At 43.9% G+C, this 60,948-nt stretch overlaps 1 protein-coding gene across 2 annotated transcripts; it reads right to left on the minus strand.

Annotated features, from left to right (window-relative positions):
- Positions 1-37,991: 37,991 nt before the first annotated feature.
- Positions 37,992-59,415, minus strand: RANBP1 (RAN binding protein 1). 2 transcript variants are annotated; one of them, XM_082259151.1, is made up of 6 exons: positions 59,259-59,415; positions 47,913-48,049; positions 46,633-46,790; positions 44,733-44,861; positions 41,231-41,296; positions 37,992-38,555 (listed from the first exon to the last, which is right to left on the minus strand). In XM_082259151.1, exons 1-6 carry the CDS (start codon positions 59,271-59,273, stop codon positions 38,431-38,433), a joined length of 630 nt encoding a protein of 209 aa, XP_082115277.1. In that variant the 5' UTR covers positions 59,274-59,415; the 3' UTR covers positions 37,992-38,430. The 2 variants fall into 2 exon arrangements, with proteins under 2 accessions (XP_082115277.1, XP_082115276.1); XM_082259150.1 differs by having other exon boundaries at positions 37,992-38,558.
- Positions 59,416-60,948: the final 1,533 nt, after the last annotated feature.

Below are 60,948 nucleotides of genomic sequence, written 5' to 3' on the forward strand. Positions count from 1 at the left end.
GTGAATGTAGTGAAATTGTACTTTTCTAAGAACACCCAATCACACCATGGAAAAAAACACATATTTGCTTCCACATGATTGGATGATGGAAGTTAACATTTGGGTTTTTAGAGCACTGGGCTCACTTTTCATTGGGGTGCAACCTATATGCTAAAGATGGTTTGCACCTAAATGGAAAGGGATCTTTTGTGCTAGGGGAGAGATTTATGGGAAGGCTGGAGGAGTTTTTAAACTAGGATTGAGGGGGGGAGGGGGAATTAGAATATAATGGGGCAGACAGGTCAGACAGGGGTCAGCCCCTATTGGTGGGTGGACCGGGGAAAGATGGGGGGAGAGTTATGGCAGAGGATAAGAAGGTTCCCATGTTACAAACAACCATTGGAAATGGTATTATTTGTACCAAAATTAGAAATATGCAAAATAAGTGTGCAAAATTGGACAATGATTTAAAGTGTTTGTTCACCAATGCCAGAAGTCTGCCAAGCAAAATAGGTGAGTTGGAAACTCTGGTGCACGAGGAGAAGTATGACTTAATTGGTATTGCTGAATCTTGGCTTCATTCTTCATATGACTGGGCTATTAATATTCCTGGCTATGCTCCCTTTCGGAAAGACAGGGTAAAATGGAGGGGTGGTGGGGTCTGTCTCTATGTGAGAAGTGATCTTAAAGTGAGTGTGAAAGAGGACCTAGTTGATGGAGAGTGTGCTGAGTCTGAAGCAGTATGGGTTGAAATGTACATGGGTGTGTGTGTGTGTGTAATACAAGGATTATAATTGGGGTTTGTTATAGACCTCCCAGTATTAATGAGGAGTTGGAGACTCAGCTCCTGGCACAGATAGAAAGGGCTGCAAGGGCTGGGACAGTGTTAATAATGGGGGATTTTAACTACCCAGACATTGACTAGAGTAATGGCACTGCTGGAAAAGTTAAAGGGCACAAATTTATAAACCTGTTACAAGACAATTTTATGGTGCAGTTTATTGAGGCCCGTAGTAGAAATGATGCTCTGTTGGACCTGTTAATCTCAAACCATGCAGAGCTTATTAACAATGTTCATATAAAAGAACATCTGGGTAGCAGTGACCTTAATATGATTTCTTTTAATGTTAGCTGTTAGCAAAAAACGCATACAGGAAATACAAAAACACTTAACTTTAAGAGAGAAAATTTTCCAAGGATGAGGGCTGCCCTCCAGGATTTAGACTGGGAGGGACTTTATGCAAACTCACTGCAAAGTATATTCCTAAGGGTAATAAGTTTAAAAGGCTAAAAATAAAACCTATGTGGCTCACGGTCAAAGTTAAAAAAGCTATAGATAAAAAGAAAAGAGCTTTAAAAAAATATAAAAATGAAAGAACAGTATCATTGTTTAATTGTTACAAAGAATATAACAGAATATATAAAAAAAAAATCAAGGAAGCATAAATTCAAAATGAACGACAGATTGCAAAAGATAGTAGGACAAACCCCCAAAAAATCTTCAAATATATTAACAGTAAAAAAAGGTTAGGTCTGAGCGTGCAGGCCTTTTATAAAATAATCAGGAGTGGGTGACTGGGGACAAAGAGAAGGCAAATTTATTAAATACATTTTTCAGCTCTGTATATACAAAGGAGCATGGGGGAGCTCATGACCATAATGAGGATGGTATTGACACAGCCCCAAATGATCCACAATGGCTCAAAAGTGATACGGTCCAGAAATATTTAGACAGAATAAGGGTGGATAAAGCGCCTGGACCAGATGGCATCCACCCACGAATGCTAAAAGAATTGAGCGCTGTAATTTTAAAGCCTTTGTTTCTAATTTTTAGGGACTTGTTAAGGACTGCAATAGAACCACTGGATTGACGTAGGGCCAAAGTGGTGCCTATATTTAAAAAGGGACCAAAGTCTTTGCCAAGTAACTATAGACCTGTTAGTTTAACTTCTATAGTTGGGAAGATACTGGAGAGTTTAATAAAAGACCACATAGAGGAGTTCTTGCTGGAAAAAATATTTTAGGCAACAGACAGCATGGATTCGTGAAAGACAGAAGTTGTCAAACAAACCTGATTTCTTTTTATGAGGAGGTAAGTAAAACCTTGGACAGAGGGGTGGCTGTGGACATAGTATACTTGGATTTTGCCAAAGAGTTTGACACAGTTCCCCACACACGGCTAATGTGTAAGGTAAAGTCTACTGGCTTGGAAAGATCTGTTTGTAATTGGATAGAAAATTAGCTAAAAGATAGAATTCAGAGAGTGGTTAATGATTCTTACTCTGAATGGTCTAAGGTTATCAGTGGTGTAACCCAAGGTTCAGTATTGGGACCCTTACTTTTTAATACCTTTATAAATTATATAGGGTCTGGGATTAAAAGTACCATTTCAGTCTTTGCAGATGACACCAAGCTTTGCAGTGGAATAACTTCCTTACAGGATGTCTCCAACTTACAAGCTGACCTCAATGCACTGTTTCATTGGGCAACTATGTGGCAAATGAGGTTTAATGTTGATAAATGTAAAGTTATGCACTTGGGGGCTAAGTATATGCATGCATCATACATACTAGGTGGAGTAGAACTGGGGGAATCCACAGCGGTGAAGGATCTGAGTGTTCTGGTAGATCATAAGCTTAATAATAGCATGCAATTCCAAGCTGCGGTTTCCAAAGCAAGCAAAGTCCTTTCATGTATTAACAGAGGCATGGACTCCAGAGAGAGAGATATCATTTTGCCCCTGTACAAATCATTAGTAAGACCAGGGGTTGACAAATTTTCTTTGAATCTAGGAGCCAGCTAAAAAAGTTAGGAGACAGTTTTTAAAAAAAAATCTGCCCCGCGCCCAGAAAAAAAAAGAAAGAAAGAAATAAAGGGAAATAAAGGGAAAAAAGGGGAGGGGTGAGAGAGAGAGAAGGAAAGAGAGGGGAGGAGGAGAGAGGGAGGGAGAGAGTGAAAGTCTCAGGCAGATGTGTATATGTACAGCTCTATGGTGTGTACAGAAGAATTCTCCAGAAGTGTGGCACTCCCCCACCTCCACCTTCCTCCTATACACTCAGAAAATGGCCTGCTCTGCTCCCCCACACACGTCTATGCATTTTAAAGCAGATTTCTAGAGTGTATATAACAATGTGCAATGTATGTATTGTGTGCTGATTTTTAATGCGGATTGATTTGTTTATTTTCCCTGCTTAGTAGGGAGAAGAAACAAAGCAACCATTCCCTTTGTACAGAGCCCTCCCAGGGGAGTTGACGGGTGAGGGCATGCGCCTTAAACAGGCAGCGATGTATGGGTACACTGCAGGTCCTGTAGTTACAGCCCTGTTGCAGTATATGTACTGCGGCAGGTGGGCAAGTGGTTAATTACCAATGGTATTTGTAAAATGCAGCATGAAGGGGGTTAATGTATTGCCACTGGTCACTAATGCATTAGTGACCAGTGTCAGAAAATTAACCCCTTTGTGCTGCATTAGTGGCAGTGTTTATAAACTCCTACATGCTGCAGCATAAATGAACACCGATACTAATGCCACTAATGCAGCACAAAGGGGTTTATTTTCTTACACTGGTCACTAATGCATTAGTGACCAGTGGCAATACATTAACCCCCTCATTCTGCATATTACCATTGTAATTATATAACCTCTGCCTCCCCCACCCAGAGTATGCCAATTCAACTGTAGATGCAAATCTGCTTACTTTTCGGATGCGCTGGCTGGCTGATTCCTTCCCGGCGGCTCTCTATGGTGCTCTCCGATCCCGCCTCCCGGTGACGTCGCGCCTTGCCGGGACTCATAAGCATCTGTCAGGCGGAGATTACCCTGCGGCTCTGCCTGACAGGGAAGTGAAATCCGGGTCCTAGGCTTGTGCCGAGTGCAGGAGTGCACTCGGCACATCCTCCTTACAGCTCTGCAGTGTTGTAGCGCGACCGGCGCCCGGCGGAAGTCACTTGTTGCCCAGAAAGTAACACACTGCCAGCACTTCACCTGCTCTGCGCCCCCCCTTTCTAAAATAAATTGATCCGTCCACCCCTTGTACCGGGCGGCCCTGCTCACACACCGCTCAGCTGCGGACCCAGCACTCTTACCTGATGTGCCGGGTGACCGCAACGAGGAGGGCTGACAGTGGAGACTGGAGAAGAGGCAGCCGGTTCTGATTGGTCAGCGCCGTTCATGTGACGATGCTGACCAATTAAAATGCCTTGTCAGGACACAGAGATAGGAGCCGCGGGGATTTCATTTCAAATCTCTGCATCACAGAGCGGCGTCCCGATGCCTGACAGGAGATGGCTGAAATCCTAGGCGCCCGGACCAAGTTTCTAGTCGCCAATGCGACCTGGCGCCCGGGAATTGTCGACCCCTGAGTAAGACCTCATCTGGAATAAGCAGTTCAGTTTTGGGCATCAATTCTTAAAAAGGATATCGGGGAACTGGAGAAAGTGCAGAGAAGGGCAACCAAACTGATAAGAGGCATGGAGGAGCTCAGCTATGAGAAAAGATTAGAGGAACTGAATTTATTCTCTCTTGAGAAGAGGAGATTAAGGGGGGATATGATCAACATGTATAAATAGGCTAGCTCACTAGATTGCTTTAAAAAGGTCTGGATTCTTTCTTGGGTGTACTTAATATAAGTGGGTACTAAAATATTTTTTTAGGTAAAGTTGATCCAGGGAATATCCGATTGCCTCTCAGGGGATCAGGAAGGATTTTTTTCCCCTGCTGTAGCAAATCGGATCAGGCTTTGCTGGGGTTTTTTCGCCTTCCTCTGGATCAATTGCGGGTATAGGATTGTGTATATGGGATTGTATGGTTGGGTTTTCAATACTGTTTTTTTTTTTTTTGGTTGAACCAGATGGACTTGTGTCTTGTTTCAACCTGACTAACTATGTAACAGAGCTCTGTGCAAATTACAACTTCCCATGCAAAGTGAACAGCTTATTCGCCTTTAGTATTACAAAGTTCTAATTGGAAGGACGTTTTCTTAATATACTATTAGTCCCCCTTGATTTACAACTTTCCTTTTGCCATTCTGTATACTGATGAAGACTGAAAAGGAAAAATATCTGATATGCAAAAGTTCTTTCACATTAGTATCTATTGAGGAAATTGAAAAATACTGACTATTTCCTGATGCCACATGTGATCAGACTTTCATTGTATATAAAGGACCTTCTAAAACAGTGGTTCTTAACCTTTTTGGAGGTACTGAACCCTACCAGTTTCATATGCGCATTCACCGAACCCTTCTTAATTGAAAAAATAAAATATGATTTTTTCAAATTCAAAACATAGGTATATATTTAGATATATATTTATACATAGGTGCACAAAATGAACAAAACCATAAAAAAAAAAAAAAAAAAAAAAAAGGCTCCATAGCTCAGAGGTTAGAGCACTGGTCTTGTAAACCAGGGGTCGCGAGTTCAAATCTCGCTGGGGCCTCCCTGCAAGTGTTGGCAACTGTATCTCAAAAAACAAAACCATTAAGAACAAAGAACAAAACCATTAAAACATGGGGTGTCAGGAGGGCACACACTGGGGGGGGAGGTGTTGGGAGGGCATACTATGGGGTATCAGGAGGGCACACACTGGGGGGGGGCTGGGAGGACATACCATGGGGTGTCAGGAGGGAACACACTGGGGGGAGGTGTTGGGAGGGCATTCCATGGGGTATCAGGAGGACATACACTGGGGGGGGGGTTTTGGGAGGGCATACCATGGGGTATCAGGAGGGCACACACTGGGGGGGTTGGGAGGACATAGCATGGGGTGTCAAGAGGGAACACACTTTGGGGAGGTGTTTGGAGGGCATACCATGGGGTGTTAGGAGGGCACACATTGGGGGGAGGTGTTGGGAGAGCATTCCATGGGGTATCAGGAGGGCACACACCAGGGGGTATTCACAATGCTTTATTGAGCTAAATGAAAAGGACATGCATTTCCATCTGTCAGCTAACAGCACCTCTATGCTAAGCTGCAGTAACTCAGCAGACGTAGCATAGAGGTGCTTGTAAACTAATCCACCATGTACAGCTAGCTGAGCCTACCTCCAGGAACATTCACTCGGCTCCCTCTGCTCAGCTGCTCACACTTCCCTCTTCCAGGCGGGCGCGATCTCCGTGGTCAGGTACATCCCCATCCCGCCCACTCACGCAGCAAGCAGCCTGCAGGAGATAGGCTGGAAACCTGCTGGGGGAGGTACAGGGGGCGGAGTGTCAAGTGTCTATGTGTAATGGCTGTGAGTTGTCCCGACCGCAGCTCTGATTTCCCGGGGTGCGCTCGGCCTCACAATCAGTAATATTTTCTCGGGGGAGCAATTGCCCCTTTGTCCCCCCCCCCCCGCCGAACCCCGGAGACTGACTCACCGAACCCCTGGGGTTCGATCGAACCCAGGTTAAGAACCACTGTTCTAAAACATGTTGAAGGAATGTCGGTACTGGCTTGGGCTCTCCTCGTGAAACTGGATGTTGAGGCATTGTACTCCAGCATCTCCACGAGTGGAGAATTAGCAGTGTGCAGGTATTCTTCAGAGAGCAGGACCATTAACAATGGAGTTTTAGTGAAGTTTTCCTAGATTCTTATACTTTACATTTACTCATAATTGGTTCATGTATCTCAACAGCAATTACCCCTGGGTCACTTTGGGCATAAGATGTGCTATCTATGTGAACCTGTACCTGGAGGGACGGGAACATGAACTATTTGCTAGCGTGGCCCCTGAGTACTTACACGGACCAGGTACACGGACCAGGCTCTCTGCTGGTTCTGTTTCATTGATATCTTCTTAATATGGACAAGCACAGTGGAAGCACTGAAATAATTTGTAGATCTACTGAAGGAGGAAGCAAAGCTTATTCTGTAACTTTACCTATAGATACTGTAAACATCTCCAAAACATGCACCATTTAGGAGATATTTACTTTGCATGCAGCCACTGACATCACTGGCACATGGGCTTTGAAGGAGGGAAACATTGTTTAAAAACCATAAAAAGCTAACTATAAAGTTTTTAAATTGGAAATGGGATATTTCATTGTTAAATTTACATATATCCAATGGGGTAATAACCAGGGGGTTAAGAGAAAAAGTTATCCCAGCCGAGCATCTCCATGCCCCAACATTCCTGGAAAAATGGAAGAGTGAATGTGTAGAACGGAGTATTAATTTAATGCATTTGTAGAAGAGAAGACATTACAATTGCAGGAAATTCAGGAAGAATTCGATCCTAGTGCCAAACGACTAGAATCATTTAGAAAAGATAAGGAATTTGAGAAGTGCAATGAACTTCTCAAAAAAGAAGAAAACAAAACATTTTGACAAAATCTCCTTCACTGGGAAAAGGGTGATGTCTTTAACCCGATTACGGAAAGAGGTAGAAGTAGATTCAGACGTTTCCGCTCTAGACAACGCACCCCTAATAGGCAAACTCAATCCTCCTCTGACAGTGACATTGATAATATTGGTAAATCTGTCACTTTTTTACAGGAGGTGGAGTTGAGAGAGACAGGACTGGGTCCCAAAAATAAGACAACCAAAAAATTCATGATAAAAGAAGGAGCAAAGGCCACCACAGACAAAAAAGGAAAAGCAATAGAGGTAACCAAAAGCCAGAGAAGTGGGAGATTAGGAAATCAGAAAAGATATTAGGTAGAGAGACACCAATTTCGAAGGTACAGAATATGAAGGTGGTTAATCTGTCAAAATTTCATCTGAATGAACATCATATACAACTGTTGCAAAAAGGCCTATCCTTCTCTCCAACTTCTTCAATGAGATTGTGAGGTCTTTAAAGATCTCAATATGTTTCTTAGGAAAGTCCTATTTAAGATTTAGCATCGAAGAAGAGAGTCCAGTCTAGACCCCTCTATAGATGCCACATTGGATGATGTAGACACGGAGACTATTAACAACTTAATCTCTCTTCTAGATGAAAATTCGGACAGTGACCCAGAGCCTAGCTTTACTCAACCGACCAAGCGGAACTCTAACTTATGTATTTGATCCACCCAAATGCCGTCCCTTTCTAAACACAAAGGGCTCAAAAGATGAATGACAAACGTTAAAAGAATTGGAAGAAGCCCAGGATCTAGTTGTGAAAAGGAGTTATAAGGGTGGGAACGTGGTTCTCATGAGTGAATCTCTATATGAGATGGAAGTCCTGAGACAGCTCAATGATAATACAACATATAAAAATCTTTTGGTTAACACGTTCCCTACCCTTGTAAATTCTCCTAATCACAAACTAATACTGGGACTAGAAGCAGATCAAATTTCTAAGAAGGAGGCAGGGTGAATATAATATTCCAACCTTCTACACCATCCCCAAATTGCAAAATTCATTAACAAAACCCCCTGGAAGACCAACTGTGTTAGCAATAAATGGCACTTTAGAGAAAATAGGGAAATATGTGGATTCCCTAATCAAGGAAATAGTTTACCATCTCCCTTCCTTTGTCAAGGATAAAAGGAATGTACTTGTTAAACTACTTCATCTTACAATACCTGAGGGAGCCCAGCTGGTTGGGATAGATGTGGAGACATCATATACATTGATTCCCTATGAGTGGGGCCTTAAAGCAGTAGCTCATCTTCTAGAAGTAGAACATAATGAGTTTGTTATAGAGCTTCTAGACTTTATGCTTAACCACAATTATTTTAAATTTCTTGGTGTGAACTACCTATATGTGAGAGGAACAAGTATGTGGGCACCGTGGGCTTCAGCCTACACGTGTCTCTCCACCTTGGCCTCTGGGGAGGAAGAGGAGTGTATAAGTCCTCCATGTACCTCAGCCACTGTTGCCAGTGGCTGAGGTACATTGATAAAAAATGCTCATGATATGGAGTGGGTCGACTGAACAACTGATACAATTTATGGATGAACTAAATCAAAATGAGAGGAATATTAGGATCACATATACCCATAGTGAAAAAACACATCCTTTCCTTGATTTACAAATCTCTATTGAAGGAAATAAAATTACAACTAAAACCTTTTGTAAAGAAACAGCGGCTTATACCCTCCTGTTAGCCCAGAGCCATCACCCAAATGCCCTGATCCGTGGAATCCCAACGGGGCAATTTCTGCAGATCAGGACGAACTGCTCAAAAAATCATGACTTCAGAGATGAAGCAACTGACATGTACAAAAGATTTAGAGAGAGGCTACTCACATAAGAGCATAAGGAGAGCGATAAAAAGGGTGGGCGAATGTGAACGGGAAACACTACTTGGTAAATCAAAAAAGGTGACTAACCCTAAACAGGGGGAATACCCTAGAATGATAGAATGATTACAAAATATGGTTCACAATGGTATCAAATTAAAAACATCTTGGAGAAGCACTGGCATGTCCTAACGGTGTCTCCATTGATAGCGAATATAGTGGGACCAAGGCCACTAATGACAGTACATAGGGCTTTTAATCCTAATGACTCCCTGGTACACTCCGAGTATCGGAGAACACCGTAAAAAAACTGGCTCCCTGATCTTACCCCTTTTTGTGGAATGCACACCTGTGGGCACTGCCAGATTTGTAAATTACTCTTAAAAACTGATGTGTTTACCAACTTCGATTGGACTAAGACATTTAAAATCCATCAGTTTATTAACTGCTCTATAACTGGGGTAGTTTATGAGCTGATTTGTCCCTGCAATAAATGTTATGTGGGGAAAACAAAAAGACAATTTAGCATCAGAATTGGTGAACACATCACCAGTATTAGGAAAACAGATGATAAGCGACCCCTGGCAGTGTATTTTGCCCAGTTCCATCAGGCTGACCCCAAAGAGATAAAAGGTATCTACATGCTACATTTAGCAACTAGAAGAGTTGATTTTGATACTATTCTCCTTCAGGAGAAAATATGGATATATAGATTGGGTTCTTTAATCCTTAATGGGTTGAATCATGAATGTAATCTACAACCCTTTTTAGGTATGATTTTAATACTCTGTGAATCAGAAGTAGTTGGCAAATGTATGTACGTACCATTAGGAATTGTCCAATTAAGACTTTCCTCTTTATTGTTATGATACCCTCTATACTTCTGTAGGTGGAGGGGGATAATTCTTCTTAAAACTTTTCATCTCCTTTATACTTTAAGTTGATATGAGTTAGTTCCCATGGCCGAATTTCACCTATTAGCACTCAGTGGTATAGTTTACCTTTTAAATGTACTGCTTCTGTGTAATGTATGAAGAGGGAGTGTGAAAATGCCTGACATCTAGTGGCAATTTGTCATTATTACACTTACTGAAGGATATTTAAGCTGCTGTCTGCAAACCCCTCCTTGCTTTGAGGAAGTTAGCGTAGATTGGCTAACAAAATGCGCCAGCATGTTGTCATCATGCACGTGACGTCCACTCCAGGACAGCAGCTCTGAGCGTGCGTAGGGGATGCAGTGGAAGCCGAAACAGGCTATGCCCAAATGGATGGTCGGATGCCAGTGCTGAGTGAAATTGTGAGCGAAGGGGCAACGTCTAAAAAGGGGAGATACCTACATACATGAAGTGGTGAGCAACTCCCCCAGTTCAATCTTACCCAGAGTTACCCCGCTCGGCTCAACTGGAGTTTAGGACTTACCCACTCTGATTGCACCCTCTAGCAACCTGACCACTGTGTTTTCTCCACACATCTAGGAGTCCCGGTTCCTGACAGAAGACTACAAGAAATGTCTGCATAGCATATTGTTTAAATCTACTGAACTTTTGTCCAGTGATAGCAGCGTAAGAGCCTCCTATACTTACCTGCTATTCCATCTGACACACAGCATACATCAAATACTCTGATAATTGAGAGCTCTGAAATAGCACTAAACGTGATTTCAGAGATGAACTTGAGCTTTACCTGTCAATATAGATGAGGAATGATGCTGTTCCTACTACAGGAATATTTTTTGCTCTAGTCCTCAAATTGCTGAGAGCGACTGTGTGTATGGATGATTGCAAGTGCAGCTACTACCCCCCCCCCTTTTTAGACAACATTGTCTTTTATTTTAATATAGGTGTTTGTAATGTTGTATGTAATGTGTGTAATGTTGTATTCTTTCAACAAAGCTGTTTTTTACTTCAACCATAGTGTCCCATAAATGTGACTTCCTTGGTAGACAGTACTCTTCCTTTTTTTTTCAATCCTGAAGGAACGGCTGCCCGTGCTGTTCCTTCAGAGCCCTGTTCCATGAACGGCGGCTCCTGTGCGCATGCATAGGAGTGACGTTATCGCGGCTCCGGCCAAAAAGATGGCCGGAGGACGCAAGCCCAAAAGGAAGACGGGTGAAACATGTCCACTGTGTCAGAGGTGAGCAGTTGGCGCTGCAGGGGCTTCGTTCTAAGGTATTTCATAATGAGCTAGTATGCAATGCATACTAGCTCATTATGCCTTTGTCTTTCAGGTTTTTATTTTTTTATTTTATTTATTTATTTACTTTGGGAGGTTTACAACCTCTTTAACACCAATGAATACAATCTCAAACTGACATTAAACTATCACTCTACCAAGGTCAAATTTTTTTTTTTTTTTTGAAAATTCTTTTTATTTGTTTCAAAAAGAACAACATACAAAAACATAGCCATTGGGCATTCCCTGGCTCAACAACAAAACAAAAAGGAACAAAATAAAAAGGGTCAAATTTCTTAACCTACATATATATATAGACTCCCAATCAATGCTTGGCCACTAATCTACACCAAAAAGACACAGCAGGCAATACAATTTTGCACGCGGCCAGTGCCCATCCAAGATCCCCAATACTGTATATATATATATTGCTATAATAAAGATTCCATGTAAAAGGTTTTAAATATGCCTACAAAGTCCATTCCTTCTTTATTTTTCGAATTTCCTTTAATCAGTATTAGGATGCGGCATAGTATATTTGGTTGTTGTCCACAGTACCACCCTGTGAGGACATCACTTTTCTTTTTCTATTTTAGTATCTATTAAAGTAAATTAATGAGCTGAATTAAACTAGAAGACAAAAATATGTAAGGGGAAGCTTATATATTAATCTTTCAGCACATATCTTTTATTTTAGATATCAGTACAAGCATGCCTCTGACCCCAGAACAAATAAGTAAAGGACTCTGTTCATGCCTCTTAACTTTTAATGGGCCTCAATGAGCCACAAAACAATCATTTATACCTGCGCCTTCACCCAAAACAGGGCCTCTGTGAACAGAGAGGATTCCCTTCTCTAGAAATTATATAGTCATCTAATCAAAGTATTTAGGAGCAGACAAACTACTGTAAAAGGCATATACCATTAATCATAATTATATACTTTAGATGTTCACAAATATGGAATTAATATAAGCTTTATATCAGAAAAGAATAATAATAGTACATCCATCCAATGAACAAGCAGGTATTATCAGCAAAGGGCCTGATGCTTCTGGATTCTTAATCCTGGCTGAATTGTGCACATACAGTGCATCCGGAAAGTATTCAGACCGCTTCACTTTTTCCACATTTTGTTATGTTACAGCCTTATTCCAGAATGGATTCAATTAATTATTTTTCTCTATTCTACAAATAATACCTCATAATGACAATGTGAAAAAAGTTTGTTTGAAATCTTTGAAAATTTATTATAAATAAAAACGAAAATAATTCCATGAACATAATTATTCACAGCCTTTGCTCAATATTTTGTTGAAGCACCTTTGGCACCAATTACTGCCTCAAGTCTTTTTGAATATGATGCTTCAAGCTTGGCACACCTAATTTTTGGGCAGTTTCTCCCATTCTTCTTTGCAGGACCTCTCAAGCTCCATCAGGTTTGATGGGGAGCACCAGTGCACAGCCATTTTCAGATCTCTCCAGAGATGTTCAATCAATTTCAAGTCTGGGCTCTGGCTGGGCCACTCAAGGACATTCACAGAGTTGTCCCATAGCCACTCCTTTGTTATCTTGGCTGTGTGCTTAGGGTGGTTGTCCTGTTGGAAGATGAACCTTTGCCCCAGTCTGAGGTCCAGAGCGCTCTGGAGCAGGTTTTCATCAAGGATGTCTCTGTACATTGCTGCATTTATAGTTCCCTCAATCCTGACTAGTCTCCCAGTTCCTGCCAGTGAAAAACATCCCCGCAGCATGATGCTGCCACCACCATGCTTCACTGTAGGGAGGGTATTGGCCAGGTGATGAACGCTGACTGGTTTCCTCCAGACATGACGCTTGCCATTCAGGCCAAAAAGTTCAATATTCGGTTCATCAGACCACAGAATTTTGTTTCTTATGATCTGAGAGTCCTTCGGGTGCCTTTTGGCAAACTCCAGGTGGGCTGCCATGTGCCTTTTACTGAGGAGTGACTTTCGTCTGGCCACTCTACCATTCAGGCCTGAATGGTGGAGTGCTGCATAGATGGTTGTTCTTCTGGAAGGTTCTCCTCTCTCTACAGAGAAACACTGGAACTCTGCCAGAGTGACCATCATGTTTTAGGTCACCTCCCTGACTTAGGCCCTTCTCCCCTGATCGCTCAGTTTGGCCAGGCAGCCCGCTCTAGGAAGAGTCCTGGTGGTTCCAAACTTAGATTTATGAATGACGGAGGAACGCACCAACGTCATTTCCGGTATAGTGGTGAACTGCACGCTGAGACGGCGCTCTCCCAATATACAGCTAAGCGCAATACTACCATCAGATGTAAGTGTATTACTTTAGCTTTTTAAAGTAAATAAACAGTTTTACGCTATGGAGGCTCTTCTTCAGGGCTGGACTGGGAATAAAATTCAGCCCTGGAAATAATTTCATACCAGCCCCATAGCATTATTATACCGACCCAACAGCATAGCGCCATTATTTTCTTCTTCATACAAGGGAAAACCATGCATTTTAAAGCACATTTGAAGAGTGTATTATATATAGATAAAACAGATATGAAAGCATGTAGTGCTTCATATATATATATATATATATATATATATATATATATATATATATATATACACACGCAAATTCCAGTTAAAAGTGGTAAAAGTGCGGACATGATACAGGAGATGCAGAGGCTGCGGACATGGTACAGGAGATGCCGGGGCTGCGGGCATGGTACAGGAGATGTCAGGAGCTATGTGGACATGGTACAGGAGATGTCAGAGGCTGCAGACATGGTACAGGAGATGCAGAGACTGTGGGCATGGTACAGGAGATGTCAGAGGCTGCGGACATGGTACAGGAGATGTCAGAGGCTGCGGACATGGTACAGGAGATGTCAGAGGCTGTGCAGACATGGTACCGGAGATGTCAGAGGCTTTGCGGACATGGTACAGGAGATGTCAGAGGCTGTGGACATGGTACAGGAGATGTCAGAGGTTGCGGACATAGTACAGGAGATGTCATGGGCTGCGGACATGGTACATTAGATGTCAGAGACTGTGCGGACATGGTACAGGAGATATCAGAGGTTGTGGACATGGTACAGGAGATGTCATGGGCTGCGGACATGGTACAGGAGATGTCATGGGCTGCGGGCATGGTACAGATTTCAGACACTGTGCGGGCATGGTACAGACGTCAGGTGCTATGCGGGCATGGTACAGACGTCAGGGGCTGTGCGGGCAAGGTACAGATTTCAGGCGCTGTGCGGGCATGGTACAAACGTCAGGCGCTGTGCGGGCATGGTACAGATGTCAGGTGCTGTGCGGGCATGGTACAGATGTCAGGCGCTGTGCGGGCATGGTACAGACCTCAGGCGCTGTGCAGACATGGTACAGACCTCAGGCGCTGTGCGGGCATGGTACAGATGTCTGGCGCTGTGCGGGCATGGTACAGATGTCTGGCGCTGTGCGGGCATGGTACAGGAGATGTCAGAGGCTGTGCAGACATGGTACCGGAGATGTCAGAGGCTTTGCGGACATGGTACAGGAGATGTCAGGGGCTGTGGGCATGGTACAGGAGATGTCAGAGGCTGTGGACATGGTACAGGAGATGTCAGAATTTGCGGACATAGTACAGGAGATGTCATGGGCTGCGGACATGGTACATTAGATGTCAGAGACTGTGCGGACATGGTACAGGAGATATCAGAGGTTGTGGACATGGTACAGGAGATGTCATGGGCTGCGGACATGGTACAGGAGATGTCATGGGCTGCGGGCATGGTACAGATTTCAGACACTGTGCGGGCATGGTACAGACGTCAGGTGCTATGCGGGCATGGTACAGACGTCAGGGGCTGTGCGGGCAAGGTACAGATGTCAGGGACTGTGCGGGCAAGGTACAGATGTCAGGGACTGTGCGGGCAAGGTACAGATGTCAGGGACTGTGCAGGCATGGTACAGATTTCAGGCGCTGTGCGGGCATGGTACAAACGTCAGGCGCTGTGCGGGCATGGTACAGATGTCAGGTGCTGTGCGGGCATGGTACAGATGTCAGGCGCTGTGCGGGCATGGTACAGACCTCAGGCGCTGTGCGGGCATGGTACAGATGTCTGGTGCTGTGCAGGCATGGTACAGGAGATGTCAGGGACTGTGCGGACATGGTACAGGAGATGTCTGGCGCTGTGCGGGCATGGTACAGACGTCAGGCGCTGTGCGAGCATGGTACAGACGTCAGGCGGTGTGCGGGCATGGTACAGATGTCAGGCACTGTGCGGGCATGGTACAGACGTCAGGGGCTTTGCGGGCATGGTACAGATTTCAGGCGCTGTGCGGACATGGTACAGACGTCAGGCGCTGTGCGGGCATGGTACAGATGTCAGGGGCTTTGCGGGCATGGTACATACGTCAGGCGCTGTACGGACATGATACAAACGTCAGGCGCTGTGCGGGCATGGTACAGATGTCAGGCGCTGTGCGGACATAGTACAGACGTCAGGCGCTGTGCAGGCATGGTACAGACATCAGGCGCTGTGCGGACATGGTACAGACGTCAGGCGCTGTGCGGACATGGTACAGACGTCAGGTGCTGTGCGGGCATGGTACAGCAGATGTCAGGGACTGTGGGGAAATGGTACAGGAGATGTCTGGCGCTGTGCAGGCATGGTACAGATGTCAGGCGCTGTGCAGGCATGGTACAGATGTCAGGCGCTGTGCGGGCATGGTACAGACGCCAGGCGCTGTGTGGACATGGTACAGACGTCAGGCGCTGTGCGGGCATGGTACAGATGTCTGGCGCTGTGCGGGCATGGTACAGATGTCTGGCACTGTGCGGGAGGGGGGGTTATTCCTTTGTTATACTCTTTTTTTTCTGCCACTTTTTAACCACTTGCCGACCGCTCACATTGAGGGTACTGCGGCAAAGTGGCTCGATTCCATCCAGCGACGTAGACTTACTCCTGGACACCTTCCCTTCTGGGCGTCGTGCCGCTCTTCCCCGATCGTCGGGAATCGAGTGAGGAAATCCGCCTGCTTGTGTAAACAAAGCGGGCAGATCTCCTATGTGACAGGCAGGGACAGATTACAGGATTCAGCATAGCTGAACCTGCGATCTGTGCCTGTGTCACACAATCCCCTCCCCCCACACACGTCAGTAAGCACCAGGCATACATTTAACCCCTTGATCACCAATAAAGTTAACCCCGTCCCTGCCAGTGTCATTATTACAGTAACAGTGCATATTTGTAGCACTGATAACTGTAGTAATGTCACTGGTCCCCCCAAAACTGGAGATTAAAGGGGGATATGATCAACAAGTATAAATACATAAGGGGTCCATATAGTCCATATTGGGTTGTTCACATTAAGGTCAACACAGAAGACAAGGGGGCATCTCTTTACTAGGGATCTACCGTTTATCGGCAAGGCCGATATATCGAGGGCCAATATGCACTTTTCCCGATATATCGGAATCAGCCCCGGAAGTTACTGATATTGCCGAAATTTTTGTGACGTCATTCTGCCTTCTTAGGCCGCCTCCCTCGTCTGGAGTCGGGACTAGTCTGGCACTCACCCACAGCAGCCCGGTGCCAGCCAGCCACCCACACCCACAGGCCCTGTACCAGCGAGCCACAGGCACTGTACCAGAGAGCCAGGCAGCCACCCACAGGCCCTGTGCCAGCCACCCACCACAGGGTGCCAGCCAGCCAGCCACCCACCCACCAGAGGGTGCCAGACAGCCACCCACCCACCACAGGGTGTCAGACAGCCAGCCACCCACAGGCCCTGTACCAGCCAGCCACAGGCACTGTACCAGCCAGCCACGGGCCCTGTACCAGCCAGCCACCCACAGCCGCTGTGCCACCCACCCACCAGCCACCACAGGGTGCCAGCCAGCCACCCACCACAGGGTGCCAGCCAGCCACCTACCACAGGGTTACAGGCAGCCAGCCACCCACCACCACAGGGTGCCAGCCAGCCAGCCACCCACCACAGGGTGCCAGCAAGCCAGCCACCCACCACAGGGTGCCAGACAGCCAGCCACCCACCACAGGGTGTAAGCCAGCCACACACCACAGGGTACCAAAATGCAAGTCACCCACCACAGCTTGTCAGACAGCCAGCCACCCACCACAGGGTGCCAGCCAGCCCTCCACCACAGGGTGCCAGCCAGCCAACCACCACAGGATGCCAGCCAGCCAGCCACCCACCACAGGGTGCCAGCCAGCCCTCCACCACAGGGTGCCAGCCAGCCAACCATCCACCACAGGGTACCAGACAGCCAGCCACCCACCACAGGGTGCCAGCCAGCCCTCCACCACAGGGTGCCTGCCAGCCAGCCAGCCAGCCATCCACCACAGGGTACCAGACAGCCAGCCACCCACCACAGGGTGCCAGCAAGCCAGCCACCCACCACAGGGTGCCAGCAAGCCAGCCACCCACCACAGGGTGCCAGACAGCCAGCCACCCACCACAGGGTGCCAGCCAGCCACCCACCACAGGGTGCCAGCCAGCCACCCACCCACCACAGGGTGCCAGCAAGCCAGCCATTAAACATTAAAGAAAAATGAACATGTTCAGTACCAGATTTGTGTAAAAAATTGTCTATTTTTCAAAACTTTAAATGTACAAAATATCGGCCCATGTTGGCCGATATGCGATGGCCAAAATATCTGTATTGGCAACGAAAACCAATATCGGTAGATCCCTACTCTTTACGTCTAGAGGAAAACAGATTTCTTCTCCAAATACGGAAAGGTTTCTTCACCGTAAGAGCTGTGAAAATGTGGAATAGACTCCCTCCAGAGGTGGTTCTGGCTAGCTCACTAGATTGCTTTAAAAAAGGCCTGGATTCTTTCCTGGGTGTACGCAATATAAGTGGGTACTAATATTTATAGGTAAAGTTAATCCAGGGAATATCAGATTGCCTCTCCGGGTATCAGGAAGGAATTTATTTCCCCTGCTGTAGCAAATTGGATCATACTTTGCTGGGGTTTTTTTTGCCTTCCTCTGGATCCACTGTGGGTATAAGATTGTGTATATGGGATTGTATGGTTGGATTTTCATTACTGTTTGGTTGATTTTTTTTGTTTTTTTTTTATTTGTAAGCCTGATGGACGTGTGTCTTTTTTCAACCTGACTAACTATGTAACTATGTTGTCTAACCAGCCTGGAACACAGCTTCTCACATGCAGAAACTGTTGTGTGGCACTGAAACTCAGAGACAGGCTATTTACTCTGCACTTTGGTCCCTCCCTATTAGTTTCTTTGCCAATCATATTATTAAAGTTAGAATAACAAGAAAGGACATTGTGAGGTAGAACACGGTAGTATAAAATAAAACTGACAACATAAACAGTACATAATAAAAAAAATAAAAATACATTTGGCGACAACAGTAGATAAAAGATGGTAAGGGTGTCGCTATGAACCCATAAACAGTTCACAAGTAGGTGTGACAAACTATGGTAATGTGATGGACCAAGTGTAATCTCTATAGTACCAGTCAGTAAAGTTGTGACTCTTTCCAGACATCAAAGGAAAAATCTCTTGAGGTAGTTTGTCATGTGCAAAACCTTACAATTGCCGTAGAATAAGGATAAAGGCCACCTATTAGGCCAACAAAACACCAGAAAAGTAAAATAAAAAAATAAAAAATTAAGATATAAAGAGAGAGAAAAGAGGAAGGAGAATAAGAAACAGAGAGAGAAGAAAAACAAGGCAAGAGAAAGGAAAGAGTGAAAACACATCCGTCCAGAATCCCATCCAGCCATCAAACCGGTGTCAGCCTCAGGTGTCCGAAACCTGAAGATAAGAAAGCGAGGGGGTCCGTATCCTTTCAAAAAGGGGTTGTTTGTCCTGCAGGACACTGACTAGTTTTTCGCGTAACATGATCCACGTATGATTTCACTTCATGAGGGCTAAATTAATCACAGGGCTTTTCAAAGAGGTTGCAATGGCAATTTTTGCTGCCAAGAACATGTAGAGTTAGAGTCTGAGTGGATTTTGGGGAAATTATCGACAGGTTCTTTGAGTAGTGCCATCTGAGGATCTTTTGTAATGTTACCATAGTGATAGAGTAGATTAAAGAGTGGACCAATATCCAGAAACAATGGTGAAGTGAAATTAAAACAGTGCTGTTTTAATTTTACTTCACCATTGTTTCTAAGATTTACTTAGATGCACAGCAGCTGTATTAATTTATTTTTGCACAAATACTGAGTTATTTTAGCACCAGCAGCGCGGGTTTTAATCTTACTTATTTCACAATATCCAAAAACGCCGAACCTTGGGGCAGGTCCACCACACATGAAGGACAGAACCTACCTGGCCACAGCCCCTAAAACAGGAGGGTGACGAACCAGGTACATCTTGGCAGGGCACTCTGGTACCAAGTGCCATCTTGCAAAAACGTTGTACCCTGCCTCAGTTAGGGCAACATAATGCCCTTGTGTAGGCGTGCAGTCCAGGTTCGCCAATCCTCCACCTGAAGGGCCTTGCCCAGGTCCCTCTCCCAAGAAATTTGATATGGGAGTTTCCATGAAGAGGAGACAAAAGATTTGTACAGCATGGAGATGCAGCCCAGCTGGAGAGTCTCTTGTATACATCTGTTTTCAAATTGTGTACGAACTACCAGATCAGGACTTTTTTTTCTGCAAGGAGCGACGAAAAATTATGTATTTGTTGTAAACAGAAGCTTTCAGCTAGGGGCATCCCCAAATCCTGCACAAAATACAAAGAGGGGCGCACCCCTCTATAGTCAAGGAAGTTTCCTATGTGATAAAGTCCCTTATTCATCCACCAGCTAAATTTAGCAGGTGGCACACCTGGAGGAAATTGTGGAATTTTGAATAAGGGCGCTACTGGGGTGTGGGGGGAGCAGAAAGGCCATTGTCTACAAGTCAAGTCCCAAAGGTTAAGGGAGTGGGAGAGAGCGTGGGGCACAAAATGGCTTTTCGATATCTGGATGGGGTCAAAAGCACTATGTCTATGGGCATCGGGGAGCGTGCTTGAGCCTCTAAAGTTACCCTGTCCAGCCTGTAATAAGTATAGTGTAATTGACATAGCTGAGTACGTTTGGCTGCAATATATTTCCTAAAGTCCGAGACCCCCAAGCCGCCCAACTCTTTGGGTGCATACATAGTAGCCTGGGCCAGTCTACTGCCCCTAGCACCCCAAATAAATTCAAGGATTTTTTTTTTTTAATCGCTTTACTGCTCCCTATTAGTTTCTAATCTGACATGCAACTGGATCTCTAACTACCAGAAGTGACTGTCTAATGCCTAATCCCACTCTAGCCTATGTTGGTTATCAAGCCCAAGGCTAAAACTAGCTATAAGACTCCCAGACCAGAAGGGATAGGTTTACCTAAGATAACAGGTTCTGCATATAAACTATATTGCAATAAACAGGTTCACTCACGAATATACTGAAAGGTGACCACTATGTACTGTATATACAGTAGCACATACTGTACCTAGCTATCTGTCACTGTGCATGTGAGAGAACAACAAAAGGACACAGACTTGTCTGTCACTAGGATTCAGATCAAAAAGTTATTGGCAACTATAATTAAACAGCCAGAACACAGGAACAATTACCTAATAGTCTTTCCTTCAGGTCTGGATAAAACACAGTATTGCAGTAACGCAGCTCCTGTATGTGGACATGGTGTCAGCGCCTTTTTTCCCCCTCCACTTCCTCCTGGGATTTTTAGGCCATCAGTTCAAGAAGTGCTAATACATAGTTATATATAACAATGTGATATTAGCAGCTAACAGTAGAGGGCAGCAAATCCCTACATTGTTTCTGTTAATGTGATACAGAATGGTGAGAGACTTTTGTCATCTTAGGACTGGAAGTGTGTTAATGGGAGATTCATTAAATGAAAATAAAGAAAAAAAACTTGAAAAAGAAAATGAATGTGGCCAGCACATCTAGGTACTGGTACGCTGCAATGTATTACTTTTTTGTTTTTGGGTTTAGATGCACTTCAATTTGTTTTTTTTTTTGCTGTTGTGTCAATGAGAAAAAAAAGATTCCCTTAAAAAACATTTTAAAAAATCTTCATTTTAGATAAGCTTTCAGCAAGCTTTATCAGTGCTTCAAACTTTCTAAAAGCCTAGTGTCTACAAGAACAATTAGGCCATGTCCATATGTATAAGAGATTGTGGGCAGCTGTGAGTGGTGGATCTGTCTGATAAATAAAATGTTGATGCTGCCATTATGGACTTCTCATTTTGCAAATGCTGGTTGCTTGGCTTTCATTTTGACATTCTGCCTTTAATACTTTTATTCAGTAGCAGAGAACAATTATGTGGCTAAGTAAAGAAATCAGGTGCGCTGCCCTAGTGCATCTGTGCAACATACAAAATGATGCAAACAAATAAACCAAAAATGCAATAATAATGCAAAAAAATGAAAACGTATGCAATTCGTGTAAAATAAAAAATGTCCAGAAGGTGACTAGTGATACACCAATGTGCAATAAACATCCATGTTATAAGTCCATAAATAAAGTGCAAAAAATGGTGACATAAACTTCCAGCTTGGGGAAAGGTGAACTGTGATTGAAAGGTGCAAAGTCCCACCACCAGCTTGGCCTCTTACCAGAAGTTAAACGTTAAGGGCATATATGAATATGACCGCTCCAAAGGTCATGCAGCCAGGTAGAAAAGTTCCCAGAAATACAGAAGGCACTCTGACACACTCGTGTCAGACCTAGACCTAGACTCTTACCCGACAAAAGCTAAACAAGAAGCCTGGTTCTATGGGGATGAGTGGTCCTGCCGGGGGTTACTGGACTCTAGGATGGCTGATGTAGTTGCTTGTGTCCAAGAGGAACAGACCCAGTCAGAAAGCCTGACGAAAGAAGATCCTGCCAAAAGGTGACTAGACTGATTGGCTGCTGTAACTCCTTAGTCTGGTTGACCTCAATAATAGGGGACACAACAGAGGGGACCGCAATAGTGCATTACCAATAGTAGATTTTATTAAAAACAAATGGTTGCACTTACAGTTGTGAAGACAATAATAGCGAGTTCCCTCACGGAGGAGCTGTATGGCGGGGTCCGCCTGCAGTGCGGACCACTGCCTGGTCTAGATGGGATGACGCGGCGCCTCCTCTCTGACGCGTTTCTCCCAATAGGGCATCCACTTAGATAGGAGGTAGAGCCAGCGCCATCACTACCGCCATTATATGCGCCCTATAGCAAGTACTTCCGGGGTTTGGGACCCTCCCCTTCTTACCTGTAGACTGGCCACAGAGGGAGGGGCTGTGTGTGTCCCTAGGGGCGTGATTCTAACTGTGATTGGCTGTGACTTGAGCTGTAGAAACAGTGATCAACGGTCCTCCATATTAGAACCGTGTGATCACTGTTTCTACACAGGGAAGAATGACAGGCGGCTTGTTTACACTAGCCGCCTGACTTTCTCCCTCTGCAGCCACAATCGCAGAGTGACCGGCGGACATCGGGCCCGCCGGTCACGCGCGGGGGGGGGGGGGGGTCCGTGACCACGCGGGGGCGCCCGCTCGCTCCCTAGACCCTCACAGGCTAGTGACGTAGATCTACGTCACTCTGCCTGTGAGGGACTGACTGCCGCAGTAAATATACTGTGAGCAGTCGGCAAGTGGTTAACAAAGAAAAAAACACTTTACATACACTGAGATACCTCCAGGGTGCCGACCATCAGCCATTATGCTGACACAGCACTGTTCTCCAGTTTCGTAGCAAGCAGTACCGGAAGGCATCAACCCCAAAGAAAAAAAACCAGAGGGGGGGGGCTGCGACTAAGAGGACTCAGAAAAAAGTTTTACGGTATGTTCTTAGAAAAACTCTATTTTCTCTTACATCCGCTGACAGTCGCAGCCCGTTCGCTATACCTTCACGAGTGGGACATCCCACAGCTGTGTGGGTGGGAAGACACAACCTACAGAAAAGGCAACGTGTCAACCAGGCCAAAGAAAAAACTGAGCCAACAGGGCAACAGAAGCTCAACAGGAGCTAACCCAGAACAAAAAACACCCCAGTAAAGAGACGTAACAACACGTCCCTTCAAACAACTGCTGCACTCAAAACCTTGCGGCCAAAGGAAGCATCTGAGGATGGCATCACATCAAGTTTGTAAAATTTTGTGAAAGTGTGCACAGACGACCAGGTCGCCGCTTGAAGCCTAATGGTGAAACTCCCAAGAGGCACTGACAGCTCTAGTTGAATGCGCCCTTACAGGGAGTGCCCTTGCAGGGAAAGGAAGAACCTGACCCTTGATTAAAAAGGCCTGAACAATTGTCTTGTCTGATCCATTTAGAAATGGTTGCTGCGGACGCAGCCAAACCCTTCCGAGGTCCCTCAGGAAGGAAAAACAGGGAAACAGACTTCCTAAAAGACTCCATGGCAGACAGGTAAACCCTGCCCGCCCGGATCACATCCAAGGAATGTAAGGCAAATTCCTTGGGATGCTTGGATTTCACACAAAGCAAAGGTAAGACAATATCTTCATTGAGGTGGAAAGCAGAGACCACCTTGGGAAGATGAGACTGATTGGGTCGCAAGACCACTTTGTCCCTATGAACAACCAGAGCGGCAAGACAGAGCAGCCAACTCAGACACCCTGCGAGCAGAGGTGAGGTGACAGCCACCAGAAAAGCAATTTTCTGGGACAACACAGGCAGAGGTATTTCTCTGATGTTCTCAAAGGGAGGCCATTGCAAAACGGACAAAACCAAATTCAGGTCCCATGGAGGCAAAAGCGCCTTCCTTGGTGGAGCCAGATGACGTACCCCTTGAATAAAGGTGCGAATCAAGGATTTAGTTGCCAAGGGACGCTGGAAGAAAAGGCTAAGCCTGACAACGGACCTTTTATCGTGGCCAGCGCCAACCGCTGATCCACACCTTCCTGCAGGAAGGCCAAAATCCTCGCCATCGAGAAGGAGCATGGATGAAACCCTAGCGATTCACACCAGGCAATATACGCCTTCCAGGTACAATGGTAAATCTTCCTGGAGGTAGCTTTCCGAGCCTTCAGCAAGGTAGGAATGACAGCATTTGAGAGACCCTTACCTCTCAAAACTTGGCTTTCAACAGCCAAGCCGTTAAAGCCAGAGACTGTAAAGCAGGATGGAAGATCGGCCCTTGAGACAGTAGATCGTCTCAGCAGAAGCCGCCAGGGAGGATCAACAACCATCTGCACGATGTCTGTGTACCAAGACCAACGCAGCCAGTCTGGGGCCACCAGAATTACCTGCACCAGTTCCGGCGCCAACCTGCGAAGGAACCTGGATAACAGTTGAATCGGTGGGAAGGCATAAATCTGCCGATACTGGTGCCAGGGCACCACCAACACGTCCGCGGCATCCGCCAGAGAATCGTGGGTTCTGGCCACGAACCTTCCCACCTTTTTGTTGAGACGGGACGCGAATAGATCCATGTCTGGAGTCCCCCACCGGGCACATAGGAGGCAAAACACCTCCGGATGCAGAGACCATTCCCCCAGGTCCAGGGACTGGTGACTCAGATAGTCCGCCTGCCAGTTTTCCACATCCGGAATGTCAACAGCCGAAATCGCCGGAACGTGCGACTTGGCCCAAAACAGGATCTCGGCCACTTCTGCTGCCGACCAGGCACTCTTGGTGCCCCCTTGGTGATTGATGTAAGCCACCGCCGTGGCGTTGTTCCTCTGGAAGGAGGATTCCTCCGCCGACCACGTCCCCTGGGCACAAAGTGCGTCTAGAACTCCACCACAGCCCGACAGGCTGGCATCCGTGGTTATCACCGTCCACATCAGAGGCCGAAAAGATTTGCCTTGTGTCAGAGCTGGCGACAGGAGCCACCAGGAAAGGTCTGTCCTTGTGAGGTGGCTCAGAGATATCCTCCCGTCCAACGACTGAGGTTTTCTGTCCCACCTGGCAAGAATCTCTGCTTGCAGAGTTCTCACGTGAAACTGAGCGAACGGGATGGCTTTGAAAGTCGAAACCATCAGACCCAGAGACCACATGCAGGCCCGCAGAGGAGAGATTGTTGTCCCTGAGAGACCTGATCTCGCCCTGTAGGGTCCAAAGTTTATCCTCTGGGAAAAAAACCTTTACTTGAGCGGAGTTCAAGACCATCCCTAGGTAATTGAGGCAAACTGACGGGGTCAGAGCAGACTTCTGAAAGTTGATGGTCCACCTGAGCTCCTGGAGCGTCTGAACCGTGGCGGTCAGATCGCTCGCCAAAGTGGCACACGAGCTTGCCCTTAACAGGAGGTCGTGCAGATAACCGCAATCCCTTTCATGCACAGCAAAGCCAGCACCGAAGCCAAAACCTTGGTGAATTACCCTGGTAGCCGAAGCGAGACCGAAGGGTAATGCCAAACTGAAAATGCTCCTCTGCCACTGCGAAGGGGAGATACCGCTGATGACCCTTGAAGATAGGAATGTGCAGATACGCATCCTTTAAGTCGATGGAAGCCAAAAAATCCCCTGGACTTAACGATGCCGCCACCATCGACCGGATGGATTCCATCCAGAACTTCTTTACCAGCACAAAGCGGTTTAGTAACTTCAGGTCCAGAATCGGACACACCTTGCCCTCCTTCCTGGGCACTGTGAACAGGTTGGAATAGAACCCGCAAAACCTGTCCCGCTGAGGGACTGGTACAATGACTTCTTGGGCGAGATCCTGCATCGCCCCTTTGAGATCCCTTAAACGATCGGGAGTCAGACAGATTTGATAGACAGAACCTGTCTGCGGGGCGAGATCGAAACTTGATCTTGTACCCTGAACGAAACAGTTCAGGACAGGTGGGTTCCTAAAAGTAACGGTATGAATACACCTACTGAGGTGTACAGAGCCACGCTCATCTAAAGTGCAATAAGGGTTTTATAATTTGTCAAACATTGTGAACCATTGACAGATAAATATTGTTATAAGTTTAAATATATAAATTATGAATAAAAGTGGTACAACAATTAATAATTATAAAGTGCATCAACAATAGATGAATAAATATAAAGTTCAACAGCAATAAGTGAGAAAAATCTCGTATATCTGAGCCAAGCAAGAGTTGCCAAGTCATTTGCTGTAACCAGGGCAGGGACTGTGGAGGAACGCGAGGCTGGCTAAGGACTCTGGAGTATAGCAGTTTACTGGCGATTTTTAGGTGGATCCTCCAGGAGGGCTCAGCTCTACTCTGGATTCTGATGATTATCATTCTGCTTATACTGACCGCCTATAATTAAGGGGTCAGTGCTTTCTGGTAAGCCTTTTCGCACATTGTGTGTCCATGTGGTGAAGGGATTGAAGATCTTTTTATATGTGGAAGAATCCTTTAAAGACTGCACTAAAGTCTGTTGGTGTATAGGACTTTATACGAGATTTTTCTCACTTATTGCTGTTGCACTTTATATTTAATCATCTATTGTTGATGCACTTTATGAAGTGGTACAACAATTAATTATAATTTATATATTTAAACTTATAACAATATTTATCTGTCAATGGTTCACAATGTTTGACAAATTATAAAACACTTACTGCACTTTAGATAAGCGCGGCTCTGTACACCTCAGTAGGTGTATTCATACCATTCTTACGTTTTTACGATTCAGCTGCAGCTCTTTTATATGGTTTACACCTATATGTTGCACTTTATGATTGATTTATTACATTTTTGTATAGGATTCACACGGTTACACATTTATTTTGCCATTTGCGCAGGTACTGTTGGCGATTAACGCCAATATATGTTTTTATCTTCCTAAAAGTAATGGAGACATCCCCCCCACCCTTGAAACTATGAAGACTGGGCCGCCGCACCGGACTGACCGGCCTTGGGGTTCCCGGACCATGGCTTCTTGTGACTGCCTGAGGTCTTGAAGGATTTACCTTTTTCCTGTGCCCCTGAGGCATGAAAGGACCCACGATGAGCCTTGAAAGAAAGACCTTGCCGAGCGCGGGGAGATTTTTCCCTTAGAGGCTTTGGGCAAAAGGGTACTCTTACCACCCATAAGACCTTTGATCAACTCATCCAAGGTATCCCCAAAAAAGGTGATTACCCACATAAGGGACATCAGCCAGTCTTGGAAGCGTGGTCAGCCGATCAACTTTTTAGCCAAAAAATGGGGCGGATTACGACCCCAACCGCAGACAACCTTGCAACCAAAAGGAGCCTCGTCCAAGGCTGCATAACATAGGTACATGACGGTCTGATCCACTAGGTCAAGGGCAGTCAGAGAGGCCGACTCCATCACTAAGGTGCGCCTAAGCACCTTGGACCATTCCGTGACATCGTGAGAAACCATCACCTAAGCGAACACCAGCTTTAGCAGGGAGCCCGCCACCAAATACATATGGCGGGAAAGCGTCTCCACTCACCTACCTCCCGGATCCTTGAACTCCGGGGAGTCCTCCAAGGGCATCAATAGAAACAGCATGGTCCACCTTTGGTGACACCATCCAATGATTGTATACAGGATCCGCAAAGGGATAGCAGTATTTAAACCGCTTAGGCACCACCAGCATATGCTTGATGTGACGCCATTGGTCGTTAACAGTTTTGTGAAACTCCTCTGGGCTGGGAAAAACCTGACCCGACTTCTGGGCTTTGCAGGACCCAAAAGGAAACCCGGTTACCTGACTGGGTGGGCTCATCAATATTTGAAGTCTCCCTGACGGAGCTTATGAGTGCATCCACTATAGCACGTTCCCGCACCGCAGTGGAAGAGGACTCCTCCTCCCCATCCGAATGTGAGGACTGGGACCCCTCAGGGTCAGAAGACAGAGAAGGCATCGGCCGTTTTTGAGTAGTGCGTTCAGACATCAGCAGATCCACCTTGGACGCCAAAGTTGCAAGTGCAGCAGATAAGGAGGCCATGGAAGAGGATTCAGGGGTTCCTGAAGCACCAACCAGGTCTGCAGGAAATTTATACTGGGACTCCATTTTAAAATAAAAATATTTTTGGGGACACTGGCCCTTTAAAAAACGGCGGTTCCCGCGGTCCACGTCGCAAATCTGCACCGCCGGTGGAGACCCCTTAAAAACAGCTATAGAAAATGAAAAACAGACAAAAATCACCGCACAGTGTACTTGCCCAGACCTTCATACGCGCTGCTGCAGTGAAGAGAAAAAAAGTGACCTCATGCACTAGAGGCTGATGCATGCCCTGAGCCACAGTAAAATGGTGCCTAACAAATGGGAGTAAGCACTCGCAAAATGGCAGCCGCCCTTACTAGGCAGCAGCCCATAATAAAGAGGGCGCCCAAACAGACAAATGGTTGCTGCCCACACAAGAAGCCAAAACTGCCTGCCCTCACCCAAAATGGCAGCCGAGCGATCTGCGCCAAGCCAGTGTAAAACCCAGGAGCTGGCCACCGCGGGGGGAACCTCAGAAAACACCCCCAAGAATGCACCAAGCCCCCACATCCCCCAACCATAGGAGTGTACACCGCAGCCCCCTCGCGGTGGCAGGGAGGTAGGGGCCGAACAAAATGGCCAGGCGGGGGGATATTACAGAGACCACCTTTTTCTGCCATCCCCAAGGGGTGGGCCCACAAAACACCCCCCCCCAGACAACTGTCCAAGGGACACGGGGTAGCATTACTCACCATTCCATGGCTCCGCTCAAATACAGAACATCTCCCAACCTGAGTGGGAGTACCGGCAGCCAGGAAGGGATGCTAGCAACACAGGGCATTCCAAAGTTGAGACATCCCGGCGAAGATGGAGCTCCGCAGGCTCGTCCCTGTCCACAGGTGCACTGTTGTTGCGAGGCCTTGGCGCACCAATGACCTGTGACACTCGGTGGCAGGCTGGGACGCCATAAGGATCGATATCATCCGGTGCGAGGCCCAGCTCTGCTGTTGCTTGTAGTCCTCCAAGGATCCCCCTTGCTAACAATAGTGAGTAAAGGAGAAAGAAAAAAAACTGTTTTTAAAAGAAAAAACAAAAGAACCAAGACATAGGTCCCAGCTGGGAAGACCTGGACCTACTCCTGACGCTAGGCAGCATGAAACTGGAGAACAGTGCTAACTGTCAGGATAATGGCTGAGGGACTGCCCCCTAGAGGTGTGTCTCAGTGTAAGTATAGGGAACAGGCTGCGACTGTCAGACGCAAGAGAAAAAAAATTTCTTTGTTCATACATTTGAAATGTTTTCTACTTTGAAGTCAATGGGATGTCCCAGTAAAACATGACATGCCCTAAAACATGCTTCTCACCAGCTGTGTACTGCATGTATAATTCAATATATAAAATATATTATAGAATATTATAGTTCTATTATAATGTAGAAAATTTAAGTGCACCTAAAGCAGAGAAAACTCAGGTTTTAGTGCAGATAAGCTCTTTATTGAAAAGCAAAGCTACTGTCACATGCAAGCATTTGAAATGGTTCTAAAGGCTATGATAAACATGGAATAAGTATTTTAAACACGCATGATATCAGTTAAAGTTAACTGAACACAAAGGATTACCTTCATAGAAGTGCATAACCAGATTGCAAATACTGCATCAAAAATCAATAGACTATGTTGAAGTGCTGGAAACGTGATAATCTGCTAGAGTATGTATTAGAATGGATACAAATTACGGAATGCGAAATGTTAAAGTAAAACATTTAGTTGTACCTGACCTTTAGCGTTACATTCACCCATATGTATTTTAGTTTTTAAAGCTAGGCTCACACTTCTGCGAAACAATTCTAATCAGACTAAGTGTGATTATGTAGAGCTACTTGGATGAAACTTTGATAAGGCTTGTATATTCTAGGGGGCCAAAATCGTATCAAAGCAGTACAGGAACCTTTTCCAAAATCGCTAGCTGCTGAGCCACATTGATGTTTACAGCCACCATTGAAAACAATGTGATTTCCCTGGTCATGAGATTCTGTGCGTGCAAGTCACATGAAAGTGCACTAATGTGAAAAAAGGCCTAAGTAGGCAGAGACTTGCATGGCAAGTTCTGTACGGGCATTTATGGAAGGTGGAGTGTCACTAACACAGCAAAAAGCAAATTGTTATGTCAAACTAGGTACAATAGATTATCTAGTCAAATATGATCCTAGACACCAACCACCATTCAATTTACAAAACCCTAGCTTAGGCCACCTGAAGCTAAATTTGCTTTCGCTGGAACTGCCTTTGACAGTTTAGATTGGACAAACAAGGCACATTGTTAACATGCATCTACAAAGATGCATAGATCTTAGACACCTATAAAAATGGAGTACAGCCTTAAACGGCAAACATTTTTATAATCAAAATTTACTTGGTGGAGTGTAGTGATTTACCCTTAAAGCGTACCTATACATAAAATTTTTTTGTCTAGTATAGATCTCTCCAAGAGCAACATGGACAGAAATAAAAATGTTAAGTATGGGAATGCTAGAAACTGTTCGCTTTCTATTCTGGTCTGTTTACCTGTTGCAGATTTTAACTTGGCTTCTGTCTGGTAAGATTGTCCACAGAACACAAAGCAATTTCTTTAACAGAGCCTAAGACAGCTGTAAAGCCTAACAGGGATTCTAACTTTTTCCCATTCTATACAAAGGAAAAAAAAAAAAAAAGTTTTGGGTATAGCTGCATACAAAGGTCATGCAAAAGAAAAAACACCAGGTTTCTGTCTGAACTAAACTACTCCCAGTTTCTTCATTTGTGAAGTCCATGTTTAAGATCGCATTAGTTCAACTGAAAAGCAGACAGCACGTGACTTCAGCTGCCATTTCATAAACGTAACTTTTTACTTGCTGTAATATCCTTTTCATGAAATCTGCTGAGGGTTACATGAAGACTAACATTTGAATTATTCTGCTACCTATAGGACAGGGCACTACCAAAAGAGCCCACGAGAAGGCCAGCCCCCCTCTGATCACCAGCATGCATGAGCTCTGTAGCAAAGCAGTACCTATGTCCTTCAATGTAGAAGTAATCGATTTAATGGTAACTACAAATTAAACATTTTTCCGCCATCATTCATTGAGGGACATAGGCTGCACTCCAGGAATTCAGCCACTTTAAGCATACGAGTTGGGTCCAATGAGGTGCATGCCACCACCTGAACTTCCCTTTAATTTACATGTCAATCTTCTAGAGCTTTAGGATAGCTCCATTTACAGTTCCAATAGAAATGCGCAGCACGCTTCGCGCATGCGCAGTAGGGACCTGCAAGGCTTCACTGCCGGGTTCCCTTACCCGCAATGGTGGCGGCAGCACCCATCAGCCGATGGAAACATCAGCTGCGGTGCCGACATCGCTGGACTCCAGGACAGATAAGTGTCCTAATATTAAAAGTCAGCAGCCACAGTATGTGCAGCTGCTGACTTAATTTTTAGAGGGGAAGGCGTAACTCCGGTTTAACTTTTGCTCAGTTCAGAGAGCCACCTACGGGACCTAATACCACAAGCTAGCATCAGGCATCATAGAAAACAATCAATATTGTAAGAATAGAAAGGAATCTCTCCAATAGGCTGAAAGTGAAGCAGAGAGCTGCATTCAGATACCAAGCAGTCACAAGGGAACAACCAGCTACTCAAGAGACCCCCTACACAAAGGTCTTAGAGTGAGAAGACAATTGTTTCTGAACAGGATAGAAAGGGCAGAAATATGGCCCTAGATAGTGCTGTGAACTAAATTCTGGTCCAGACCCAGCTACAGGAATAGGAATTGTCCCATGGAGGATCCTCTAGGATTGAAGCCCCGAGACACACAGCAAGCAAAGTATGCCCTTCCATGTCTGATGAAGTAGCCTTTCTAGCATTAAAGAATGCAAATTGAGAGACGCGGCTGTTGCAGAACTTCAGCTTCAACAATGCCTTTAAAGCCATCGACCACAAAGCAGGATGATTTGATCCTTGAGAGGGAAGACGTTGAAGACCTACCCCTCATGGAGCATCTGCAAGGGGTCTTAGCACTTTAGCATATTACATACACCTGGCTTAGTTCAGAGCAATGAGATCACTGGAACATCCTCCACTGATAATCTGAAGCAGGGCAAGGAAGTTTCAGTAGAGGAAAAACAAATCATGATGTCCTGATCAAACACAGCTACCAGGGGACCTACTGCTTCAGAATCTCTGTACCTGGAGAAAAACCTGTAGGCTGGGAGGTCCACATGAAACGTTCCAAGCCCTGACAAGTCCTGTAATACTGCTGGGTCTAGGGACCACTCCCATGGGTCCAGGTGCTGCCAGATGAGAAAGTCTGGCAATGTCCAAGTTGTACATGGCAAACAAGGCTGAAAAGTGAAGTTCTGCTCAGGATGGGATCCAACATACCTCTCTAGCTGCAGCAGGACTTCTTGGACATCAATGATGGCTTACCTAACCCACCCCTATGGCATTGCCCGACAATCCAGGTCAGGTGACCTTTCAACAAGAGGGTCCAACACTGCAAAGACAGCCAAACTCCCTGAAGCTCAGGATGTTGATCAGGATATGGAGACTCCTACACAACCAAGTCACTTGTACCAGCAGAGTGCCCATAACACTTCCCCCAGCTCAACATCTGATAAAAATCCCACAGAAGAAAGAACACACTTCCCTGATCCCCGAGACTCTAAGCCAGGGACCCGACAAGACTTGTGCAACAAGTACATATTGCCTGGTCAAGAACTGGAGTAAAAGAAAAATGGGCAAACTGAACCGTCTCCAAGGAGGAGACCATCAGACCCAATAATGCTGTGCAAAAGTAGAGTTTTACAACTCCTGGACAGAAGAATTTAAAAATCTGAGATTAGAGAGTGTCTAAAGGCTCTGTTGTGGCAAAAACTCTGGATAGAACCGTGTGCAGAACTAAACTCAGCCGCTGAGACTGACTCATCATTTGAAGTATTTCTAAAGGATCAGAATCTACCCAAACTGTTGTAATGTCTGGACAATTCATTTTAAAGTTGTCTGACAGTTTGTGCTGTTACCTCAACAGGTCATCTAAGTACCAAAAAATAAAGATGCTACAAGTGAGCCAATATTGGGCCTGCACATTGGTGAACACCCAATGTGCAGAAGTCAAAGGGGCAGGTCCACAAACTGGCAGTTTAGAGCACACAACAAAACACAGAAAATGCTAAAGCTCTGAATAATGGGGACATACAGGTACATGTTCATATCTACAAAACCCAGAAGTATTGCTGCATTTCTGGGTTGGAATAAAGACGTTTTGAAATCCAATATGGTGCTCTGTGTTTGGAAATTGAACCCTTGTGAATATTCTGACACAGGAATTGGAGAAATTGCATCTCAACCCAGCTTAGGAAAGTTATGCCAATCTCTGTCGCGACCAAGGAATGTTGGAGCCAAGAAACAAGAGAAAGTAGCAGGAAACAAAACTGCTTAGGTGCAGGAGATGCAAATTGTCCAAGCATTCACAGGGGTCATCCAACTCTGGAAGTAGGTGCACATGCAAGAGAAAGCGCATTATGGAGGATGATTTGGCAGACTGGTAACCAGACTGAGCATCTGAGTAAATCAGTGGAGAGGAGAAAAACAAAAAGGGAAAGACTTCAGTTTGCTCCTTAAAAGGGTAACTCCACTTTTGTAGGGGAAAAAAATTGCATAATTGCGACACAAATCACATTATGATTGAATATTAAAAGTTACCTTTCCTTTTCAATTTGCAGCTGTTGCGATTTTCTGAAAAGGCAGTGCAATATGGCTAAGGCTGCCTAAAGCCTCGTACACACGCACAGATTGTTGGCCGTAAATTTTCGGCCAACGTCCGATCAGCCGATTGTCAGCTTGCTAGTACAATGCTTCCAACAACCGACTTTTTCGGCCGAACAAAATCTGGTGTGCATGCTATAAAATTTGTTGTCCGTCACCAGATCGGCCGATTGTTCGTCAGTCAGTACAGATTTCGGCAGACAAAAAAGTCAGATGAGCAAGACTGGGCATGCTCAGAAGAAAAAACACACGGAAAGTAAACCAGAACATGACATCACTTCTGAAGTTGGTTGTTGGCCGACAAAATTCGTGTGCAGTCTAGAGCACATTTCAACCAACACAACACTGGACAAAAGACGGCCGATCGGTCAGCCAACAATCGGTGTGTGTGTACGAGGCATTAGTCATTTTATTTTCATATGGTAACCCTGATTACATTTTGATAAGATTTTCTATAGCGCACCTTCACATGCAAACACATTTTTCCCAGGTTCAGGAATTTTTAGGTGCTGCCGTTTTTCACATCAGGTCCAGCGCATCTATGCATTTAACCACTTTAATACCGGGCAGTTTCTGGCACTCTGCTCCTAATTTTTTTGCTAGAAAATTACTCGGAACCCCCAAATCTCATATATATATATATATATATATATATATATATATATATATATATATATATATATATATATATATATATATATATATATATATATATATATATATATATATATATATATATATTTTTTTTTTTTATGACAGACCCTAGGGAATAAAAACAGCGGTCATTGCAACTTATGTTACACGGTATTTACGCAGAAATTTTTCAAACGCTTTTTTTGGAAAACAAAAAAAACGTGAATAAAAAAAACACTATAGTTAGCTCAATTTTTTTTGTATAATGTGAAAGATGTTACGCCGAGTAAATCGATACCTAACAAGTCACACTTTAAAATTGCACACACTCGTGGAATGACGCCAAACTTCAGTACTTAAAAATCTCTATAGGTGATGCTTTAAAATTTTTTACAGGTTACCAGTTTAGAGTTAGAGGAGATCTTGGGCTAGAATTGTTGCTCTCGCTCCAACATTCGATACCTCACATGTATTAGTTGAACGTTGTTTACATATGTGGCCGAGGCGTACGCATGCGTTCGCTTCTGTGTGCGAGCTAACAGGGACAATAATTTTTTTTAATGGTTTATTTTTTTAATTTTTACACTTTCCATTTAATTTTTTGGATCACTTATTCCTACTACAAGGAAAGTAACCAACCCTTGCAATAGGATCAGTGAATGACAGGCCCTCTTTATAGGGAGATCTGAGGTCAATTAGACCTCAGATCTCGCCTACAGGCTAGAAAGCCTGAAAGGAAAAAAAAAAAAGAAGAAAAAAACCCACACGATCTCAGCTGAATGCAGGGATCTCGGCAGTATTGAAACTGCCAGGCCTGGCATGATGTCATCACATTGTGCCCGGTCCTCCAAGAGTCTGAGACTGCCGGGGACCATCTGGTCCTCGCAGTCTCTATGATACACTTCCTCCCGGCGGCCAATTCCTTCTCCGGCTCGCCGATCGAAGCACCGTCTGTAAGAGCGATCAAGCGGCGGTTCAGCCGCTATGATTGTTATTATAGTGAAGGGAATCGCCTGAGGAAAAATTCCCCATCTAAACCCCACTACGTCATTGGACGTCCGCCGAGGGGAAGTGGTTAAATGCAATATGGCTACCTAGAGCTGTTTTTCACCAGTTTTCCCATAAGTCTGCATAAGATACAAGTCCGATTTCTGGCATCCCCTGCAACAAAAATGTAATTTTTGGAGATACAGTCCAGGTATTTTGGAGATACAGTGGAGGTACAGAAAACATTTAAAGGGATGCAGGCCCAGCAGCTTCCACAGCCGACAAATAATTATGAAACCACTCCCATTTGACCCATTCAGAGGAACAATGATTTCTTAATGGGGGGGGGGAGTAGGAATCAGCAACAAAGTTTTTTACAATCCCTGTAATGTACATAGATCACCCAGAAGGGAGAATGTTTTTTTTCTCAACAAAAGTGGAGTTACGCTTTAAGCTTCTTCCTCTGAGGAAGATGGGTACTCTCCTTCAGTCGAGCTCTTGATGAAAGTATCAGGAATAGGTTTGAAGAGACTTTGCGTTTGGAATCCACAAGGATCAAATGCTTCCTATACAAGGGCTCTGCAAATCAAAGTGCCCTACACAATAATATCAGACATCAGACAAGAGAACTAGCTGATTGTTAAAACTGAAAGGTAAAGGGTTTCACTTTTGCAACCAAACTAGGATTACATACTTTTGTTACATGTTGCCATTTACACAGCATAACTTGATCTTTTCTGAAAAATTCTACATAGTCCTCCCTTGCTATATAAGGTTTAAAGGGGCAATGGAGTTGTGTGCCATGATTAACCCTGCCTGCACCGTGTTGGCTTATTTCATCAACAATTAAAGATGTTAAAGGCTGTCCTAACAAAAAAGGTTAAAGATCAAAACATGAATATAGATTGTCTTGTCCCTCCTTCATTTCAATATTGCCATCCTTTCAAAGCAATAGAAGCTGCCCAAAGCCCCAAGTATGCTGCTCCAAACGAAAGTAAAAAAAAGTTTAGAAATTATTTTCAGGTCTGTTGTGTGAATGAGAACACACAATGTGCTTTTTCATTTGATTGCAAAAAGGTGGAAGCAAAACTTTAAGGTACAGCCATTAGGCTCCATTTGTATAACAATGTTAAGTCAAAGCAGGGGATTTAAGGGTGGATTTATTTCTTCTTTTTTGTGAGATGTCCATTTCAGCCTGTTTGAGCTTTACCGCCATTATCCTGCACACTAACCCCCCCCCCCCCTTATATTAAACCGCTCAGCTCTAGCTAATAGTCATTTGGGGAGCGCACAGTTGGGTATTCATGCCATCCCGGCTTTTTTTTTATGGCACAAATTTAAAAAAGGTATGAGATTTTATAATCATACATACAAAAAGGACCTGGTAATATAGGGGAATATAAAGACTGACCCTTAATTTGGGAGTAATAGTCAGGGAATATAGCATGTCAAAATTAGGCAGTCTCTATGGCCCAGAGGCTGCAAGTGAATCTTCTACATCTACAGAAGGTATGGGAGCAAGCTTATATATTCCATCAGCCAATAACTGCATGATTTGGCCTATAAAAGTCATATGACCATAGTAAGACCACAGCCAGAGCTAAAGCGGACACAGATGACAGACTCTAGGAGTAGAGGCCATCAGGTTTCCAAGCTGCAGACATTATCAGTGTCAAAAGACTACAAGCAAACCCAGGGCCGTTACAATGAGAATAGGCTCTTTTCAAACAGGAGCAACACTGGGGAGATGCAGCATGCAGAGCTTAACTTGAGATTTCAGTGCTCAGTTCTAGTGTTAACCCCTTCCACAGTAGAAATAAGCAGGAACACGAGGTAGCTTTTGATGCTTGGCATGATCAGACTACTCCCCAATCGAGTGGCTAAGGACCTGGAAAACGCTCAATAGCTAACTTATACCAGAACAGAGTATGGAAAGGACCACTCAAAACTCCTGGACGGGTCACTTTCAGGCTATCACTGCAATGCCCAGTCAAGCTGGGTCCAGATGTAAACTCCAAAAGCTAGGTAAAGAACAATTTTGCTAGATGGCTGGCTACAATCTGGGTCTACTGGCTTAAGCTAGTTTAAGGTACAAGGTGTCTGCAAAAAAGTAGAACTCAACACAGCAGAGCTACAGAAAATACATTTATCCTCCTATGCCACTTAGTAAAAAAAACAAAGGCATGCTGGTAGTAGATGTTCACCTGGACTGGCCTAAAGCTATCAGCATTCAATCTCCTTGCAGGCAGCAACATAATCTGAAGGTTAAAGACTTCATGTGTTCAATAGACAAGATAGACAACTGCTGTATGGCATGACACTGACAACAGAGCTTAATTGAAATTATACACTTTTCTGTAGCAATATTCCTAGACCTAACTACTGGATTTAAAAGCATCCATAATAGGGGAAAGAAAAAAAAAAAACCAGAAAACATTGCTATGAAACACAACAGATGTGTTAATTCTCAGCTTAAATTTATTTGATTAAACAGCGTCATCCTACCTGGGTCACAACAAAAGAAAAAATATACCCCATTCACACCAACTGAAATGTGATGCTCAAGTCTATTATACCTTATTTAAGGCAACACCCATACTTTTCCCTGGTCGAGATGCATTATTTTTGCGTAACCATTATAGATTCCAGTCCCAACTTTATTACAATTTTTTTCAAACTGGTTTATTTGTTACTTTGGATGACTATAAATAAGTGTTTCCACTATGGAAAAAGAAAGTGAACACAGTACATTTGCATGACTGGGGAATGGATTTTTGTTTCTCAAGAAAACTTCTGAAGGGCAAAAGCTTAGAAAAAACAACCTGAATGTTTGAACTCAGTTCTTTTTTCTTAGTTACAAAGTCCCTTGTAAAAATAAAAGTACAAGGCTCTAGAGGACTTATTGCTTCTCTTCCGTTTTTTCTTGTTTGGCCTCCTCCTCTTGGTCTTTAACCTTGTCCTCTTTTACCGATAGTTCTTCTAGTTTTTCTGCAACTTTATCAGTACTATCATTTTTGGTCGAGTCTGCTGAAAACAAATCAGGTTACTAAGCAATCTGTGGAGAACATTTTATACCAAGAGGCTTCACACTGCCCTGCTGCGCTTTGGGCAAAGCACAGCTTTTCTGCAGGGTTAGCAGTGCTTTCCCATAGACTATGTCCCGCAGCTTGCTGCTTGCTTGTTAAACGCAAGTTTTGGTGCGCTTTCTGAAAGCGCACCAAAACTGGGGTACATATTTGGATTCCATGGGAAATAGCAGCTGGGCAGTGTGAAGCAGTCCTAATAAAACACACAGCCTTTCAGCCATCAAGTCCAATAAGTAGAGCAGGCACGCCATTAAGATATCTCCTTATAGTCACACACGCACACAAAAAGCCAAACTGATTTGAACTAGTTATTTTCTGGAATTTCTTTTTAAAAAGGAACATTGGTTAAATCTTGAGCGAAGACAAAAGAAATGCACTTCATGTGGAAGCTTGCTAAAGATTAACTCTTAAGATGTATATACAATTAAAGTAGTGAAACCACTACTAAAACAGTGACAAGTTCAGGTTTTAAGTTAATGCACAACAAGATCACTAACTTGTTTTAAGGAAAACAACAGGTTTTTATTTGAGCCAGAGCAATTCATCTAAAGTGGGACTTTCAAGCCCTGTTCAGAGATGAGCCTTTTTTTTTATGAGCTGAAAAACGCTCAGGTGTGAAGTCTCAAAAAAACTCCCAACAAGCAAAATTCTATTTCAATGGCCCCTGTTCACATATGAGCGTTCTATTGCCTAAAGCAAAATGCCCGAAGCTCCAAAAAGTACACAAGCTTATTTTTTGGCAGATTACAAGCGTTTTCTTGTTAGATGAATAAACTATACTCTCAACTGTGAATGGAGCTTTACAGTGATCATGTAGTAATGGTAGTGTCTGATACCTTATAGAAAGGGGACATCTCAGCGTAGCCGTGACAAGCAAACTGGTGCCACCGGTTCAAATTTCAAAATTATTTCCCATGAGTAGTCCACCAGGGCAGACGCCACATGTACTACCTCAGTTAAGTAGTAACATAACTATTTTTAACTTGAATATGGATAGGAGCATCAGGCGGCGACTGGGATGGTCTTGGCCATTCATAAAAATGCCTATTGTGACCAAAACACTGTATGCACCATACAGATGTGAATATTTCTATGGAATGCCAGGTGACCACTACTACCAATAACACCCTTGCCTACCTGGACTTTTTGGTTTCTATGTGGAATAAATCCACCCCCAGAATTGGATAGTCACCTTAAATGTACCTTTACATAGTTTTAGCAGCTCTAGAGCCGTTTCAACCTAGGGTGCTCCAGTCTGCAAAAACAGACATGTAGTAGAAGTTTGTGCTTCATTCTGCCCCTTTTCCTTCCCACACCTCACGATTAGTCAACGAAGCTGGCTACATTGTAACACTAGACCAAGAGTGAGGAATAGAAAAAGGAGAAAAGTGCCAAAGACACCAGCCTGCACACAAAAACGATCATTTTCCTGTGCAAGCTAGTGCGAATGAGCATTAAGAGTCCACACCATTACTCAATACATTCTAGGGCTCATAGAATTGTACCATGCTTTGATTACTCTCACTAGGGATTACAGAAGACCATAAATATACAAGTATTTACAAACGCAACACTGCATGCTTCTGGTAACCCAATCTGTGAGGTAAATTTTTCACCAAACACTGCATTTTCAGGACCCGATATGGCACAGTAGAGCAACAAATATTGCAGTGAATCATGCAAATCCAATAAGGTACTTCCTAGGTGCCCCAGGACCCACCGAACAGCAGGAACTATTCAAAGACAGAGGTGCTAAAGCAAACCTATCCAGTTTATTAGGGATGGATGCAGTAGTGTGCCACCGGCATAAATCTCACTGGAAAATTTGCGGTAAGGTGTATAAGAGGGGGCAAAAAAAGCCCCAAAGTCCAGTTGAAGACAAAGAACTAGGGATATTATGAAGTACAGCAAACAGCAGTCCACAAAAACCACAGGATATTCGCCAGCCTTGAGAAAAATGCCTAGGGTCATTAGACGCCAAGAAACACTGCACAATCCACTGCAATATTTGTTGCTCTACTGTGCCATATCAGGTCCTGAAGAACCGTGTTATTGACAAAAAGTTCACCTAGCGAAATGGGTTTCCAGAAGAATAGTTCTACAAATGTCACGTTCTTTGATACTTATATATTTATGGTTTTGGGGTACTGTAGTATAGTCATTTGCAAAATTTATTTTATGGATCTATTTTAGGCTTATATGCCTCAGTTTTTATGAATTCTGTACTATAAAAATAATCAATTTGCCGTCTCCCATGTTGAGCCTCTAAAGCCCAGTTAGGAAGGTTCTGGCAAAGAAAACACTAGTTTCTAGTAAATGGTTTCACATGGTCTAAGGGTAAACCACACACTAAACAAAATATAAAGCAAGCAGCACTTTAACACCAATAGCATAATATCACTGAAAACTACCTAACATAAGTTTGCCAAAAAACAAAGATTTGACATTTTAAAACCATAGAGTATCCCAAGATCATAGAAAACTTTCCTGAAAACAGAAAGCAATATATATATAATCCCGGTTTTTCTATAGCAGACAGAAAAAGTGCCATTACTGGAGGTTTGCAGTTAGGCACAGAGTGAGTCTGCAGTAAGATAACGGCGTTTAATTTACCTTTTGTTGGTTTGTCCTTGACTTCATTTTTGCATTCATCAAACTTTGCCTTGAATTTCTGAGCATCTAAAGAAGCAAGCAAGCACTTTACATTAACTTTTTTTTTTTAGTGAAGCAAAAACAGACCTGAAATACATTTCTTCTACATTCATTTACAAAAGGTAACAGATTACTACATCTAGGGATGCACCAATACTAGCTTTTAACTATGAGTACAAGTGATGATACTTTCGGTGAAGTACTCACAGATAAAAAAAAATAGATACCTTTGTGGTGCGATTTGAGATTTGCGATTATGTGATCGCACTTAGTTTAGATAGGTTAGCTTTATGAGACATCCAGGTCTATTTGACCCCCGATGTCTCACCCACCTACCAGTGAAGCCGATGTAGCACAGATAGTGCTTAAGCTTTTTTCCCCAAAACCACAGAGGCCAGAGAAAACAACTGAACCTGGAAATGGCATAATGCATGTCTAACTAGGGGAGATCAGCGAACAGATGTTTGCTTGTCTTCCATCTACCCAGCAAAAACAATCATGGGGGTTCCGGACTCTCACTACCAGGGGTACATGGAAGTGATCAGATTGCTATACAGCTGCCAGATCACTTCCACCTACGAGCCAAATGTGTCAGTTTTACACGCAGTGCTACAGCAGCCTGGGAGTGCACGCAAACCCCCCTGCTCCTCACAATGTACGAGTTACATCCGTGACACCAAAAGGGTTAAATAAGGAACAGTCAATTTTGTACATATATATAGCTTAATTAGGGTTAGAATTAGGTAGAACCCAAAACTAACAGGATCCACAAACTACACTCAGTGTAGTCACAATTGTGCAGATATCTTTGCTAGGCAAGGGAAGTTAATTTTAATCCACGGCAGTTTTTAAGTCTGGTAAATCTAAAATATATGGTATGTATGATGCAGTCTTTAATCCAAACAGCAGGTGGAGCTCTAGACTGCTTTAATTGCTCACCACCTACCACTTTTTTTCTCCCTTTTTCCAACACTATTATGCAGTTGAAGACCGGGCATTTTCTGGCACTTTGTGGACTTGTGAAAATCTTATTTTTGCTAGAAATTAGTTAGAACCTTCTAACATTTTTAAAGCAGAGTACCTAGAGAATAAATTGGTGGGCTTTGCAATTTTTTTTATGTGACCGTATTTGCACAGTGGTTTCTCAAATGCAGTTTTTGGGGAAGCACTTACATTGTAATGGGAAAAAATAAAAATAAAAAAAAACCCACACAATACTTAAACTGATATTTAAAAAAAAAAGAATATATTATATATATATATATATATATATATATATATATATATATATATATATATATATATATATATATATATATATATATATATATATATAAAAAGATGTCACACCAAGTAAATAAATACCAACAGGGTTTGTACACATTTTTACCAATAAAATTCCATGACTTTCCCACGACTTCAAGTAAATATTCATGACCTAATGTTTCATGAAATGTCTACGTAACTATTGTAATTTAACCAATATTATCAACTATATTCAAATATATTGGAGAAAGAAAAAAAAGATTTGATGGGCGCTCCTGCTTGGGGATAAAGCTTCAGTTCAGGCAGTCAGGATGGATAAGGTGCAGACGGACTGGTATGGATGGCACAGATGCGGCGCTTACATCGAAGACAGCTCTTTGTTAGGCCGAAGCAACAGTCCCACGAACAGGCAGAAAAGAGAGAAAGGCGCCACTCAGTTTAGCAGATGTAAATTTTATTGACAAATTAAAAAAACTTACATGGGAGGTAAGAGTCTATCTTCATAGCTTGGCGTCCTTATGGGTCCGCTGTGTTTCCGTCCCTGAGGCTGGCCAGCAGCCAGGGGATGACACGGAACATGACACAGGGGGGGGGGGTAGCGGTTTCGGAGCATGCATGAACCGCTCCTTCAGGGGTTTGAAGGAGCAGTTCGCGCATGCTCCGAAACCGGTTACCGCCCCCCGCATCACCACATTAGTGCAGCCCTCCAGTGAGGTATGCGCTTCACCGCTGCCTCGATCTGACCGAGTCCCCTGATTGTTTCTCCCCTAGTGTCATCCCCCGGCTTCTGGCCAGCCTCAGGGACGAAAACACAGCGGACCCGTAAGGACGCCGAGCTATGAAGATAGCCGCTTACCTCCATGCAAGTTTTTAATTTGTCAATAAAATGTACATCTGCTACACTGAGTGGCGCCTTTTTCTGCATATTCGAATATACAGAGATTGTGAAACAAATTTCCATGACTTTTCGAAAACTTTGTGGGTAAATTTTCCAAAACTTTTTAGGCCTGGAAATTGCCATTTTAAAATTAAATTACTTTTCCAGGTTTTTCTTGACCGTATCAACCCTGTACCAAACAGGTCATGCTTTAAATTATGCATGCCCCTGCACAACTGCAACAAACTACATACATTTTACTTCCTATAGGCGATGCTTTAAAAGCCTTTTCTGGTTACCATTTTAGATGTACAGAGGGGGTCCAGTGCTAGAATAACTGCACATGATCGGACGTTCGCAGTGATACCTTACAGTTTGCATGCCTTTTAAGTTTAAAGTTCCAGTAAACTGGAAATTATGTCATGACATAGCTTCCAGGTTACCATATCCCAGACCCGATCAAAGCTGATTTTGGCTTTGTTTGCGTTTCCGGCCAGCCACTTTTGGTGGGATGGGAGAGCTGCAAAAGGGTTTTTTCTGAGAATGTTCTCTCCCACTGTTTCTAATGGCCAACCAGCAGCTTAGTCGCATCAGTCATTACAAGAGAGCTGACCATCAGCCCTGTAAAAAAAAAAAAAAAAAAAAAAGAAGAAGAAGAAACCGGTACCGGCCATCATTTGGAAGTCAAATTGACGTATTAGGTATGCGATTTGGCAGCAAATGGTTAAACTGCATTTCCACTTTTGCAATCCTCTCATATATATATATATATATATATATATATATATATATATATATATATATATATATATATATATATATATATATATATATATATATATATATATATATATATATATATATATAAACACACACCCTCCCACACCTCTGTTCTGTGCCCTTATTCACACAGCATGTTTTTTCCCCCCCCCTTTTCTTTATATTTCTTACCTTGTAAGTTCTTCTATGTGAATGGGGACATGTAACAAATCTAAAGCAGGTATTATCCCATTTGGCTGCAAAAGTGAATAGACATTTTAAAGTCTATTTTCACACTTGCAGCCAAATAGGGAAAACACGACTATGCAGGAACTACAGCCCTGGAATTAAATACCTACAACGCTAGAAACAAACACAGCTTAAAGAATAATACTTAAAAGGCTAAAAACTACAATACTTTGACAGAAGGCTCCTAGAAATAAGCAAACTGCAATCCCAGCTTTTGCCATTATTTAACACCGTTTATCTATTTATACCCAAAAGTCCTAAAACCACGCTCAAAGTGAAAGTTAGACGTTGTTCAAAACTCAAGATACTCACTTTCTGCATTTAAAAATCGAATAGCAAGCAGCTCAGGTTTCGGTGCCTCATCCGCATAATCTGCATATGTATTCCAGACCCAGGCTCTGTCACTTCCCGCATTGGGCTTTAACTCCATTGCAGGTGTAACTGTAAAGACAGAAAAGCAATGAGGCATTGCACTGGCAAGACAAATATCCATGACAACTTTCTAAACAAAAATTCCACAAAAACAGGCTTCATCTCCAGGTGTGAGGAAGAAAGCATGTCAAAATGCAGTTTGTTTTATTTTTTCTTTTGACCATCACAAGGTGGTATAGCGCTGCCTATGTGTATTTAGCAATTATCACCCTTACTAAGATGAGGTTCGTTAAAAGCCTTACAAATAAAAAAAACTTTCCCATGCCCCAAAAGAAAAACCAAAACAAAAAAAGTATGGCAATGCAAAATATCCATTGAAATGTTGGAAGGTTCTGAATGGGGCTGGGTGTAATGGTGGTGGGGGGGGTTCTGTAGGAATTACGAGGCTCTGCCAAAGGCTGAACACTGGGAGTTTGGATGGGGTCCCTGTGGAATTTAAAGGAATCTTCAGGGGGCTAAATGCAGCAGATATTTCAACCCACCTATTTCAGACCTGCAAACAGTACAGGTGCCCACTGGGAAACTACTTCTGCTCCCTGGTCATGGAATATGTCAAATGATTGGGTAGAGGGAGTACGTTACATTAATTTCCGGGGGGTGACTGTACTGACGGCAGGTCTGCTGATGCATTGTGATGTCTAATTAACCGTTCCCAGCTCTGCTGCCTTGGCAGGCAAAGGGAGGCCAATCTGCAGCTGTCTAATGAAAGACCACTTGATAAACTGCTTGGACCAATGAAACCAAATGGACACCAAGGCTGATTTTAACACTTGTGCGACTTAAATCGTGTGAGTTCCGTTGCCATTTTGACCAGTGTAACCTTTTTTGTTTGTGCCCTACAAAGGTCGCTAGACATATGCAGAACAGAAAAAATTGGGGGGGGGGCGGGGGACTGGGATCCCAGGGCCCCCTTTGTTAAAGAGGGCTTCCAGATTCCGATAATCCTTCCTGATGACCCCCCCATAACCACTGTCCAGGGTTGTGAAGAGGCTCTTGCTCCCATCAACATGGTGACAAGGTAGTGTGTGCGTTTAAGCTTGAAGTCTATGGTCCTCAAGTCGCATGAAAGACTGACCAAAGTAGTGCAAGAACTACTTTAAACTAATTGCGAATAAACTAAGTCGCACAGGTATGAACAGTACTTATTGTGAGACATGGAGTGCAACTTTGGGGTCCAAAGTTGCATAAGTAAATAGGGGCTTAAAATATTATTTCGTAGAAATATAAATTTAGCCCATTTTCCAATAAAAGCGAATAGGCAAGCTGCATATTACCTGAGTGAGATAACATAGAAATATATATTTTACACATCTTATTTTTTGGACTTTGCAAGCCCATTCTGCATGTCTGCATTACCTGTATGTACCATTTCGGCATACATCTAATTTATTCAAACATCTCTAAAATGTTTCTACTAGTTTAAACAGGTACACAAACTAAAAGTTGCTAACAAATTCAGATTTTAAAGAAATTAAATGAACAGGTTTGCGAAATCTTCACTATACTGTACATTTCCGCATTGTAGAAATCTTTATACTAGGTTAGCAGCATGTCAAACTATCTCAGCATAAATTTTTACCCCAAAAATAGAAAATTTAAAATATGCAAACCCTTAGTCTTTTTTTCCCCAGCATCTCACAATATTCCTACTCTGCACTTCTCTGCCTGCAGGGCGAAAAACCTCATACCTCAGGTCAGGCATTGTAAGATTTTGCAACCTGTCCCAGTCCTTACATATGCAACATACATAAAGTACCAAAGAAAATACGTTTTTACTTACTGTAATGGTTTGCACAAATTTTTAGAGTCTTATCTCTTCTCATCAAAAGACGGATAGTTCCCTTCTCCTTGTGTTTAAGGAGTTTTACATCACCAGTGCCCCGTTCTTTCCACTCAGGTGGGTCATTTTCAGAAGCAAATCTGAAAAGCTTTGCTCTCCTGTTCAAAACAATATACACAAGACTTATAAGGGAATACCACAAAAGCATTTCAAAACAGCCTTCAGTGATAAACATTAGAAGGCGATGGTCAATGCGATTTCATGCGAGTCTTGCCAACATCATTCAAAGCAAGTCGCACGTGAAAATAACCAAGAATCATGCAAAAAACCTTTCAAATTAGTGCAAGTTGGAGTATTATCAATTTGAATAGTTCCATAGGCATAAATAGGATGCCATGACAAGTCGCACCAGGAGTGAAAGGGGCATGAGGGTCCCAATTAGTATGAAGATAAGAATCTGAATGGTTTGGATTCTTGACCTCCAGAAGATTTAAACCCCCCCCCCCCCCCCATCATGACCAGGTCATTTTTTGCTATACAGCACTGCGTTATTTTAACTGACAATTGGATGGTCACGCAACGATGTACATAAAATTGATGTCCTTTTTTTCCCTGAAAACAGATGTTTCCTTTGGTGGTATTTGTTTTGTGCAAAAAAATAAATACAAACTTATCCCATTAAGCGTATATTGATTGGTTTGCACAAATATTATAGCATCTGCAAACTGGGATATATCAATTTTTTGTAAATATTAGTAATGGCGGCGATCAGAGAGTTCTAGCGGGGCTGCGATTTGGTGGACAATCGGACACTAAAAATAGTAACATTGCTTAAAAATGTGCACGGTCACTGTACTAATGACCCTGGCTGGGAAGGGGTAAACATCTAGGGGCAATCAAAGGGATAAATGTGTGCCTAACCAGTGTGTGTGTGAGAGAGGCGAGTGTGTGTGTTAACTAAGTGGTGCTTTTACTAAGGGATGTACTGGATTTTCTCTGCTTTGCAGAGAAAAGATCCAGCACATCCCTGCTGACAGGCAGAGCTCTGTCATGCTCCTCGCCAATCAGCAGGTGCCAGCAGAAATTCATTGGCCAGCACCCGCTGATCAGCTTCTGCTGTGACTAATCACAGCAAAAGCGGCGCCCGCCCTTCCATCTGGAAGGAGAGGCACTTTGCCAATGCAGAAGTTGTGGTCAGCAAGTGATTATAGATAATGCAGACAAACAAAATATTTTAAAACTTGTTCATCAAAAAAAAACAAAAAAAAAAACGACCTTACATTTTAAACATTTCCGCTTCATCTTCTTCTAGAGTTTTAATTTCCTGCTCAGGTAATGAGACAATAGGTTCAAAATGAGGATCGTGGTTGACCTCATCTGGGTTCTCTACAGTGGGTTCAGGCTCCTCCTGTGTTTCCTAAAAAGAGAATGCACACATTTCAAACACACTGGGATATTTGTCAATTCTGTCAAACAGCAAGGCCACGCTAAACAGTTGCGAAGCAAATTCATTACACATCCTTAGCTACGTTCATAAATTCCTTCCTCTGCTGATCCTAAATAGCTTTGCAACAGAATAAAGCCTGCCCCTGACCCAGGCCTCGACAAACCCCAGGCGCCAGGTCACATTTGCAACTAGAATTAGCGAACTGGCGCCTGGGGTGCCCTGCAGGAGGTGTCCTGTCCCTTTTGCGCCCCCACCTTCTTTCCCGAGTGCACGGACTTCCACGCCGTCCATAAATTGAGGCCCCGGCTTTTCGGCCTTCTTCTGTGAGATGAGAGGCTAGGGGAACTGGCGCCCTCTTGTGGTGGCCGGGAGTAATGCATGTTCTCAATGCCTTCCCTCTCATCTGCTCTTTGGAAGGAGATGGGAAGTTTTTGCAGGCTTCATCTCTCTGTCCAGTTACCTTTGCTTAAAAAGGTAAGTGGACAGGGAGTGGTTATTATTATCAATTTATTTTTTAAATTATATTTTTTTTTTTTATAATATATATATATTTTTTTCTCATCACCGTGCCACAGCCGAAGGCCCCTTTCACACGGGCTGTCTGATCAGGTCCGCCTGTCAGTTTTTCAGACAGACCTGATCGGACCCTTCATTCTCCTCTATGAAGCGGTAATCTGCCGCCATCTGATCCTGTACTCCAAAAACAGATGGATGGTGGTTCTATTTTCTATCCATCCCATGGATCGGATCAGATGGCATCGGATGGAAAGAGACAGACAGTCTGTTTCCATCCAATTGCGCTATAGAGGAGAGTGGGGTTCTAGTCGTATTTATGTGTAAATTTAGTATCCGTTTTATTAAATAAAGCTTAGTTAGTTAAAAAAAAAAAAAAAAAAAAAACTGGCTCCTAACTTTTTTAGCTGGCTCCTAGATTTCAGGCAAATTTGTCAAGCCCTGCCCTGACCACTCCTAAAACATCTCAAATTGAATGAAGCCAAAACACATGGTTAGTGGTAAAGCATTAATAATTCTACTGTGGCAGAAATAAATGAATGGAATTACCTTGACTGCCTATGCTAGCACAAATCTGTACCTAGCCTCACTTTTTGTGGAACTGTAAATTGCCTCCCCTCTTTCACACAAGTTCCAATGCAAGTATCAACCTTCATAAAGTCTATTATTTTAGCCTGCCCCTTCAGCGCTCAGGATTGGTAACTGGCTTTCTTAGCGAAAAACTGCTGTCACGTGGAGTGTGCATATACCTACTTGCGCGATGTTCAAGTGTCATTTGTCCCCCAAAAGGCACTTCAAAGAGAAGTATGCACCCCAACTTGTGCCCAATATACTGAAGGGTGCAAAGTTTTGGCTTATAAAAAAAAAAAAAAAAAAAAAAAGTCCAGGAATAGAAATATCGAATCTATGCTTGCTAGCTGACTTAAAATGGTAGTAAATGCAGCTTTTTCACTTGTACAGGCTTATAAGGCTTGTCTGTGGGCACAGCAAATATCTCCTAAACTTACGCCGTTTAACAGCTTCAATACTGGGCACTTTTACCCCCTTCATGCCCACTTCAATTTTCAGCTGTGACGCACTTTCAATGACAATTGCGTGGTCATGCAACGGCGTACCCAAATTAAATTGATAATTGAGACATTTCTTTTGGCAATATTCAATCGCCACTGGGTTTTTTTTTTTATTTTAACCAAGAAGAAGAAAAAAAAAAAAAAAAAAAAGTTTGCTAGAAAATTCTGTAAATAATTTGTTTTTTACTTTCACTGATGGGCGGCACGGACGTGCAGCACTGACAAATCAGTGCAGGTCTCCCCTGTAATGAAACGCCGCTGATTGGCTCTCCTCACATCATGTATTGTCCGATAACCACCATTTCCTTGTGTACATGTGATCAGCTGTGATTGGACAAAGCTGATCACCAAACTTTTACGGGGATTGGGTAAGTGCAAGCGCAGCGACGTTGTCCCAGAATAGAACCACCCTTCCGCCATCATTTCCCTATACGGCGAGAGGGAGGTGGTTAAAGGAGGTATTTGCAATTTCAGAATTTTTTCTTTACAGTTTATTGCTTTTAGGGCTCATGAACACAGGGCAGGTGAAAACGCTGAACGCTGGAAACGGACAAAGAAAAACATTCGTTTCAGAGCTTTTACATACCGAGTTTAGCAGCGGCTACAAGCATTTGAGGTTAGAAGCGTTTAAAGAATCTCAGGAAGCCCTCCCAAATTCCCACAATGCATGAAAAACAAATTAACTATTTCAGCCATTCTGTGAGAGAAGAGAGCAGTGTGCTTGTAGATGGCGGCCTTTTTTTTGTGTTTTCACTATGGATCCAATCATGAGCACGTGTGAGGAAATGCTCCTGATGTTGCGGTTGCTGAGGCTCCGAAGACGTAGAATATTGCGAGAGAGGACCAGGAGTTCATTGCTAATCTATTGATGCAGGCAACAGCATGTGGTGAAATTTATTTTTTTCTCCCCAACAGTTTTAGCACCCGTTCACACTGGGGCGACCTGTCAGGCGACCTGGTCGCCTGACAGGTCGCCTTCCACAGAGAAGCTGTGGACCCGTTCTAATAGGAGCGACAAAAGTCGCTCCGACTTAGAAAAAGGGTCCGGAGCTTCTTTGGGGCGAACCGGAGCGACCTGCATTGACTTCAATGTTATGAAGTCCATGCCGGCCGCTCCGAGGTCGCGGTGCGAGCAGCACGCCACGACCTGTGAGGTCACCCAGCGAAGTAGCGTCGCCCCAGTGTGAGCGGGGCCTAAAATGTTCAAAAAGTATCAGAAATGTTTTCCCTTTTAAAAATACTTATAAATGCAAATGAGCAGAAACGCGGGTTACTGCGTTTACAAGCATTTGAAATGCCGGTAAACTACAGACCTGAACATAATTTTTCTGCTTTCAAAAAAAATTCCAATAACCTCAACTGCCTCTATACTATTATAAACAACTGAGTGTACTTGTACACATAACATTGAGGAGAGTTCAGGGGCTGCTGAAAAAAAACACGTCTGTTTAGCAGCCGCAGTGTTCATGAGGCCCTTAAGCGGAGTTCCGCCCAAAAGTGGAACTTCCGTTTTAGGTACTCCTGACATACCACATTTGGCATGTATTTTTGACAGTTACCCAGCTCCCACTTATACTTGGAGCTACTCCAACGGAAGTTCTCCTCTCCCCCTCCCTGCTATCTTCTGGGACATGTCAGAGGTCCCAGAAGACTGCCCGGCCATTCAGGACAAGTAGCGCGACTCGCGCAGTGTGCACCCAGCTATGAAGCCACAAGCTGTCAAAACCAGGAGCCCACAATAGTGATGCTGGCACCACTGAGAGGAGAGGGACAGGAGTGAGGCAGTGAGGCTTCAGGCAGCCGCATTGCTGGATCCTGGGACAGGCGAGTGTGTTTATTAAAAGTCAGCAGCTACATTTTTTGTAGCTGCTGACTTAATAAAAACACAGAAACTGGAACTCCAGCTTTAAAGTGATATTAAGGTCTCTTTTTTTGTTTAAAAACAACAAACATATTATACTTGCCTGCTCTGTGCAGTGGTTTTGCAAGAAGCAGCCCAGATACTCCTCCTCGGATCCCTTGCTGGCGCTCCTGGCCCCTTCCTCCTGCAAGGTGTCCCCATAGCAAGCAGCTTGCTATGGGGGCACCCAAGCTGAGCCGCTGCTCTGGGTGTCCATTTAGACATTGGGTTGGGCCCTGCCCCCCCCCCCTCCTCATGGGCTCACTGACAGCAGCGGGAGCCAATGGCATCCCTTGCAGTGTCTCAGTCAAACAGGAGGGAGAATCCCGGACAGTTGAGGCTCTCATGCAACATCGCTGGATCGAGATGGGGCTCAGGTAAATATTATGGGGGTTGCTGTACACAGAAGGTTTATGATCTTAATGCATAAAGATAAAAACCCTTCTGTATTTAGAACCACGTTAAGGAACACTTACTTTGGACCAGCTTGGCTCAAACAAAATAACTTGGTGTCGTCTCCATGTGGCTGCTGGCAAAGCCATTAGTCACTGTAGTCAAGACTGCATCTAGTAATGAGCATATTCTTTACAAATGGGTGGTGGAGCAACTTTCCCCAATTTATTATCCTCGTTCAATCAGAGAAGACCTTGTATTTGTTGAAAAAAATACAATGCTTCTCTGGAGTGAGGGAGGTGCAGTAGTGAGTGATGCTATATGTCTAGGGCACAGGGAGAAGTCCATTGACCACCCAGGTGGCAGAAAAGAGTATGCCACATAATGTACGTATGGCTACCACAGTGAATTACAGCTTTATCGGTCACATGGAGCTGGATAATTAATTTGAGCCAAACTGGCCCAAAGTTTTTAAAGAGGAACTCCAGGAATGAGATTCGCATAAGACCTGGTTAACACTAGTGCGACTTGAGCCACACAATCACAGGACAATGGAATCAAATTGATTTCAATGGAGCGATTTACAGTGCGACTTGGCCCCCCACAAAATATGCAAACGCACATCAAAGTTCCATAGCTGTAGTGTGAACCAAGCCTCTAGATTTTTCGCTTTAGGACTGTATTGCTAGTACTGGGAAATACAACCTAGCAGGTCAGTTGCAGAATCTGTCGGTACTTTTAGTTTTCACATTCACAGAACACTGAATGGGTGACGTGGCCAGGCTGGGGTGACTGTCACCCAAAAAACATCAACTGTCGAACATGTTGGTCATTCTCTAGAATGTTACGATGGAGTGATTTTAATATGTATTGAGGTCTTTATGTGTTCATATACCTTTTTCATATTTTTAATTGATTGAATAAAATATGTTGGATTTTAATGTTGATTTGTAAACATTTGAGTTATTTGCACCTCAAAAATCCCAGGTCCTGATGTTAACAAGGGGAAAAGGTTTTAAAAATAACTCCAAAGAAACATTTTGCCTTTCAGTAAGGCCTGCAAAGCAGTAGATTAGAACACCCGAACTCACATATCCCATTCATGTTCAAGAATGAAAAAACTAGAATTGTGCTGAACCAGCACTCTGTCAGAGTTAGCCAGGAACAATAGCAGTGAAATTCAGCAAAACTTTTTCTAAGCATTTGAATTCATTTAGCAGAACATTAAAAATGGCACATTTATACCGCATTCACACTGAAGCGGCACGACTTCGGGGACGACCTGTGAAGTCGCGTGCAGCGCAGCACGACTTGCACAGACTTCATAAAATGAATGTCTATGCAAGTCGCTCCAGGTCGCCCTGAAGTAGTACAGGAACCTTTTTCTTAGTCGGAGCGACTTGTGTCGCTCCTATTAGAACCGTTCCTCTACCACACAATGGACCGCAACGTTGCACGACTTGTCAGGCTGACCAAGTCGCCTGACAAGTTGCATTAGTGTGAATGGACTCTTAAAACTACAATTATTATTAAAAGAAACAAAGTAATAAGATGAGCGTTGTCCTTAAAGACCAGTCCCATGCTCTTTATCTTAAACACAAAATTGATTTTAGCTTAGAATGTGTATTCAAGATACAAACTGCCTTTTAAAGGATATGCCATTATACTAAATCACATCCATCATTAGGAGGGACCATGGCAAAATAATCTTCAAGTTGTTCAAACATTGCCAAGTAGATGCCCTCACTCAAGTCTACTGCATTAAACCGCAGTTAAAGAAAAACAAAAAATTCCCCTGCAAGGCAATGCCATATTGTGCCAGTATGCATTGCACATTATGAGAGACTTACCTTAAGGTGGTTGTAATGACAGAAGATTTATTTATTTTTCGTAAAGCATTCTATGCATTAAGATAAAAAGCCTTCTGTGTGCAGAAGCCCTCCTAATACTTACCTGAGCCCCCTCTAGATCCAGCGATGTTGTAGGAAGGTCTTGGCTGTCCGGGACTCCCCTCCTCATTGGCTGAGACAGCAGTGCGGCACTATTAGCACCCGCTGTTGTCAAAGTAAGTCAGCAAATGAGAAAAAGGGAGCAGGGCCAGAGTTCATTGTCTGAATGGTCACAGGGAGCTGTGACTGCGACTCAGCTCGGGTGCCCTCATAACAAGCTGCGTGCTGTGGCACTCAAGAGGGAGGGGCCAGGAGCATCAAATAGGGACCTGAGAAGAGGAGGAACTGGGCTGCACTGAAAATCCAGTCTGCAGAGAGAATATTTTTACCCAAAAAACAAAAAAAAAAAAAAACTAAGACTTTACAATAACATTAAAATGAAGCCTTCTGCCAGCGTGCTGCCACTGCTGAGAGGGCTTACATTTACACAAGGTCTTTCTTCTGGGTTCGCAGCCTCCGGCTACATGAGTGGCCAGGGGCAAATGATGTCACTCCCACGCTTGAAGGCAGGAGCCACCATTTATGGCATGGGCTCTGAAGGTCTGGCACTCTGCCAAGCTACTTTACCAACCTCGTCTCAAAATATCACCCAAACCATCCTATTCATTCCTACCAAGACCTCCTGCTATCCAGCTCATTGTCAACTCCTTCCATGCTCACTTCCAGGATTTCTCCAGTGCCTTACCTCTGGAACGCCCTATCCCATTCCCATTCTGTCTGGTATTCTTCTACTCTGTCCACCTTCGGACAATTCCTGAAAAATCATGTATTCAGGGAAGATTACCCCACCACTACTCAAATGCTCACCTTTTATTTTCTCCATCAGATCATCCTTCACATCACTCACCCCTCCTTTTAGGTTAAACGTTATCATTCGCAGGGCCCTCTGAACCTTGATCTTGCACTGTATTATAACCAAACTTTTTGGGTGAAAAATGCTGTGCACAATGTTGCCGCTATAACAGAAACTGTCAGAATTGTCTGAAAACTCCTGGCATCAAACACCCGATTTACCAAGACTGAAGCACTTGTGTATGGCAACCAGCATCTAGATTTTTAATTCAATTCTTAAGCCGGCCATACATTAAATAATCATCTACTTAACCCAACCTCCAGCTATGTAGATCAAGGGCCTTCCTGACTGCATACAAATTGAAAGTTTAGGTTTGACCCCATATTTTATGGTTTTGGTAAATCTAAAGGAAAATTGTACCCGAACATTTTATATTGTATGGCCAGCCTTAAAGCGGAACTTTAGGGCAAAGTTAAAAATAGGCGAACAGGCAGGAATTTTTTTTAATGCAGAAGAGCAATGCTTTGTCTTTCAGTGTTAATTTTTGACAAAAATATTTGTCAATTACATGTTTTTAAACTGTGAAAACTAAATGAAAATCAATTCAAATTTTCTTCAACTAATGAAAACGGAACGAATGTGGGAGGGACGTTTATCCACCTGAACTTCTGCTTTCTCCTGAGCTGTCTGTTAAAGCCCCAGCCCCGACAAGCTGTATTGGCTCCCTCTGTTGCCTGGGAGTTCTAGAACAATGATCTGCCAACCATGCGGCGAGCGTTTCCCCTCTCAGCAAGGTAGCAGTGCTCATCACTGTGTAAAATAACAGTCTCCCCAGACTAGTTCCTTGCCCTGTTCATTCCCTCACTTCCCCATCCCCACAACGTTATTAGATTTTTTGCACCAGGAGTATGTAGAGTTTGGAAATTCTAAATAAATTCTTATAAAATGCATTCAATTTAACTAAATCCATTAGATTTTAGTTGACTAAAATGCAGGCGATTTTAGACAACTAAAACTTAGTAGAGATTTTTGTCGACTAAGACAAGATTACTAAAGACATTTTAGTCAAAAGGAGGACGAAAACCAAATCGAAATTTTAATGTCAAATTTAACACTGGCCTCTTGCGCATTAGTTACTTACCTGCCTGTCCACACCTGTACAGTGAGCTGAACACACAGCTCGCTGTACAAGGCCGGCATGCCAAATCTGAGTGAATTCCTGTGATTGTGCAAATGAAAGTGGTTGGCGATCAAGACCTGGAAGACCAAAGATGCTAGCAGATAGGCAGAGATTGGGGGGATGCCAAGCATAATTTCTGAAATTAGAAGCTAGTTGGTTACTGTGCAGAGCTGCTTCAGATTTAAAAGCTGGGTATACACATCGAAATTCAGCCAGTAGAAACTGTCCAATTTTCAATCTGTGTAGCCCTCTTGATAGCTGAACTTTGCTTCTGCGGGTCCTGCTGGAGTGGAGAGTCCTCATGATCAGATAACTGCACAAAGAGCTGCGCGATTAATCGTTAGAGAAAAAAAAAAAAAAAAAAAAACACATGATCTTGATTTACCCCCCCCACCCACCTCACAATCTTAGAACAGCATGTCCTCGATTTTTAGAGCCGGTTCACACTGCCACGACTTGTCAGGCGACTTGGTCACCTGACAAGTAGCGCTCCATTCTGTGTAATGGAACCGTTTTAATCAGAGCAACTCAAGGCGCTCAGACTTAAAAAAAAGGTTCCTGCACCACTTGGGGGCAAAGTCGGAGCAACTTGCATTGACTTCTATTAGAGAAGTCGTTTGCAAGCCGTAATGAAATCGTGCTGCATGGGCGGCTTCAAAGTCGGGGCGACTGAGTCTCCGACAAATGTTTATCAACACTGTTAAAGAGGAAGTAAAGCCAGGAAATGTTTTTTCCTTTTTGATTACCTGCAAAGTAAATGTATATGGTACTAGTATGCAATGCATACTAGCACATTATGTGACACTTACCTGAAAACTAAGCCCTTATTCCTGCATCCATCTCCACCCATCTCCATTCCGGGTCTGTGGACTGCGGCTGTGCTACAGGCTGGAGCTGCGTGATGTCACTACTGTGCATGCACGTGGGAGCCGCCAGTCACGGCACAGGCCTCTGAAGAAACAGCACAGGCAGCTGTTCCTTCAGAACGCATGCGTCAATGACGTCATCGGCTGCATGCAATGTAAACGTCTCCTAAACGGTACAAGTTTAAGAGATGTTTACCGTACCTAGAGGTACCAACAGGGTGGTTATACAACCACTTTAAGGCTTCATACCTATAAACACAATGTATCATTTTGTTATTTTAGATCCAAGGAATGAACTTCCGCCTGTGAGGGCAGTTTAACCTCTTAAAGACTAAACCTTTTTCTTACACTTGTTGCTAGCAAGTTAAAATCAGTACTTTTTGCTAAAAAATGTGTTTTTCCACTGCATGGTACGGCTCGCTTTGGCGCTTTTCCACTACATGGCACGGCTCGTTTAAACAGTACCACCTCGTTGGGGTTCCAAGCGAGCCGTACCTATACCATATCCCACAATCCCTTGCATGCAGCCTTGTTTGTCACTACTGAGTAGAGCCTATACAGTGCTGACTCAAGCAAATCGAGCCGAGTCAAGCAGTGCCGAGTGGAGCCGAGCCGGTACTCGCAGTGGAAAAGTGGCATTAAAGCCCACAAAACACACACACACACATATATATATATATGTGTGTGTGTGCGCTTTGTGGGCTCTAATTTCCCATGATGCTTATGCACTCTGCAGTGTATGTGAGCATCATGGGAAATGTAGTTTCAAAACATCTGGGGTGCCAAGGTTCGCTATCACTGCCCTAGAGAATAAAGCCCCGTACACACGTACCGATTGTCGGCCGAACGCTCGGCCGTCTTTTGTCCAGTGATGTCGTGTTGGTTGAAAAGTGCTCAAGACTGCACACGAATTTTGTCGGCCAACAACAACCAACTTCAGAAGTGATGTCATGTGATGGTTGACTTTCCGTGTGTTTTTTCTTCTCTGAGCATGCCCAGTCTTGCTCATCTGGCTTTTGTCGGCCGAAATCTGTACTGACTGACGAACAATCAGCCGTTCTGGTGACGGCCAACAAAAATTTTAAAGCATGCACACCAGATTTTGTTTGGCCGAAAAGTCGCAAGTCGGTTGTCCGAAGCATCATACTAACAAGCCGACAATCGGCCGATCGGACGTTGGCCGAATATTTACAGCCAACAATCGCTACGTGTGTACGGGCCTTAACAGTGGCGATTGTTGCAATATTTTAGGTCACACTGTATTTGAGCAGAAATCCTTCAAGCGCAGTTTTTTGGAAAAAAAAAAATACACTTTAAAAAAAAAAAAAAAAAAAACACACTAAAGTTAGCCTAATTTTTTGGGATAATGTGAAAGACAATGTTATGCTCAAATTTCTGATCTTTATTCCAAGCAAAAAAAAAAAAAAAAAAAAAAAAGTGGCTCAGTGATAATGGCACAGCAGGAAAATCCCAGATTTCATATCACTTGCCTACATGTAGAAATCAGATTATTTTCATTCAGCCCGCTTCTAAGTGGTTGTATAGCCTCAATTTTTTTTTCACCCTAATGCATTCTATGCATTAAGGTAAAAAAACCTCCTGTGCTGCAACTCCCCCCAAACCATTCCTTGGTCTGACCCAAGCTTGATCCGATCCAGCCGCTCGCTCTCCTTACTGGACAGATAGAAGCAGGAGCCACTGGTCCCTGCTGATAATCAAATCCAGTGACACAGGAGCGAGGCCTGAGTCCTGCTGTCTGTGTCAATGGGAGGAGGAGGCAACAGGACTCATGAGCTTACCCGCACAGGTGCCCCCAGAGAAAGCAGCATTCCATTGGGGCACCCAACAAAGACCAGGGGCCTGGAATGCAAGGGGGACCCCAGAAGAGGAGGATAGGGCATTGTAGCCAATCATCCCAATATTCTGTTTGGTACACCCCCTAGAATCCATCACTGAAAAAAGGAACACCAGGCCTATTGTGTAGCACTGTAGTCACTACATAGAACCCAATACATTATTAGGTTTCTTCACTGACTGAACTCTGCACAAACAATATTGGCAATAGGGAAACCGGGGGAATCAAGATTAGAGGAGCCAAAATCCAATCAGGGTGGCAGATAAGCAAGGGAACACGTGCTGCCACTGCCCAGAATGGGAAGGCTCCAAAAACATGGGCGCCTAATACACCCCCCCAAACATCAGCCTTGCCCGGGACTGCACGATCTCCCCTCCCCCCTTGTATGGTTTATCCCGGAAAGCAGATAGGCTTACTCAGGTTCACTGCACACTGGCCAATACCAAAGAAACCTAGGGGGCTACATGAGGTGGTCAGCACATTGCGCACCCCTCTCGGCTTAGCTAGCATAGCTCTCACCTGGCAGGAACAGGGCCAGCCCTACATCTCAGGCCCCCGCCCAAAACTCGCCGCCGGCGCCGCATCCTCACCCAGCTACCTGTCCATACTGAGCTGGGGAGGAGCAGAGGACGGGAGAGAATGGAGTTTTGGAATGCATACCTTTGTGTCAGCCATCAGGCGGAGGATGGAGGCAGATTACGCGGCAACGCTCCGGGTTTCTCAGCTGTAGAGCTCGGTCCGCGATTTCGCGCTGTTTTTCCTCCCTCCCACTTGCCGCAAATGTCGTACGTACTATATCCTGCGTAACGTCATGCCGTCAGAGACGCTACCAATATGGCTCCCCATAAGCTTCATTGGTGCTGCAGGATGACATCACATCCGCCTTCCCGTTTACTACGTTCTGTAGTTCAACAAATACAAGTGTCTGTTCAAAAAACGTTACGTTAGAAACATATGGCATTCGTGACCGTGTGCCGTCTGTCAGGAAACGACCTTGTTTTACAATAGTAGAGAATGAACTTCCGGCCTCGTAAGGTTACGCACGTCGGCGTCCCGTCGGGTGACATCATTAACATGGCTGCTCCCATGTGAGGGTCCCATGCTGCTCAGAGTGTGGGCGCGAGCAGGTAAATGGAACGAAATAAGCTTCTTGTTAGTTTGTTTTCGTATGGGTTTTCTTGTTGATATCAGCTGTTATGCTGCCTGTGCATTTTACTTTTACAGCAAGACAGGTGTTAGTCATGCGGATCAAAATAAACGTATAGGCATCAAAGTGAGTTTATTCCTCGCTGTTTAATGACGTCCGTGCTGAGGGAAGTACAAATAGTGCCATTTGCGAGGTCCTTTTATAAATAGTATCTATCAGTTTGTCATATTGGTCTAGTTTCAGTATTTTCTGAGTCATGTTGAATAAACATGCAGGTCAGTGAACTCACAATTATTGGAGCTACCAATAAAGCATGGCAGCCAGACAACTGGCATTTTGGGAATTAAGTTTAGCAATGGCAGCTGCCTTTCACTAGGCTCTGTTCACATATATGTGAATCTGTGTTTTTAACCGCATCCAATTTGCAGAACGTGACTCAGATTGGCTGGAGCCGGTTCACACATGTCTTCGGAGGACGCAGTCTGTTTCTAAAAAGAGTCTTGTGATTTTGGGTCCGGTTTAGGTGTGAATTCAAGTAAACATTCGCACTTGAACCAGGGAACAAAACTAATCCAGACTTCAAACCACAGCCGGACATGTTTGAACCCAGCCTTAAAGTGGGTTGACCATGGTGAACAGGGCTCAGCAGCCATGATTATCATCGTCCTGACACAGAGGGTGACACAGGAAGTTGCAGGATCAGCCAGGTTTTTTTACAGCTGAGAGGGGCAGATAAGACCACACAAGCGCTGTGCTGTTTATTCTGCTATAAGGAAATAGGATCTCCTTCCCCTTTTTTTTTTTTTAAGGCATAGAGTGCATTTAAGTGGTTGTGAACCTCCGTCATAATATTTGAACAAAGAACACATCTGTAGCATTTACTCGTCTTTCTCCAAACCTTTAAGTCTTGTTTCTCTCTGGCGATTTGCTCCTCTGTTATCAATATTGGTCCCTTCTAAGACTTTCCAAACCCATGAGTTTTGTGAGAGGAGAGCTCAGCACACAGCTTGTCTATTGACAACACAGCTCTGTATCCTTCCTTTGTTCTTATGTCGTGTGTGAAGTGGGGTGTGTCCCTTTCCTCCAATCCGTTCTCACACAGTGTAAATGCAGCTCTCTGCCCCCTCTGTACCAGTGTTAATTTCGTCGACTAAAACCGACTAAAACGTTTTCGTCGACTAACACAATTCAGATGACTAAAAT

The sequence above is a fragment of the Pelophylax lessonae genome (assembly GCF_965119305.1).
Source record: "Pelophylax lessonae genome assembly, chromosome: 1".
Classification (NCBI taxonomy): Eukaryota; Metazoa; Chordata; class Amphibia; order Anura; family Ranidae; genus Pelophylax; species Pelophylax lessonae.

Bases quoted from the DNA above. Each gene is read 5' to 3' on its own strand.
- RANBP1 (XM_082259150.1), bottom strand. The intron at 41,297-44,732 runs GTGAGTATCTTG...TTGCTTCTTTAG, and splicing joins TCGATTTTTAAATGCAGAAA to ATGCTCAGAAATTCAAGGCA. The intron at 38,559-41,230 runs GTAAATTAAACG...ATTTGTTTTCAG, and splicing joins CAAGGACAAACCAACAAAAG to CAGACTCGACCAAAAATGAT.